This window comes from Chinchilla lanigera, unplaced genomic scaffold, assembly GCF_000276665.1.
Source record: "Chinchilla lanigera isolate Chin_1 unplaced genomic scaffold, ChiLan1.0 scaffold00060, whole genome shotgun sequence".
In the NCBI taxonomy this organism is placed as follows: Eukaryota; Metazoa; Chordata; class Mammalia; order Rodentia; family Chinchillidae; genus Chinchilla; species Chinchilla lanigera.
The window spans coordinates 12,922,644-12,994,732 of NW_004955461.1; the positions used below are offsets into that span (position 1 = coordinate 12,922,644).

The 72,089-nt window shown below is 39.5% G+C and overlaps 1 long non-coding RNA gene across 1 annotated transcript; it reads left to right on the forward strand.

The window, feature by feature from the left end:
- The first annotated feature begins 14,379 nt into the window (after positions 1-14,379).
- LOC106150023 lies at positions 14,380-50,965 on the forward strand. The gene is made up of 5 exons (XR_001236547.1): positions 14,380-14,541; positions 30,819-31,035; positions 31,759-31,926; positions 33,513-33,691; positions 49,018-50,965. It is a non-coding gene; the product is annotated as an uncharacterized LOC106150023 (long non-coding RNA).
- Positions 50,966-72,089: the final 21,124 nt, after the last annotated feature.

Sequence of the window (72,089 nt, forward strand, 5' to 3'; positions counted from 1 at the left end):
AATCCAAGTGTTGGTGAGCTGGACTCTCTGAGGGTTTTCAGGAAGGGTCCTTCTTTGCCTTGTCTTATCTTCTAGTTCTTATTATCAATCCTTGGCATTCCTTGGCGTGTAGATACTGTTACGGCAGAAATTCTCCTGGCACAAATTGGGCTGTATTCCACAAAAGAACAGCGTCTACTGAGAACAAAACCAGAGTTTAATTTGTGGCTAGCCACCCTCACTTCCCTTGCCAATCTGGAAGTGGGTCAATGGCCAACTTTGTTTCACCTTATATACATTTTGGTTTCCATTGGCAACAGATTGGGATGTTACATTCGCTGACCCCGGTGGGCATATGGTGTTTCCCTTAGCCTGTTGGACCCCAGGTCAGTTGCAGGTCACATGCCTAACCACGATAGATGCTTCCCCCATTACATTCCATTTGTCTCCTTTTTTACAACCTATGCATTCCTTTAGGGTTACAATGTTTACCTAGGGCCAGGAGATGGAACTGCATAGGCAGGGTCTCAGAGGGTTACCTAGGCCTAGGCTCCCCCTTATCTTGGGGAGACATTCCTGTCAGTGTTGATCTGGGGAATTAGCTCTTACACTGTCCTGGGAGGCTTCCCAAGGCACCATGTAGGCTTTTACCAAAACTATTTTATCTAAAATAATATGCTAAGATTCATTGCCCCCTACAATACATTATTCTAGTTTCTATTTCCGTTCTTACATGAGGCTTTCTTTGTGTCTCTATCTGCATCCAGATATCCTTTTTTTATAAGAACCAGTCTTGGAGGTAGAGCCCAGCCACTGTACGGTGAACTTATTTTAACTTGGTCATGTTTGTAAAGACCTGGCTGCTAAATAAGGTCACATTCACAAGCACTGAGAATCAGGACATTAATGCATTTTTGTTGAAGGGTAGACTCAGCCCGCAGTGCAGATACAGTGTTATGGGGATTCCAGTGGAGTGCCAACATGATTGGCTTTGGGATCTGACAGGGGCATTGGTGGAGTACATTCCGGGATGTGTGGGTGGGTCATGGAGGCATAGCCTTAGGGTCTATGTATGGGCCTTTGTATAGTCTCTTTGGTGATATTCAGGGGCTCTGCTTTCTGACCACTTCAAACTAAGCATCTTTGATTCACCAGGCCCTTTTGCTATGATATTTTTGCCCTGGGGCCAGCCCACCAGACTGACTCCCTTTAAAACATGAGCCAAATTAAACTTCTCCTCCTTTAGATTGATGGTGTCAGGTGTTGTGTCTAGTGACTGGAAAGCTAGCTGACTAACACAAATACAATGTCTCTGTTTACAAAAACATGTAGTGAAAAATGCAAAAGGAACAGAGAAACAACAAAACTGATGGGATTACTAGAAAGCAAACTAGTACCCAAGTGGAATACCTGAACTTATAAACAGTGATCATGACATTCAATGTAAATGGATAAGCATGCCTTGTAAAATGTTATGGTGATAACCTTATAAAAGAACAAGATCTATGTGTATGCTGATTAAAATAAGGTAATTCAAATCTACAAACATATATAGTTTGAAAATAAAAACATCGAAAAAGATCCACATGCAATCTTAGAAAAGCAAGAAAACTAATGGAGCTGTATTAATATGAGACATTAAAATAAGGACAATTAGCAGAGATAGAGAAGAATGCTTTTTCACAAAAATAAAGCTCAATTTATCATAAAGACATAATGACTGTGGATGTGTGTGCACATCAAAAATGAGCTTCCATGGATGTAAACAGCAGACTAAAAGATGTAGACAAAACCATCCTCACAGTTGAGGCATCTGGGTCACAGCTGAGTTGATGAGGAATGGGGCTTTCCTGCAGGAAGCTTGTTCCTGGAGCCCAAAGGTAGGTGTTGTGGTTTAGATCTGAAAGGTATCCGCCAATGTCTCATGTGTTTGAAAGGTGATTTTTATCATGATGATGCTATGGTCCTCAGTGGACTAATCCATTGATGAGTCTAACAGCTAACTGTGCTGCTAAGAGGTGGGGAGAGGGAGCTGGTTGGAAGAGGTGTGTTGCAGGGTGACTTTCCTCACAGGGTGTATCTCCTTCCCTGGCCCCTCCTTTCCCTCTGCTTTCTGGCTGCCCTAAGGTGAGCAGCTAATCTCCACCATGATGTTTCTGCCTTGTAGCCAGCTAACCACTGACTAAACCCCCTGAATCACAAGCCAGATCAAACCTCTTCTCCTTTAAGGTGTGAATGTCAGGCATTGCGTCCAATCATGGAAAGGTTGACTAAGACTGTGGACAGCAGTGTCTTTGACCATCACTGCCCCTTAGGCCACTGCTCAGGTAAAATTAGCATCATCGAAGGACCTGCAGCAAACCAACAGTAAACATGGCTTAGGCCCTGACAGATGGTTAGGGTTTCAACTAACCAAGGACCAAGGACCAAGGATTACAGTTTTCCATGTGTTCACTGGTGGCTACAGAATCCAATTAGCAGGGGCTTAAGGAAAAGGAAGTCTAATCACCTCACCCTAGAGGAAGTGGTGAGTGGGGCAGTGCTGGGCTCATCCCAGAAACTTAACCACTTCTGGGCTGGGGATATAGCTCAGTGGCATAAGCGCTTGCCTGATAACCCTGAGGTCGTAAGTTTGATTCCTGGTACCAAAAAAAAAAGAAACTTAACCACTCCTTCCATTTTCCTGGCCTCTTCCTCAGAGCTGCAGGACAACCACCGCTGCTCCAAGCATTGTGTTCTCATGCCAAAGCTTCTCAAAAGGAAAGAAGGGGCTGAAATAGAGAAGGGGGCTCTACTTTTGTTGGTAAGGAAAAGGTGCCACAGGAGAAACCTTGCAGGGTCCCCTCCATCTAATTGGCCAGAATCCTGGGAACTGCACAGCCACAGCTTCACAGCCAAGGTTGGTGCAGGAAGGAAGTGGTAGCTGGTGAAGGAGTATGAGATCACCAGGACCAACCAAAGGCATTAGGTCCCCAGAGCTAGAGGAGGTCTGCCTCCCTCCCCAACTTGCTCGGGGTTTTGTAAGCAAGTATGAAAGAAGTGAAGGTCAGTTTATAAAGCCAGGAAAATCAATGTTTATGCCAGGCACACTTCAGGCAGACTGTTTCTGTGTGAATTTGAATGATCTGAAAAGCTTGATAAAGCACAGAATGCAGGTCTCACCACAGTGCTGATGGAGCTGTGAGGATGGGTCCCAGCTTCGGCAGCTCTGCAGTGTTCTAGGAGATGCTGGAATCACTGACCTGGAGCTCACCTTTGAGAACTGCTGATGTCGGTCAAGGTGAGAGTGTGGAAGTGGGTCTCAAGTTTGAAGAATGGGGGTCACTAGAGGGCGAATGCTGGGTCTTAGATACATGTCCCCAAAGGTACATATGTAAACATTATGGTGATAACTGGTTAGAAGCTTCTGAAAGTGGACCCTAGTGGGACATCCTGAGGTCACTAGGGGAATGCCCTTGAAGAAGATATGAGACCTGGCCCCTTCCTCTTCCTCTTTTTTTCTTCCTGATTATAAGTTGAGCCATCTCCTCTGCCATATGCTCACTGTCATTGCCCTTCAACACCCCATCCAGAGACCAAGCACCATGGGGCTCACTCTACCAGATCTCAAACTGGGACCTCCAGAACTGTGAGCTAAATAAACCTTTTCTCTATATGTTAGTTATCTCATGTATTTTGCTACAGCAATGCACAACTAAAGCAGTGAACCAGTGGAATCACTGCTTGATACTTCACCCCATGGAAAGGTGATTCTGATAGTCAGGTGAGATGTTCAGAATTTACACTCACTGTGGTCCAAGTTGCTTCATCTAATGAAAATATAACGTGAACCAAAGAGAGATTTTCAATTTCCTTTGAGCTGTATTATAAAGTGCAAAGAAATTGGTGAAATTAATCTTGATATGTTTTATTGAACCTATTTAAGCATGTCACCAATGTAAATTTCCTAATGCAATCCTTTATTTTTTTAATTGTCTGTAAGATCTGATTGCATCTTAGTTCCTGCTAGCCACATTTTAAGTGTCCCAAAGTCATGTGTAGCTAGAAGCTGCTCTATTAAGCAATGCAGAGTAGTCAGGCTTTCCCTGGCTCCCTAGCTGCTGTTCTTCTGTTAGATCCCCCAGAGGAAAGCCTGGCTCCCTGAGAGCCATGGCACAAGTGTGCAGTGAGAGCTGACTCCAAGTAGATGTCCCGTCACTGTTGTCCTACTGTCTCTCACATTAGCCCCTTGGACACTGTGGCCCTGTTAAAAATGTTTATCATCAAATATGTAGAAATCAACCACAATCACTCAGATGGAGACCAATGAAGTCTAATTTTGAAGAATGTACTACAACACAAGGTTCAGGCACTATCACTTGCATTTGAAACATGAGGGAGAGGTTAGGGAGGGCAGGGCAGCCCCAGATCACTGGGTGGCTGAGCTGTAGGTACAAGGCAGGCAGAAGAATAAGGAACTTCACAGTGCACATAGGGATAGCTCAGAGGTTGACAGCACAGGGAAGTTGTTGACTCAACTAGAGGACCTTCTTTTTGTCAGTGGTCTAGAACATACCTGGCTTTATCTGATTGGTCCTGAGTCAAAAGTTGACCATGTCTTGATCATTCTGAGCCAATATCTTCCAAAGCCCACATCTAGGTGAGTCTGAGGTTATAGGTCAGAGGTCAGTTTCCTTCTTGGTCTGGCCATTGTCTGTCTAGTCTATCTTTCTCTTGAGAAATAGAACCTTGAGAGTCTGCCACAGCTAACTATGGCTAAAATGTTAAAATCCAATTGTGAAAAATACTATTGATTTTTGGGTATTGACTTTGTATCCAGCTATGCGACTGAATTTGGTTATCATATCTAGAAGACTTTTGGTCGAGATTTTAGGGTCTTCTATATAGGGTGTGTTCCAATAAACTTAATTAATTATTTTTAAAAATTCAATTGTTAGAAAGCTTCTCCCTGGAAGCATTGTGACTCCTGGCTTTCCTACTCTTTGTGGTTTTCCCAAGCCACCACCTGCAGTGCAGTAGTATGAGGAGGGACCTGTGATGGACCCTGGTGTGCTGTATCTGGAGACCTTGGACAAGTCAATACATCTGCTTAGCCTGTGTCTTCATCTGTAAGATGGGATAAAGTATAGCAGTTCTACCTTCCCTAGAAACAGATGGTAATTTATCTGTAAGACTTGGAATTTCCTGTCACTGTAACAGACATGAAGATTAATAAGACGTGATCCTATATTCAAAGAATTCCCAAATCTAAGGTGTAAACTGGACCTGAGAGAACAGATAACACTAGTTGTAGTGGTGATGATGATGATCATGACTGCAGGTGGGAATGATCATTGTGTTGGCAATGATGGTGGTGGTAGTGATGGTGATGGTGATAATATTGATTGACAACAATGATCCTCTTAGTAATGGTAGTATTGATGATGATGTGTAGAGGAGGGGTGATAATGTTGGTGGTGGTGCTGATGGTATAAATTGAGGAAATGATGATCTTGATGATGGTGGTGGTGGTAGTGGTGGTGGTGATGACAGAGATATGAGGATGGTGATGATGATGAAGTGTTGGGGATCAGGACATCTTGGTAATCATCATGGAGGTGCCAGGCAGAGTGTGTTAAGAGCGTAGCCCCCATGCCAGGCTCTGTGCTTAGATATTCACATGTATTGCTGTATTTACTCATCACAACCCTTAGAGCAGTGGAATTAAGGCTGGGAGGAACTGAGGTAGATTACGTAAAGTACTCCATGTCTCCCTGTTAGCAAGTAGTAGAAGTCACTAGATGTCAGTGTTCTCACTTTTGTTCCAGAGAGGGTTCTATTAACTACTTGGCTTATCTGCCTCCAGGCTGGGATGCTTTCCAGAATAGGCTGCACAATTCCAGAAGGTCGTGGAATGTGGGAAGAAAAAGAGGCTGTGGTCCTGTGGGGTAGCATAAGTCTGAAAAGGCTTCAGAGAGATGTAATTCAACTTCCCCTTTGAAGAACTAAGAATAGGAAATAGAAGCCAATAGGAAACTTGTTATGGAAAAGGGTTGTGATTCTAACTTTGGCAAGCTGGAATATATTCTGAGGTAGGAAATAAAGGTAGGAAACTGTTTGAGACCTGGTAGTTATGAGCACTAACTACTATATTAAGGGACTTAGGTTCCATTGTGTCTATGATTAGTTGGGTCAGAGTTAAAAGTAGAGCTAGAGCATGATTAAAATTAAACACACTTTGACTTATGACCATAGATATCTGCTGACCACAGCTCTGGTGCTCAGTTGGAGGTAGCCATGTTCAGGATGGTAGCTTTCTCTTGTTTTCTCCTCCAGCATAAGGTAAACCTTAAGTGTCTTGTTTTTTTCTAGGTTCCTCAAAATCTGAGTTCATCTTTGCTCTTGCAAGGAGTCATGTAACTCTAAAAAAGCAAGAAGTAACTTAAGGTCTGTGTCCAACTCCCTGCAGAAAAGAGTAATATTTCTCTACTAGAAGGAACAGTAGCTGTGGAAATCCTTGTCCTACATCCAATTAGCTCTCATAACTGAGAGGAACACATCTTTTCAGATTTTCTTTCAAAGAATTCATTTGGGCTACTTTGCCAAATTAAACTTTTTCCAAGATGTGGAGACTAAGAATTTCTTTACATGTGCATTATCTTGTAGTAAATATCCCAGCACAAATCCTAGTTTTCCCTAAAAAATCATCAATTTGATCTACTCTTAGACTGTAAAACTGACTTACAATTTTTAAAGGTCAGTTTTCTATCTTCAAAGTTTTAGAAGTCTATCGGAGCTTATTATATACTGTTACATTAATAACCTCAAAATGGTTTGGGAAAAACTTGTTTTATATTACATGCATGGGTGCTGGACTAGGGATGTCTGAGTCTAAACTGAGGGTGAAGGATAAGCTGTGGTTGGGTGGAGATGTTCTTGAAGTAACACTGTGGTTGGGGGGAGATGTTCTTGAAGGGTATAGCTGAGCCCTTTGTGGACATCCATGTGCACACTCCCTCCCAGCTGCTTTCCTTCTTGCACACTCTGTTGGAGGAGATCAAGGTCTTTGAAAGACAGACCAGGTCTCAAGCTGCATGTGGTTTCATTCTGTGTCTGGTAGCATGGTCAGGGCTTCAGAGAAGCAGGCAGAAAAGAAAGGGAGAAAAATAGACAAAAGGTGACGGGTAGGTATGATAGTTTAGAGCTAAAACTATCCCCCAAAGGCAAGTCAGGGGGCACCACAATCCCTCACTTGAAATTATACTACAGAGCTACTGTGATGTAAACAGCATGGTACTGGAGAAAAACAGACCTGAGGATCAATGGAACAGATCAGAAGATTCAGGGGCAACTCCAAGTACACTCAGCCACCTTATCTTTGACAAAGGGGACAAACACGTTCACTGGAAGAAAGATAACCTCTTTAATAAATGGTGCTGGGAAAATTGGCTTTCCATATGCTGAAGACTAAAATTTGACCTATGTCTAGCACCATGCACTAAACTAAAACCAAAATTCATCAAAGATCTAAATATTAAACAAAAACACTAAATCTACTGGAAGATAGAATAGACAGAGCTTTGGAAGACATATGACTAGGCAAAAACTTTATAAACAGAACCTCAGTTGCACAGGAATTATCACAAAGAATCACCAAGTGGGATTTCATCTTATTAAAAAGCTTTTGCACAAGGAAATCACAAAAAAAGAAAAGATAATCCATAGAGAGGGAAAAAAAATTGCCAGCTGTTTCTCAAAGGACAAATATCTAGAACATATAAAGTACTAAAAAAAATCAGACACTCCAAATTCAAAGACTGGTTCCAAAAATGGTCATCTGAGATGAACAGACACTTTTCAGAAGACAAAGAACAAATGGCAAATAAATATAGGAAGAAATGCTCAACAACACTGATCATTAAAGAATGCAAATTAAAATAGTGCTGAAATTCCACCTAACTCCAGAAAGAATAGCTATTATCAAGAAAACAGCTAATAACAAATGCTGGCAGGGTTGTGCAGAAAAAGGAACCCTTCTCTACTGTTGGTGGGAGTGTAGACTGGGGCAACCACTGTGGAAATTAGGGTGGAGATTCCTCAAACATCTAGGAATAGAGGTACCATTTGACCCAGGTATCACTTCTGGGTATCTTCCCTAACAATTAAAAGCATCATATCACAGAGATATATGCACACCTATATTTATAGCAGCACAGTTTGTCATAGCTAAATCTTGCAAGGAACACAAATGCCCATTGACTGATGAACAGATTAAAAAGATGTGGTTTTCTTTTATATAAAGGAGTACAGCCATAAAAGACATAATTGAGACATTTATAGATAAATGGATGGACCTTGAGACCATAATAGTAAGTGAAATAAATCAGAGACACATATGTAAATATCCTATTATCTCTCTGGAGTAGGAAACTAAAATTGTAAATAAGAACTAAAATGTACAATAGATATTGTGAAGGAAGAAACTGTTCAAAAGGAAAAGGGAACTGGGAGAGCAGGAGGAAGGGAAGGAACAACATCAGAGATGAAGGATAACATGATAACAGAGTTTTGTGAACAGGATGGGAAAGGGGGCTTGAAAGGAGGGGATGAGAATAGGAAAAAAAGAGGAATCAAGACACATCCTGTACAAATACAAATTCCAAATAATAAATGTGATCATTATGTATGCCTAAATTGTACCAATAAAATTAAAGAAAAATTTGTAAAAATGTCCTTCAAAAGCCTCATTTGTGGAGGGTGATTCGATCACGGGGTCTCCACACTCATCAGTGGATTTACCTAGTGACAAGTTCACAGCTAAACGTGCCATGATGAGGTGGGGTCTGGTTGGAAGAGCTGTGTCCCTGGGCTTGTAACCTGGAAGGGTGCATCCGTAACCCCAGCTCTTCCCATTTCTCTCTGTTCCTGGCTGCTGGAGAGAGCAGCTTTGCTCTGCCATTCCCTTCCACAATGTCATCCGTTCTTCCTTGGAGCCTGATGACTCTGGACTGAATTCACTGGAAACTATAAGCCAAAGAAAGCTTTCCTTTAAGTTGCATGTGTCCATTATTTAGTTCCAGGGGTGGCTAAGCACAGAAGAGCAAAGGACAAAAAGAGAAACAATGGAAGTCAGTAGAGGAAGGATAGAAGTGTGAAGCCAAGTGGGCATCAGCCAGGACCCCTAGTAAGAAGCACTTTCCAGCCAGGTGTGTACAAACACAACTGTGAAAAGAGCTTTAGAGGGGCTACACATGTATGCCTTTCACAGAGGCAGTAACTATGAAATCCTCTTAGAAAATGATAATAGAGGTAACTGGAGTAATAGTGATAATAATAACAACCTTAACTGATGTTCTGAGGTAAGATGTATTTAAGTAAGAACATCAGTTAAGCTCACTGTAACAAACTGTACACCAAATACCCTGCTGTCTCTGTGAGGTGGCTCAAATGGTGGATAGGCTGGCTACTCAGAAGGGCCCACTGCTTGGAGATGCACATGACCTAGGGCCAGAAAGAAAAGGCTGACACTGCATGGGAAAGGACAAGGAGCCATGAGCAGATGGATCAGGGTCCTATGCCACTCTCCAGTTTGGAGCTCCAGGACTCAGAGAGAGAGAGAGAGACAGAGACAGAGAGAGACAGAGCTGAATGTCAACTCAGAAGAACCCCGACATCTCTTAGGAGATGGCTGTGTCATGCCCTGCACCTCAAAAGACCTAGAACCCAAGTGAGGCAGCAAGCCACACCATGACCCACTGCAAAAGGTAAGGAAAAGGTAAGGAAAAGCCCAAGGAGGGCAGCAGACAGAAGCATGCTGGGCCAGCTCCTCTGCCTGGGTGAGACGAGAACCCCAGGTATGAAGTGTGGGATGCAATCTCAGAACTGAAAATGAGGCTGGGCACTGCGGACCTGACTGAGGCTAATTCCCTGCCAATTTCATCTGCATGTCCAAGGGTTGATGCCTACATCTGGGTGCATGCTAAGTCACTTTCTCAGCCTTGTAATCTTGGCCACTAGCGACTGAGTTGATCGGTGTGGTGGGAATGGAGCAAGGAGTATAAGCGGTAGGGACCTGGAAGGGGAGTGGCCATGAGCTTGCAGACCAGAAGGAGCGCAGACACAGAGCAAGGCTTCCAGTCCTCGAAGATGTTATCTTTTCTCTCTCATGGGAATCGAAATGGTATGACTAAAAATTGATTAAAGTTTAAGAAAATAATTGTAATAAAAGACACATTGCCATTAATACATCTCAAAGTACGACCTCTCCTTTTGAACACACTTGTCCCATCATTCTTGCCACTTTCTGAAGCAGTTCTGTAAACCCTCTTTCATTCGGGTTTGACATTGTCCTGTCATGGCTGCCTCAGTGTCCTGAATCAATTCAAAAACATTACAACTATTTCAACTTTGAGGAAGAGCCAGAAGTCACACATTGCCAGATCCAGTGAATGAGGCGGGTGAGGACACACCTTAATTTATTTTTTAAATAAATCTGGCTTTCCTTTGGATAGCACTTGGCAGTGGCATTCACCACATTTGTTTCAATCGCATCTCATAAAGACACTCATGGAAGAGGATGTCCAGAAATGCTTTAGAAAGTGGCAAGAATGATGAAATATTCCTCCTTGAAGAAGGGAGAATATTTTGAGGAGGGTTACTTGCAATGTGTATTTTGCTGTACTTTCTTTCTATTTAAACATTGACCATATTATTTGATCACCCCTTGTAATCAAGGAAACATCAACCCTTCCCCACAAAAGCCTAGAAAGATTCTGACTACATGGTGTGTGGCTTTGCTGTAAAGGACTCTAAGTAACAAATGAAAATGATTTGAACAACAGTAGAAGCATTTCAGGAGATACAAGCATGTTAACAAAGAACGAAGAAAATGTCCAGAGTCCAAGAAAACAATTTTATGTAATCTGAAAAAGTTTAAGATATTATTGAGAACTCTTACAATTTTTTATTTTATTTTGCTCTGGTTTTGGACCTGCTTAATGCTTGTTCTCTTTTCACCCTACACATAAAATAAGAAAGGAGACAGAAAAGGCAGCGTATCCTATTAAACATCACAAGATTCCTCCAGACTAAGTATAAATACTCTTTGTTGTGTATGTGTGGGAATCGAACTCGGGACCTCAGGCTTGAAAAAAGTGTTGTGCCCCTGAACTAAACCCCCAGCCCCTAATTACTTTTCTCAAATGGGGATACTCAGAGAGATGACTTGGCTGCATAGCAGTGACAGGTAGGGGGCAGAGCTGTGACTTGAATATGGTTATCTGAGTCTCAAACATAGAATCTCTTTCTGTGATAAAAGGTTTCTCTCAATTTGCTGTTACCAGCAGTTACAGGCACTCACGTCACAGACTTTAGGGTTTCACATCTGGGAATTCTGATTCAAGTTTGTAAGACGTTAAACTGAACTGTGTCAGAAGAAACCCGTACAAAACAACATCCATGGAAACTATGGGTTGAAAGCCAAGGGCCAGCACAGAGCGATTTGTTGATTTTCTTCCTAATAGCTCGTGGTATCCGGCAGAGGGCAGCAAAGAGCTTTCTGCGGATCGAATTTACCTACGCAGTGTGGTTGGATGAGCTCACCTGAGGAAGAATTTCTGGGCCTGAAAATGGGCCCTAGCCGCAAGACCTGAGATGACGAAGGATACCAGTACCTTGCTAGGGAGGTGGCTTTGCCTAGGGAAGAAATAGCAGTTGTTTGTTTTAGGAACTCATTTTGGTGGCTGCAAGGCAAATTCTGGGGGATGAAAATGGGCAAGGCAGACTGAACAGGAAGGGTTTTCTCTCACTGTATGAGATAAGCACCGCAAGCTCTCGGCCACAGTTAATGTGTAAGGTGGGAGGTGTAACAGGGTCCGCTTCAAAGCTTACCTCTAAAGGAATCAATCCATGGAAAGTGCCTAGCATGACGTCTAACAAATATGTACCTACTGAGAAGATTCTCTTAGCTATGCCTTCCTTACAATGGCGTTTCTGTGTGTGGTACAAGTAACAGGTGATGGTCTGGCTGTCACGTGAGGTGGCTGACGGCACCATCACAAGCCCCAGGCTTGAGGTGCAGGGAGCAGATTTGCAGCAAAAAGAGAGGGGCTGCCCCCAACACACACACACACTGTGCAGTGAGGGGCACATTGAGGATCTGAGGGCCATCCATGAATAAGAACTGCAGTTAGAGGTCTGTAGGACACAGCCCGGAGGAGTGGCAGAGCAAATGACTAACGGGGAGGGGGGCTGGCGTAAAATTAGAGAAGAAGGGAGGCAAAAGAGGTGACAACGGGCACCTGAACAAAAGGGTGTTGAGGCAGGGTGAGAGCAGCCAGGCAGCTGCGGGAGGTCGGGTGAGGCAGCCCAGGATCCAGGAGAGGTGGAGTCTGGAGGAGAAGATGCTCTCTAGCAAAGGACAGTGCAACAGGGATGTCAGGCAGGATGGGCCTGGAGAGGGTGACATTTCCAGGCTCTGTTCTAGTGAGGTCAGTGACCCAGGAGCTAGTGGGGGAGAATCAAGGGAGATATGCGAGCAGGGCTGTGGGTAGGCAAGGTGAGCCCATACTTTGAAAGGCCTTCGATGCCAACCTAAGGTGTGTTTCTGAGTAGACATCAGGAACTAGCAAGTAAAGGCATAATGATCGCAGCGAATGTACTCTGAATGTTAAACTGTCAGGTGTCCTAAGCACAGTACCTGCCTCATCCCCTCCTGTCCTTGCAGCAGCTCTGTACAGAACTGTTCCAGTTGGAGTGTGGTGTCCCAAAAGGAAAATGTGCTGGAATCTTGGTAGCCACTGCGGTGGTATTAAGAGGTGGTGGAACCTTTGAAAGTTGGGACCTAGTGGGGGGTAATTAGGTCATTAGGGATGCATCCCTTGGAAGCCATCAGTGTTTTGCAGAGTGAATGAGTTTAGGGGAGAGTGGGCTGTTAGGATGTGCAGCCACCCTCACAGCTGGCCCTCCGTGCATGTGGAAAGTTCCTTTCCCCTTCCTCCATCACGTGAACCAGTGAAGGGCACCTTGCCAGAGGTTGAGCCATGGGGCTGCTGGATTTTGGGATTTCAAGCACCAGAACTGAGAACTAAATAAAGCTGTTTATCAAAGTACCAGGCTCTGGAATTCTGATAGAGATCACAAGATGGTGAAATGGAGGCCACAGAGAGCTTAAACAACTTGCTGAAGGTGCCAAGCTGGCAAAGGGTGAAACTGGGGGTCTGACTCTAATTCCCATGCTCAGAGGAGCAAAGGCAGGGCTCACATTCAGGGTGAGGGGCCTCACTGAGGTGTGTGGGGCAGACTGGAAGAGAGGAGGTCAAGGGCTGAGGGGACAGGGACACCTGAGTGAAGTGATGGAGAGAAACTCAGATGTTATTGCATACTCTGGTGCTTTCTAGAGATTTTTTTTAATCTGTATGTGTTTTCCTACTTTTATTTTCAGTATTTCAAACATATGGAACAGTACAGAAAATAATATACTATATTTGGTAACAAGTTTGATGCCATTAATATTTGGCTATTTGTTTCAAACATCTTTTTTTTAAAAATATACACATGCAAGGAAGCCTGTCAGAGACATTTACCTATCCCTACATTCATTCTCCTCCTTCATGACCTTGAAATGACCACTAGACCAAATTATATACCATTCATGGGGATGTTTTCATATCATTTTATAAAAGGGGGCTTTCTAAATCTTCATGAATGTGACCTAGTGAATTATTGCTCTGCAATTCAGATTTTTTTATTCAAACAAGTTAATGAATTTCTTTTTTGGAGACATTGCTATGGATAAATTTTTACTCATGTTAAAATTGTGAAATTCTTTTCTTTTTCCATGTTCACAAAGATGTTCACTGCTTTTATCTCCTTTATTATGTAAATGTGCTGAATCTCATTACCAGATTCTCTGATATTGAGCCATCTTTGCATTTTTGCAGAAATTCGTTATCATTTCAAATAGATAATTCTCAGGGCCAGCGACCTTAAAGCAACTGAATGGAGCCTTGGGTTTCTTTGCCAATAGAAAGGTTTTATAGGAGCTGTCATGAATCTTTAGAATAAAACACATTCCTAATTATCTAATTCTCCTATTTGTGATTCTCAGTGGCTCTCTTGCTCTTTGAATTTCAAGCGACTCTGATGTATACAGTGTCCTTCACAGCTTATGATCTCATCTTCAAATTCATTGCTTATCTCTGGCTTCTTTGCTAACCAAACATGACAACCTGACAATTGTCAACATCTTTAAATGATCCTTTGAGCCAACCCTTATTTTCATACGTAGGATCATTGCTTTTGTTTGAGCCTTCCTGTCCCTTATCTCAGCGTCACTCAAGAGTGACTGTCATGAGTCACAAAAGGGGCATGTCACTTAGTTACTCCTCTTGCTTCTTGAGACATCAGCACAACATACCATGAGCACGTTTCTGTCTGCTGGACTCCGTGCCCTGAGAGGACTGTCTGGATGGCATTTTCCACACACACCTGTGGCTGCACTTTGAAGTTTCTTTTGAAGGAAACTCACTTCCTTTTTGTGAGGGGGATCTGGAGTTCAGAACCGACCAAGATCTGGGAATTGAGGTAAAGGGCATGTGTCCCCACAATGGGTGACTCAAATCTGCCATCTTTCTGTAGATCTGGTATGTCTGTGTATGTTTCCCTACATGTATCTGTGTACATAGCTGGGAAGCTGCGTTTAGCAGCATGCACCTGTAATCCCAGCATTCTGGGAGACTGAGGCAAAAGGATCACAAGTTTAAACCAGCCTGGGGCAATGTTGTGAGCTCATAAGAACTTACCTCAAAACAAGGGAAAAAAAATAGTAAAAAGGGCTGGGGATGTAGCTCTGTGTGAAGGCCCTAGGATCAATCTACAGTTTTCCAAAAGAAATAAAACTCCTCTGTGCATGTACCTCAATGCGTGCTATAGGAGGCTGCCAGCTTAAGTCCTAGTAATCCCACACCGAAGTAGCCATCATTATTTGCTCCTCCCTGTCACAGCAAGAAGCGTTGTTCCTGCCTTGTGGATTTGTATGACAATTGCACTCGCCTTATTGCTGATCATTAAAACCTGCACAAATTCTCTGCCACTCCTGGAATTCTGTCCTTCCAACTTCATGGCATGAAGCAGCAAGAAGGTCCTCAGCAGATGCTCACCCTTCCCACTTAAAGTCTCCAGCATTCGGAAGTTTAAGAATTTCTAATGGATGCTGGCATCTGCCTGGGCTTTGTGCAGTTGATGGTAGGAGGCAGAAGACAAAGAAGCTGTGCTCCCCACCAACATGGGAACCTGCCAGGCCCCCATGACCAGCGTGAGAGAGGAAGACAGCAGCCAGATTTCCAAATCCAAGCCAGCTCTGCTCTTGGGTTTTCCACAGCACAGTGCAGCAGAGGTGACAACCAAAAGACAGACTTGACCAAAGGCAATATCAGCACACAAGAGGGAAGTTCCACTCCAGAAGTGAAGTGTTACTACACTGCAAAGAGCAGATGAGAAACAGCCAGGGGATACCACTTGGGGAAGGTAAGGGCAAAGCAAGGATTTCTCAGGATGTCCAGGAAGTCTTGAGCTTGGGCCAGGAAGGTTATGGGGCCTGTATTCTGTCATGGGAGATCAGGTTTTGTGGGTGTGAACTTTAGAGGGGGTGATCTTGAAGAAGAAGTTATTTACTCCAGTAGTATGCTTGAGCTCTTGTACCACTGCCTACATCCAGTAGAAATTAGTGGTCTGGATTGCTATAGGTTAATATATGGGTAGCCCATGTGTCTTCACTAAAATCAGAGACATCTTTGTTCTGGTTAAGGGCAATTTTTGAGTAGTTGTTAGGGTTTGTCAATGTCCAGTTGATATTTGATGCCATTGTTATCCCTGTTAGCTACTATAGTCAAGGTGACATAACAGTTGCTGTCAATTGTTTTTTTCTCTATGCCAATACCCTGATTGCCTGGAGGTTATAAACAAAACTGTGGCTCACTCCCAAAAAGCAGGGCACTGGGCCAAAGGAGCTGCAAATGCCAGCACAAATTTTTTTTAAAAAGAAATTTGAAAAGATAAGGTAACAAAATGCCTCCAAAAGATTCACACTTCCTCAGAACTGGTTTAGGAGGCATTGAGAGGGAAGAAGTCATAAGCCACAGAGCGGAGAAGCCTGAAAGGATATCAGCAAAGGTAAAATAATTTGATAAGGTGCCTGGCAAATTTAAAGAAATAGAACTTACCAGAAAATGCTAATGAAGCAAATGATCAGTGATTCTAGAGAAGACACTAATAAGAATCTAGTGGAACTAAAGAAAGATATGCAAAGCTGAATGCCCACTATAGAAAAGAATGAGAATCCATAAAAAGTTCAAATCAGAAACCCAGGAGCTCAAAAATAAGATTGAACATATGGGTAACAGAAGTGACCAGTGTGAAGACAGAGTGTGAGATAAAGAACAAGGCTGTGTGGTCAATGATCAGTTAATGAGCGATACCTAAAAACAGCACAGCATGAAAAATTGATTGAACAGCTGCTAGATGACACATTAATGACTAATATGAGTACTAAGAAATAATTAAAAATCAGAAGATGTTTAATCTTTAAAAGGCATTTTTAAAAACCTCTTTACAAAACTAATAGAAAACTTTCCAGATATGGAAAAAGAATTTAACGTACAGACAAGTGAGGCATATAAAACCTTGAATAGCCATGATAAAAACAAAACAAAACATACTCCATGCCACATAGTAATTAAAATACCAGAAATGCAACACAGGAACAGAATCTTAAAGACTGCTAGAGAAAAGCAATCAATCACCTAAAAAGGAAAACCTATCGGGATTACAACACACATCTCAAAACATGGCTTCAAGGCAAAGAGATCATGAAATGAACTGTTTTAAGCTCTAAAAGAAAACAACTTCCAACCCAGACTGTTATATCCTCCAAAATTATCTTTCAAAACTGGTAGTGAAATAAGAAATTTTCATGATGAAGAGAACCTAAAGAAGTTCATGACCAGTGAACCAGCACTCCAAAAAATTCTCAAGTATGTCCTAGAAGGAGACAATAAAGCTAACAATGCCAAAAGGTCCAATAAAATGAATATATCAAGTAAGGCTAGCAATTAAGAAGGAGGGAAAGAACACAAAACAGCAACAGAAAAATAATATGATAGGAATAAGTCAAACCCTATCAATTTAAATGAATTTAATTCACCAATCAAAAGATACTAATTAGCAGAATGTATCAAGCAACAAAATCCAACTCTATGCTATACATATAAAATACATTTAATGCAAAAACTCGCAGACTAAAAACAAAGAAATGCAAAGCAATATTCTATGCCACAGGAATCGAAAAACCAGCAGGAGTATCTATCCTACTTTTTGATGAAGTAGACTTTATATCAAGTCAGAGTTTACTAGAGAAACAGATATAACACGTTATACAAATGTATAAGAAATTATGAGGTTGGCTTACAGTGTTCAGTAACAGAGCTAGATGAGGAGGCATACAAGGGGTGTCTGCACACTGGAGGCTAACGGGTTCTATACTTCTTGAGAAGTATACTTGAGAAGTATAGAAGTTTAACTGAGTAACTCAGCAGTTCTACATCCTAGAGTACAAAAGACATGCCTTCAGGCGCTAGGATGTTGTTCACTGCATCAATTTGAGAAGCTTAGAAGTTTAACTAAGTGACTCACCCGGGTCTACACATCGTAAACATCCTGAGCCTGTGTAAGAGGAGAGCATGGAGATAGTGTGAGGGCTAAACCCACCTGAGGGCGGGTAGCCTACATACTTTAAAAGAGAAACTAGGAAGGACTGATTTCGAGTTCTTTGGAGGAGCTCCAGTCTTCACCTTAGGCTTGGAGTCATTTCCTGGCTTCTAGCACAGACTGTTCAGCTTCTACCTGGGACTCTTCAGCCTTCCATTGCAGACCCACTGGCCTCCTGATACAGATTTGCATGGAATGCTGCAGTGAGCTCCTGACCTTAGACTGAATCCTTCCCCTGAGAAGTTGTTAGATAGATAGATAGATAGATAGATGCGTAGAATTTTAATTGACAAATAGTTGCATATATCTATCACAGGCAACAGGATGCTTTAAAATACAAATATATTGTGGTATAGCCAAATGGACTAATTAACATGCTCATTACCTCACACGCTTATTTTTTTGTTGTGAGAACACTTAAAATTTCTCTTGGCGATTTTCAGCAATATAACTTCTCATTATTAAAAATAGTCAAATGAGTATGTATTTAATTTATCATTTTTCATTCATTTATTTATTTACTCATACTGGGGATTGAACCCAAGGCCTTCACACTCAGCTACACCTTTAGCCCTTTTTTAAAATTTTGAAGTAGGATCTTGCTAAGTTACTGAGTTGCCCAGACTGGGCTCAAACTTGCAATCTTTCTGCCTCAAGCTCCCAGAGTATTGGATGTACAGGCATGTACCAACAATCCCAGCAACTTTTTTTATTTTTTTAAATGAAGAAGAAGCTGCTTCCTTCACATAGTACAAAGCAGTTTTCACTCTATGCAATACTCAGAGGGATTGGGAAGCTTGAAGTTCTTGGCCTTACCCGTGTCTTCCCAGACACCTCATTCCTTCAGGTCCCAATCTGTCCCCATCAGCTCCCGAAACTTGGCAGAGAGGTCTAATGAATGATCTTTCTGTCACTCTAATTTACCAACTCTTACAATCAGACCCTGGGCTTAACCTGCATTCTTATGTGGCTTTTAGCTAAAGAGGAAAGGGATTCCTTTAGAATTGCTAGAGACTGATTTTTCCACCTATAACCTGGCTTGAAATTTCTAGGCGTTAAGTCTGTTGATTTTCTCTAAGAATACGGGCTGCATGTAGTTTGGAAACCAGCAGCCTATGTTCCTGTCTCAGTTGTTAAGTGATGCAGCCAGTTCTGGAGGCACTCTCTTGCTTTCTCTTGCAGGCCACATAGCTGCCACGTAGCTGCAAGGAGCTGTGGGCACTTCCCCATTGCTGCTCAGCATTTCATCAATGTCTTGCTTCTTCCTTGGTGATGAGATTAGATGCTCATGTGTTCAATGTGTAATCAGCAACCTTTCAGAATCCAATTCCAGAATGAATTGGCTGGCTAGGACCACCTCTGACAGCAATGACCACATTACTCAGAATATTGGGGAGAAAAAGTACACTGGTGGGAGAGCGTGGAGAGTATTATACAGGGACTATTTTCAAAGTTTGAACAAGGTCCTCCCATGGTAAAATTAAATGTAAGCTCTAAAGTATTTTTGTTGATTTCCTGCACTGATGTCCCCCGAGGTCTTAAGCCAGGCCTTTGCACACAGCAGGACCTGAGTAGATATTTGAGGACTGAATAAGAAAGTTATGGCAAAGGCAGCTTATGAAAGAACCTAAAATTCAGAGACCTCCTGAAAGTGGAATTACCACAAAATAGTTTAGGTTCACACATGCAATAGCTAAAGAACATTTAAAAACTAGACTGTATTTGAGTGTCAGTTCAAATCCCAAAGTACCCACATAAACAATGAATAGCTGGGTGAATTTTCACAAAATAAAAATTGACTTTGTAACCATCGCCCAGGTAAAAGGAGCATAAAATTAGTAACAGCGTTCCAAGGCTCCTTCAAATTTCCTTCCAGCCACAACCCCTGTCCCTATAATAATCCCACCCTACTGACACATAGACTCAGGTTTCTGCCTCCAGAGGTGAGTGAGTCCAGTATTTGGAATGTGCAAACATAACATGCACAGCTGAGTAACACAGCACACAGGTCCAGGTCTCTTCATGCCACACTGACTTCTTGAGAGTCAGCTGTGCCACTAGATATGGACATAGTTCACTCTTTTTAGTCATTTTTTATGCTATGTGAATATACCACATTTGTTTATCCATTCCACCAAATAAGAACATTGCTTTGTTTCCAGTTTGTTGCCAATGATGTTACTATGAAAATTCATATACATGGCTTCAGAAAACAAACGCTCTTTAGCTCTCAGTGATTGCCTAGGAAGAGAATTTCTGGGCAATAAAATGTTCATTTGTTCAACTTTGATAGCTACTGCCAACCAGTTTTACAAAAGAGCTGTAACAATTTGCACTTCTCCTGGCTTAGCATGAGCCTTGCGGGTGACAAATCCTCATAGCATTCAGGATTGTCAGTCAGCTTCCTTTTAGCTTTTGAGGTCTAGAGACCTTCACTGGGCACTTTGTGGTCCATATCTGCATTTGAATAAAGAGGTTGATCACATTTTCATACACACACTGGCCTTTTGGATATAATCTTTTGCAAAGCACTTGTTCAACCTCTTCCTCATTGTTCTGTTGATTATCTTTCTTTTTCTTATTGATTTAAAAGACTAATTTATCCTGGATATGAGTCCTTTGTCAGATAATCATCTCCTTTCACCTGTGGCTCGCACAATTACGCTATTAATGGTGTGTTTTGATGAATAGCAATTCTTAATTATACCATAGACATATTTATCCTTTTAAAAATACTTCATGGTTAGTGAATGTCTTTTCTGTTTAAAATACTTTGCCTACACCGTGGAATTGAGCCCTTGTCCAGTTCTATATTTTACATGATAACCATGTTCTTTTTACATTTAGATCTAAAATCTCTTCAGAGTGAGTTTCATGCATACAATGAAGAGGGAACTGATATCTATATTTTAAAGACACAGATATGCCATTGACCCAGAACCAATCATTTATTGCATTTACATGCACTGGCATGTATGTATCTATTAGTAGAAATGTTATTCTATTTGCCTATTTTTGCACCAATTATTGCATTGTCCTAATAATGAAACTTTGTGTAAAGCTTAATTTCTGGTTACAGAAATCTTTCATGTTTGTTTTATTTCTTCAAGATTGTCTTGGCTATTCTTGGTAACATTCATTTACATAAAGTGACTCAGATAAAAGAAGCAGTACCTAATTCAATTTCAGGTTCACCTTATCTTGATTTTCTTTTCCTGATTTTTGTCCCTATTTAAACCCCTTTGGTAGATTATCACACATACACACATGTGAATGTGTGAGCACACATGTGCGCACACACACACACAAACACACACATAACCATGAATGGTGCTAGGTACTTGCTCATCTGCATATGTTTTCATACTTCTCTATTGACTCTTGGCTTGGCCCATGATTAATGATTAATGGTGGATGGATCATGCAACATTAGTCCTCATCATAGCATCATGGCCGCTGAGGCTTGTTTTCCAGAATATTCCCTTTTGGGGTGTTTCCTCTCAGAACACATACACTGTGCTGTGGGAGGCTCGTTCTTGCCTCTGGAGCAGCCGAATGAGTACTGAAGACCTGGCTGAGATCCCTGGCTGAAGCTCACCAGCTGTCAGCCTGAACCTGCCAGCTATAGGATGAGGGTCCTGGCAATGGTTCCTCCAGCCCCCTTGGGACACCCCAGCTCCCACCAGCTGTATGGGGGGAGAGGAACTACCCTCACTGAGCCCTACCTAGACTACAGAATCATAAAAAAATGCATGTGTTTGTGTTTTGAGCCCCTGATCTTTGGAGTGGATGTTTCCACAATGGTATACAGTTAAAATAGAAATGGACCTCAGAAAGGGCTTGCTGACACCACAAAAATCAGAACCTTGGAAACTTGGTATTTGCTTTAGGACTGAGTCGTGGGAGTCCAGGGAAACAAATTAAAGAAATTGCAACTGGAGGCTGGACTAAAGGGTATTTGAGTTTTGTACCAGGAGAAAAAGTAATGAAACTGTCACATGGATAATGTGGAAAAAAAAAGATGTTATCTAATAATCTTGAAGATCTACCTGGAGATTTCCAGGCAGAATGTTGAAAATGCCAACTGATTCTTTTTTAGTTTCCTGTGATAAAGTACAAGAGGATCAAGGTGACATACATAAGGAGACGCTCAGTTTTCCAAGAGAATTCAGAGAATATGAAGAAGCCAGAAACTGCTGGATTTAAAAATACAAAAGTTTCTCATTCTTAGTCTTTCATAGCAAAAGATTTGCAACTTAAGAAATGGCTTCAAAGTAAACATCAAATCCAATGAAATATCTCTAAAACAAGGTAAAGGTCAAGGTCAGTTCAAGGGTGGGACCATAAAAGCCTTTCCTAGGGCTTGAAAGAAAATTTATTGTGCAGCCTCTTAGACTCAATCACACAAAGACTCCTAATAAGTTAAAGGGGATGTCTCATAGAATTTGATTAGACAAATGGGCTTCTAAGGGAAATGAATGGCATTTGTCCAGAGAACCTACACTAAAAGCAGACTACAGTTAGAGACTGGAGGATGTTTTGGGTGGGGAGAATCTTCAATCTAATGGCATGAACAGCAATTAGAGTCATAGGAAACCCATAGTGATTTTAAGAAATTTGTATTGATGGAAAACACAAAAGAGGATAAAAAGGACAGAGAAATTTAAAAAAGAAGACCCTGAGCCTCCAGTTCTTCATGTGCAGGAAACACCTGCTCAGTTGTAAAAATGAACTATTTGGCAGGGAAAATGCATTCAGACTCAGAAGACAGAACTGATATACAGACCCATGGAGAACCACGCCCAAGAGCAGGACCTAGTGACCAGCTGGATTCTAGAACTGCTAATGGATGAAGGGCTGCCACGTGCCTTTCATATATCAGGCTCATTTACACTCCCATCCAGCTTATTTCTGTTTACTTTTTTAAAATTTAAAAAATAATTAAGAGAGTGTCTCACTAAGTCACTGAGTTGCCTGAGTTCAGTTTGAATTTGAGATTCTCCTCCCTCAGCCTCCTAAAAAACTGGGATTAGAGGTTTATACCATCATACCCAGCTTGCCTCTCCATGTTTAAACTAGTAATAGAACTTTCTTTGAGTCCCTTCTGTCTTATTGTTCAGCTTTTAAAGGCTCAAGTGATCCTTTTGGGCCAACCCAGATAATGCAGTACAGCCCCCTCATTGGCATGTCTTTTAACACAACACAATCACTGGAAGCTTATTATATCCTATGTTCAGGTTCTGGAGGTAAGAATAGCATATTTGGAAAAAGTCTCTGGAGGTGAGAATAGCATATTTGGAAAAAGTCATTGTTCTGCCTAACATAGATAAGTTCCGTCTTCTGCTGAATTATGTCTAATTTTCAGAATCTCAATAAAGTATTTTATTTGGGTTAGAGGGGGCCTCCAATTTTAGGGGAGGTTAGTGAATGTGTATATGAATGCGTGTATTGGGGTGGTTTGTTACTTCTATCAATGTGCAATACATAATGACATTACACATAAGTTCACACATATCATATATAATAGGTACACTTTCTAGCTCTACAATAATTCTTGGTAGGAGTGCTTGCCTAATACTGTTCTGGTTCTGTCACAATAATTGGTAAAAATATAAATGGAGAACATTTTTCCATAGTGAGTGACACTGCAGAAGGAGATGATTGAAGCATTTTGAGTAATTGGACATGGTACCCCATTAATCCAATCCATTAAGTACATGCAGGATGGGCCAGATCACACGCAAGTGCATTACTGTGGTGGTACTTTTGCTGACAGCATGAAGATTATAATTGTCCTCAGATGCTTATATGGTTAATGGATAAAAATCTTTGAATTCATAAATTGCAAGTTGTGTAAATATATGTTTTATATCCCATTTCATATTTCCTTTAATGAGAGGAAACCTAAGAGAATATCTGCAGAAGATATTGTAAATCTTTGTTTACAAAGATTTACAAATTGACATAGATACATTTTAGAAGTATTATTTTTCAGGAGCAAAGCAGGCCATATACGTTCCAGCTCAGTGATCTTTTCTACAGCCTCACTGGCTTTCCCAGTATATCACAGTGAAGATTCTTTGACATCTAAAGATTTTGGAATGCATCATGTGTAATTTGAGACTAATATCTGTTAAAATGGTGATGCTTGCAAATGATAGACTTTATAAATAGGGCAATTCAAGGTTACCTCTATAAAGTTCTTCTTGATTACATTTGAAGTTCTTAAACTTTGTGCTGTGAATTTTCTGTCTTGTCTACACACACACACACACACACACACACACACACACACACACTCCACATCTCCTACTGCATCTCCATCTTTTCCATCGGGGCTGACCTGAATAGAATGAATCAGGGGGATCTGATACGCTCTGCTTTCAGGAGGAGCTGACTATTTGGGAGTTCTGGCAAGAGACTGAGGGAGGACAAGTGCAAAACTGAGGGGTTTCTTCTTTCACTCCCCTTGTAAGAAGTCTGCAAGTGACTGTACCACAAGCTAGCAACTGCCTCTTGCTGCGTCCCAGTAAAGGCACCTCCCACTTCATTGCAGGACTACCTGGTCCACCACTGCCACTAGTTTAGGCTGTGACTTACCCTCAGGGACCCCTACCTCCTGTCTGCAGGTTGAAGTGGTTCTAAATCGTGCTGATAGAAATTCTCTGTAAACATATGTATGCCATCTTTTTCCTGCCAGACATTAGCTAATAAAAGTTGGGATGATTTATCTCCCAGCATGTTTCACTTAAAAATCTGAGTAATTCATGGGATGGAACTCTGAACTTGACTTCATTTGTTATGTGCACTATGAGAGCGGAAAATATCACCATCACTGGTCTAAAAATGAAGTTGAGCCTCAGAGCTGGGATCTCCATGCTCACTAGCAGTAGTAAGAACTTATAATAATGTCATTTGTCCATCACAAAAAACAGTCAGTCCTAGAATTTGTGCATGTCCACCTTGGTGGGATATTTCAGTTCATCTGATGTTGCCTTTTCTTTCTCTGTGGGAAAACTCAAGCCTGAAAAGCAGAATCACATTTTCAGTATCACAGCATGAACAGGTCCAGATGCTACCAGTGGGAGGCTGCAGGCTGCACGTTAACTGGAGAAAATTGTGAACTGAGGAACTTTGCTTCCCACTGGCTCCCACAGCACCTAAACACAACATGTCAAATATATGCCAAGCCCTGTTCTAGAAGTAAATGAGACAGATAGTGCTTAGGCCTTTGAACTGTTTCCATGCTTACAAAGAAGACAAAGTGAAGAGCTAATAAAATAATTCTAACAAAGCTTTTGTAAGAGAGGAGGGAAGGAAGGGTTGAAGGGCAGGTAGGGAAATGGGAAAAAAAGAAACAAATTATATCATGTACAGGTAGAAATTCTCTATGATGAATGTGATCACTGTGTATATCTAAAATGTACCAACAACATCTGACTGAAAAATAAAATAAAATAATTCTATTTTGTCACTACTACTGCAAAGGAAACAATTATAAGGAAGTCTATTTGTGGTAGCAGTCAGGGAATATCTTTCTGTACAGGTAACAATTAGACATATACTTAAGTGATTCACTGACCTAACCAATCACCCAGATACAGCTACTGAGCGCCTACTGTGTACCAAGTACTATGATGAAACTCAGTGGTGAGAAAAATCTGATGCTGTAATTTAGTGAACACAAGGGAAAATCAATTTTAAAAACAAGAAGCCATAAGTAACTGACACAGGTTCTGATAGTGACTGGCAGAGGTTATCAGAAATTGGTGAAGCGTCTTCAGAGCTATTAGTGAGGACAAGATGTCTTCCTGGAAAGGAGACAAAATGCTCAGAGCTGGATCAGCTGAAGAAAAGAGAGTGGAAAGAGCATTCCAGGACCTCAAGCAAAGCTGCAAGTATATGGAGCCAGGCCCAGAGCCACACACCCATAATCCCAGTGCTCTTGGAGGTTGAGACAGGATGATCACCAGTTGAAGTTCCACCTTGGCAACTTAGAGACTTAGTAAGGCTCTGTCCCAAACTTAAAAATCATAAAATTTGGGAATATAGCTCAGTCAGGGACCTTGGCTAAATTCCAGTGCTGAGAGCAAAATATACATGTGTGTAGTTGGATGTGTTTGTACCCGGGACAGTGTGCATTTGTATGTGTGTATTTGTGTTTGCTTATAGGACATCTGTATGTTTATGTATGTGTATTTGCACATATGTTAGCGTATATGGGTGTGCGTTTCAGTTTGTGTGTATTTGTATATATGTGGAATTCATGTGTTCCTTTTGGTGTGTGTATTTCTGTCTCTATGGGAGGCACGCACACACAGACACTGATTTCTCTGTGGAGACCATGGGAGAAGAGAAGATGAGAAGGGACGGTGGTGTGCAGAGCTGAGCAGGGCTGGCGAGGAACTCAGAAGAGCTAGGCAAAGGGCTGGAGAGAGAGTGCTGTGCATGTTCCTTCAAGGAATTAAAAGACAGCTAGGCATGGTAGCTCACACCTGTAATCCTATAGCTTGGGAGGCTGAGATAGTGGGATCCTAAATTCTACTTTAGCATGGCCAACTTAGTGACATAGGGAGAACTTGTGTCTCAAAATTAAAAAGAAATGATTTGAGGATGTAACTCAGTGTGAAGGTCCTGAGTTCAGTCTCCAATACCTCAAAGAAAAGGTAGGGGGCAGATTTGAAGATGACCAGTGTGTGGAGCTTCACAGCTGAGGTGCAGGACGCTGCAAGATGACATCAGCATTCTATGGGAGCGGGGCCCTGCTGACTCCTAGGCTATGATAAGAAGTAGCCCATCCATTTGCCCCCTGGAGCAGGTGTTCTGGGAAGCATCTATGGTGTCTCATGGTCATTATATATTTGTTGTGTGGCTGTGGACAGCTCCTTTGTTTTTCTCAGAGCCTCAGAATCCTTATGTGTCAAATGAAGGCAAACAAGACCATTAATTCAGGACAATTCAAGGAGATTAAATGAGATACAACACTGGCAAAGGGCTTGGGACTGTGTGTACCCTGTAATCCTGGTCTGGTCTCAAACAGGTCTCCTCAGCAGCAAGATATCGGTGTTCAGTGGGGTCAGGGGTGAGGGCACTATGTGCCTCAGAATCACCCAGAACCATGTTTAGGGCACACGTTCCAGTCTCCACCCCAGCCGAACATAGGGCTGCTGACCTGAAGCTGGCAGGACAGGGCCTGGGGACCTGTGCTTTCATGCAAGCACACTGAGTGCTTGATGTAGAAGCCACTGGCCAACATGCCTTCTAAGTGGCCCTTGGGATCAATGCCTGAGCTCAGCTTCTGCTGAATGTCCCCTTCAGGAGGTCACCTCTGCTGCCAGTTCAACCCCCCAGACACCACAGCTTATATTGGACACTTCTCTCCCTCCTGCTCTGTTCCCTAATCTGATTATCACAGCAACCAGACAGGACAGGCTCCCTCTTTAACCCATTTAAACATTTCAGAGGGCACCATCCAGGACCTGGGCCTTTTATCCTTTGCAGGCCCCAACCCTGGAAGCCTGGAAGATTTCCTATGCTAATTAGCACTAAAATACTCTCTGCCAGAATAATCTGATTACATGGCCCTGGGGCAGCTGCAGACTGTCACATTCATGTCCACCTGGAGAAAACGTCACACCGGGTCAGCGTCCTAGAACAGCAGTCACGCCTGCTACCACAGCCCTGTTCCCAGGCATTTTTGTGTGTCTGAACCTCTGTCTGTATTTTTAAAAATGGGATGGAGGTAAAGGTGCCTTCCCCCAGGAAAGGAAATGCATGCATGCAAACTGCTTCACCCAAATCTGCAGAGCTCAGGGCTATGTTCAGGGCTCTTGGTGGATCCCTGCCCCACCACACCTCCTCTGGGCACTGGAGCCAGTCCAAGCCCTGCGATTTGTCCCTCACTGTGTACTGCATTTCTTTCTACATTTTTCCAGAGTGTCTTTTTCTCTCTGGATATGATGGGATTATACTAGGTACCTTGCTTGCCATTTGAATGAATAGGTATATGTAGGAAAAGGGCACAGAGTTAAAAATACAAGAACTGAACTCATATTTAAGCTTTACTTATCAACTAGCTCAGCTTGGAAATAACACTGTCTGAGAGCTAGTGCACTCACCCACAACTGGGAGACTAAACAATACAGCAGAGCACTTCTTGCCTCAAGTAACAAGAGTTTATGGGACAGCTTTGAGCACTGGTTACAGCATATAGTCATAGCTATCATTATGTTAACAGGACAAGAGCGACTGACATCTGTTAAGAAATACTACATTTCCAACACTGCAGGTCTGGTTTGAAATGGACTTACTAATACGGTTGCAAAATAACACTGGAAAACAAATAAAAACCAAGATATTTTAAAAAATTCATTCAGGAGGAAAATATGGCTAAAAAAAGCATGAAAACTATTTTTAGTTTTCATTTAGTTTGATCTTATGAATATTCATGCCTCTCTGCAAAAATAGTAATGAATTTTATTACAGCATCCTTCCCTTGACCCTTTTGGGACATTTCACAATATTAGAAGCATGTACTTTGATATATTAAACTTCTACAATTTGAAAATATTTTGGATTGTGGAGCGTTTCTCAACCCAAAGTTTTTGGATAAAGAATTTTAACCTGCCTACATCATCCTCACTTACAAGATGATAAAACTGAGAGTGAGAATGTTTTAAGCACTTTCCCAAGATCCATTGCTCTGAATCCAAACTGCTTGATACCAGAGAGGGAAGTATTATAGTCCTGATGCATCTGGAGATGCAGGTGGAATTCCAGCTGTAAGGGATGGTGAGAGGACAATAGTAATCAGATCCCAGGAAGTTGGAGCTGGGCCAGAGGAGGAGACACTTAGAAGGAGCTGGGCTTGGGGACAGAGATTGCCGCTGCCCAACTGTGGTACCAGAGGAGGGAAAGAATAGCCACAAGCACCTGATCATAGTCTTCCAGTCCTCTGACCTCTGCCAGTGATACCTCAGGGCCATCCCCAACAAGATTAGAGGCCAAGAACCCAGAAGGATTCATTCACAAGGGCATGAAGAACAGAAGAGAAGAATGGTCCATGGGTCCTTGAACAGAGTGGAAAGGGACAACCAGCTCAAGTGAGGTCATGGGTCCCTAAGGAGTTATGAGGTAGTATTGTCCAGTGGTGAAATGCATGAGACCTGGGATATATTTATCTTGACTGCTGAAACAAGATGGCAAAGGCCTGGGTGGCTTAAATAACAGGAATTGCTTTTTCCCAGTTGTAGAGGCTGGAAGCCCAAGATCAAGATGGCAGCATGAATGGGTTGTGGTGAAGACTCTCCTACTGACTTGCAGCTAGCTCCCCTCTCACTGTTATTGTACAGAAAGGGAGAGAGAGGGAAGGAAAGAGAGAAAGGGTCCTTACATGGACAGGAATTCCCACCAACCTCTTCACCTTGTCCAAACCTAATTACCTTCCAAATACCTTGGAGGTGGTCAATATGTGAATTTGAGGACATAATTAAGTCCATAGCACCTTGAAATATGCTTATGGCATGAATCAACTCACTCATTAACTTAACATTTTGGGGGCATTTGCCATGGTCTTCACAGATGCCACTTTCTTTTTTCTGTACTGGGGAATGAACACAGAGCCTTCACGGCACAGGAGGTGTTGCAGGGCCACCCAGGAGACAGGACAGAAGAGAGACTCAAAGAAAAAATAAAGAGAAATCAGCCCCTGCAAAAGTGTGAATGGAAAGGGATTGGGGACCTGTTTGTCCATGTGTGTGTTCCTTGCTCTGGGTGGAGATGGGGTGTGCACCTTCTCTACCAAGAATCTTCTGGAAAGTCAACCATGCTGACTGAAGCTTGGGAGCAGAGGTGGAGGTGAGGGGTATTTTGGAAATCTACAAACTTGGGTTCTGGTCCAGTTGCCATCAGCAGGTGTTGGTAGGAGAATAAAAGTTGCCTGTGTGGCCTCTTTCCTCAGGTAGAGACAGCAGAGGTCTGGAAAGTTCATGGCCTAATATCAGCTCACCTGTGAGCAATAGAGCTTAAGGCTGAATTCAGATTTGTCTAACACCAATGAATAAATGATTTTCACTCTTCTGTCATGTCTCTAAAGTAACTGGCATTGACATCATTGCTATTTTTTTTTTTTTTGGTTTGTTTGTTTGTTTTTCTTCTGGTCAGGAATTGAACTCATGACCTTGTGCTTGCCAGGCAGGTGCTTTGCTGCTGAGCTAAATCCCCAGCCCGCTATCTTTGCCATTAAGTGATAAAATAAGGGAAGCACAAACAAATGCTTACCTCAAAAATCATGCGGCAGTCTTTCCTTATTACTTGAACATCAAAGGGAACAAAAAATTCACTGCCACTCAATAATGAGTCCAAATTTTAAGTTTTCTTGGGCAAAGTTTATAAGATTAAAAGCAGTATCATTTGCAATACTTGACTCTCTTATTCAGACTCAAAGTTTTGAGGAAGCACATAGGAGAAATTTCTCTCAAATTAGCAGAACATCTTTCCAATTCTAACAGGGAGAGATCATAGCTTTAGTGACCCTTTTCTGAAGGCTAAAAAGTACAGTATTTTGAATGAATATTTTTAGGACAGCAATTCCAACTTTCTTCTCCAAATGTTCCTCAATCTAAGGAGCAACTAATTGTAAAAAAACAGATAAGCATGATTTGAATTGAAGATGACTTAAAAAATTTATATACAAAAGATATCAATCACCACCACCTTACTTTCTAGTTAAGGTAAACATATTGGGAGAGACCTGGGGAAGAACTTGAGGAGCCATCTGCTAAGGCAAGTGGTACAAACCATCACCTGGTAAGTGGTAAAGATGACACCTGAGTAGTACATGGAAATGGATTCTGGCTATGCAGAGGAGCAGTAGGTTTTCTTACTGCATAGTTAATAGGGAAGGCAGGTCTGGAGGTAAAGTCTGTTCCTAGTAAGAGCACCAAGAATCCGGTGGGAATGGCAGTGCCTGATGCAATGCAGTGCTGGGCTTTCTGGGGATACTATGGACAGTGGTTGGCATGTCAGGTTGGGAAGAGTGACAAGAAGCATCATGATTATCTTTTTCATTTCCTGCCTGTGTTTCCTTCACTGCCAAGGTCCGAGTCATGCTGAATTATTATCAAAACATCGTGAGGTCCCCTGCCGAGAAGCAGAAAGCAAGGCTATTGTCAAGGACCAAGCGGGAGAGAGGCAAGAAATTGTGGATGTTGTAAAGCTACTGAAAAGTTTCTAGCAGACTCATCACAGGGCCACAAGGAAGGCTAGGACCCACTGGAAAACACTCAGGGGCCTGCAGAGAGGGAGAGGACCTGGGTAAGAAAAATATTGTCACTGAAGGTTAGTAAGACTAGCTGTGATGATTAGATTACAAAATGCAATGAAAGTTCTTGAGGTTCTAATATTCTCAGAAGTGTATGTTTATCATTTTCAAGTGTCTACAAGTAAAAGGAACAGTAATGAAGATAGGTGTGCTGTGGAGGAAACCTCAAGAAGTTTGGATAACATAAGCTTTATTGTTTAATTTTTATTCCCAATGTGTCTGCACCTTTTCTCTTTGATATCATTAAAGTGTTATCTGCATATGAGCAACAACATCAATAAACAGCTCTAGTGACCAATGGAGAAGAACATTGTTTGAAAATACATAAAGATTTGAAAATAAATGGAGCGCTAGTCCATTTTTCCTGGGGAAGCTAATTCCATTCTGGGAAAATTATAATGTGTGCCAACTTAATTTATAACAAATATAGTTCAAGCCCAACAATTAGTATGATTTTATAATATTTGGCAAAGTGACCTAAAGTACACTGGAAAAAGTAAACATAATATAATATTCAAGACACTTTCGTGAAAAATCTGTGGAAGAGGGTCTGTTTTCTCATATAGCACATTTACTGTAAACTTCAAACAATTTGAACACTCATGCTGACAGACAAGATGGAAAATACAACAGAAAAAGATGGTTTATTGCTTAAACTTTAGTATGGAAGGGTAACAGTTAATTTTTTTTTTGTTTATTTGTTTGTTTTGAGACAGGGTCTCACTTACAAAGGCCTGTCTGGCCTAGAACTTATGGTGATTCTCCTACCTCAGCCTCCTAAATTCTGGGATTACAGCTGTGCACCACCATGCCCAGCAGAAATTCAAATTTAAAAATAATCATTTGTTAATAATATCTTGAAGTTCTGTTCAAGGAAAATTCAGGTATGCATTCATTCAACTTCTTATTTTTTGATACTTTTTTGTTTTGTTCTGTTTTGCTTTGTTTTGTTTTGTTTTGTGGGTATAAGGAATCAAACCAGGACCTCATGCTTGCCAGGCAGGCGCTATATGGCTGAGCTATATCTCCCATCCATTCATTCAACTTCTAAGTAAATTAATCACAGAGAGAGAAAACCTTCATCTATAAAGAGTATAGAAATAACATGAAATATAAATTTATATGAAAAGAAGTTTGAGTAAATTTCATAGGCATAAATGAATCATAAAAATGACAAAAAAATGGATGTGACTACAAAATGGAAATTTTTTTATAAATGTATATGTATGTGAAGGTGTGTCTTCATGATGATGTAAGAAATGAACAAATCAACAGGGACTACTGGAATAGTGTGAAGAAATCTCCATAAATGTCAATGAATCACGAGGTGGAACACAGAAAAATAACTAATAAGAGAACATGTTTGTATCAAGTCCAATAGGCATAATACTAGAGGACGATGCATCATGAAAATGAATGATATTATAGTACTGATTGAAAAATAGTTTTTCAGGTCTATTGAATGGTAGACCATGAAATAGACACAAGGTAGGCAAAATATGCATTTTGATGGCATGTTTTGATTGTCTATTGTGATTCAGTATAAGAAGCTGATCCTCAAATTCTCCATTCAGTCAAACCAGAGAAAAAAGTAATGACCTAGAAATGCAAAGAAATAAGTATCCCTATGTATAGATATAAAAATGAAGGCAGTCAGGCATGTAGCTCAGCAGCACAGCACCTACCTGGCAAGCACAAGGTCCTAAGTTCAATTCCTGGTACAAAAAACCACAAAACAAAACAAAAAAATGAAGGCAAAGTGACTTAAGTTGTTCTCATTCTTGGGAAATCTCATTTTAACATATGTTTATTTTATGTAGCAAAAATAGGCATTTCGTTAACTAAGGCTTGATTAACTTGTTAAAAATGCTCAACTTTATGAGAGAGAGACAGAGACAGAGACAGAGAGAGAGCTTGTATAAATTTGTTGTAACAATTATGGAAAAATAAGGATTTGGGCTCACCTTATTCTCATGAACCATCACTCAGTACAGCACCAGATACATAGGTTGGCGTCTGTGACTCCACTGGCACAAAATGTCTACTGATACTGATTTTATTTTTTCAGGTTAACGAGCAAAAAAACAGAAGCCTTGGTATGTGAGTGAAGTGTTTGTGCTAGGTCAAGTAAAACAAAACAGGTTTCATGGGAAGTTACAGCATCTATATGTGTATGCTTGTATGTTTAAATATTAGGAGTTAGAAAGGTAGTGAAAAGAGGAAGTCGCACAGCAAAAAGTCAAATATGCCAAAGTCAAAATAATTTTCCTCTTTAAAGGTCATTACTATGTTTCTGTAGTGTTTCAAGTTGGAAAGGGATTTTTTGTATTGGTAAAACAATTTAATTTCTCCCATTAATATTGCTTAAGTTTTATTGACTTCATCATTTTGTTTACATTTCTATTAATTTTTACTTAATTTTGTAGTGGACTCCAGGCATTTATGCTTAATTTTCTGTTCCCTTGACTAGCCCAGAGAAATGAGAGATAGATCACGTCTCAAGCTACATTGGATGAAATCCCATGTGCTGACTGATATTTTACATCAGCTCTTTGCAGTTTTTGCACCTTTGGTTTCCCCATATAAAAAAGAAGAGGGTAAAAATTAGAACTAGGATTCTCCAACTCTACAGAGACTGAGAACCACTGGGTATGTATGTGCTGGGAAGGTGGGGCTAGTAAAGATAGTAAATTTATAGCCTCCAGCTTCAGAAAAGCAAAGCAGAAATCCGAGTTGAACTAGAAATCTCCTTTTGATTCAGTGAGCAGTACTGATATAACCATACTCTGGTCGCAGTGAAAGCTACCTCCTTGCTATTTTTGATGATGCTTCTTATGCCGGGTGCACATCAAAATCACCTCAGGAGTTCTGGAAACTCTGGTTAGCGTCTGTGACTCTACTGTCAGCTGTCTTGAACCAGACCCACTGAGATGTACCTAAGACATGTTTCAGTTACAAAACCCCCTCACTACCTCTAACAGCAGCCAGGATTGAAAACCACCTCTGAATAGATGTTTTGGTTTTCTGTTTGTTTTTATTTTAAAAATAAAAGGAGGAAAACATTAACAGACAGACAACCTTTTACAAAGTAGCAAAAGAACAGTACAGACAACACAGAGTTACAAACAAAGTGGTAGGAAATTAACAATGCTTGTTGTATTACATATTGATATCTTCAAAGTGGTTTCTCATGAAAACAGATAGAGACATGCAATGCTGATCACTCAAGGACTCATCGCTTCTCGGCCTTTTGGCTAAGATCAAGTGTAGTATCTGTTCTTATCAGAATGTTCTAGATCCTTTAACTGCTTAGACAGCTAGTACTTGGTCAAAGGACCAGCCAGGCAAAAAGAGGTGGTGGCAGCAGATCTCCAGTGTCCCTCAAGAGTGAGGGGCAATGGGGAAGGTAGGAGACACAAAGGTGGCATCCTCTCTGGCTACAGTGGAAGGACATTCCAGTCTAATCAAGAAATAGCCAGAAACCTGTCATCTGACTCATCTATGATCAATTGATGCATAGTTGCTTCAGAACTGGAAGTCTGTGGTACTCTCTCCTTGTGTTTAAATATTCCTGGTGCTTTGGGGAAAATGTGGTAGGTCTATGGAAGTGTGTTACATACTGTATCCTTTGCTAGGTTTAGCACAGGTGTGTGTCTCACAAGCCCACAGAATGTAACTTTTTCCCTGGAGACGGAATACAAATCAGGCTTCTATGGCCTTTGAAATGACCATGATCTAACAACATTCAAAGTATCTTCTCTCAGGAAGATGATCTTGTTTTCAGGGTTTTTTTTTTTTTTTTTTTGGTTTTATATTTTATTTTACTTTTTTATCCCAGCAGCCTTAGAAGAAATTGTTAGAGTGTGATTTACTGCCAGGCATTTGGACCAAGTGAGCCAGAAAAAAGTGAGGAATGCTTTCACCTTTCTTCTGATTTCAGATAGAATTTGAGCAGTGGGGGTGGAATCAGAGAGACAGGGCTCAGATTCTGACTCTGCCCCTTGCTAGCCTGTCCCTCTTTTAGTAAATCATGCACCCTTTATGACAACGTTTCACTCCTGTCTTGTATGGGAAACAATAACATTACCCAGCGCCTGGGATTAGGTATGATGACAAGCTTGGTGGTCAAACTATTGAAGTTTCTTCTCTTTTCATTGTATATAGATCAATAAGACAGTCCCCCTCCCAGAGCTCTGAAACACCAGAAAGGAAGGTTATGGAACACTGCAGTAACTACCTAAAAGGATGAAGTTCAGCTATGTGAACTAAAAGAGTGTTACATTAGGGGACATCAGGGTGACCTGCAAGATTTCATGGAAAAAATGTACCTCAGCTGTCTTGAAGCAGAAGAAAGAATCACCCTGTGCAAAGAGAGAAGGAGTCCTAGGTTTCTGGAACCACCAGTGTGGATTCCTGACCTGGGGGTGAGATTAAGGAGTCTTTTGAGGACCCCACACTGTACAGAATGACTGTAGTGCAGAATGAGAAAGGAAGAGAAGAAAGAGTAATGCTTAACAGGTGAGCAGATATGAAAGACAGAAAATGCCCCCCCTCAAAAAAAAAAAATGATACCCATGTCCTCACATTGTAACTTTTAAGGCCTGCAAATACCTTTGCATGACAGAGGGCTTTTGTAAACGTGATTATACTGGGTTGGAGATAGGGAGATTATTGTGCAGTATCTGCGTGGGCTCGGTGTAGCCAGAAGGACCCTTATATGTGAGACAGGTGGGGGTGGAGTAGGATGGGGGACAGAGGGAGCTCTACTGCCCTGTTGGCTCTGGATGAAGGGTGATGAAGGGAAATGCAGGTGTCGCTGGGAGCTCTACAAAGCAGGAAAGCAGGTCTCCACAGTGCTGCCTGAGGACGCCCCCTGCTACCCACACCCTGCTCTCAGTACAGTGTGGCCCACAGCAGACTTCCAGACCTCCAAGACAAAACTGGGTTTTACCCTAAATCACTGACTGCTGGGTGTGACAGCAGCTGAGGGAGCTCACGAGCAGCTGGCACCAGAGCACAGGTGGAGCTGGGTTTGCTTCCTGAGGGGCACAGGATTTTCTTCCTGACTGCTGAGGAGATGATGAGGGATTGTAAGAAGGTGAGAGATTCTCATTTGCTTGGGTGCTTATTCTGGCAAATACAAGGAGCTGCAATTGAAGGAATGGAGGCAGGAAGACCAAGTCAGTGAGGCTCATATACAACCTGCAGGAATTAACCCCAGAGGGACTTTATTAAATAGTAATGCCTTACACATACATACTTACATTATGTGAGATCCAATAGCTTGTAAAGGAAAGATTTTATATTTTTATTTACTCAGGACTGTTAATCATGATAGTCCAAATTAGGAACTACCTACCTTTCCAGCCCTGAAAAGTTGGCTAAGTGACACAGGCCGCACCCAGTAGGGGCCTACTGAAGTTTCCACAAAAAATGATGATGGTATGTACGTATCTTCCTGCCAAGATCAATTTATACCCAATTAAGCATAGTTTGCACTTGGAAAAAGGTGATAAATGCTGTGCACATGGAATAACCATATTTACATGTCTATAAGATACATTGGGCATCTTTGGTGCTTGCCATGGAATGTCTGGCTATATGTGTGATTTACTTGGGGGCAGGAGGGTCATATCTTTTTCACATTTAATAAAAAACAAGTCTTCTTTAGGGGGAACAAAAGGCACACCTAAGGTTTTGCTTTTGTCTTCCCTCATATTCTATAGTACTTAAAAATGGACTATAATTTAATTTTTGACTCTGCTGAAGCCCCAAAGACAAGGATGAAGTCTCTAAAGATATACAACATGTTTGTCTCATAGAAATAAAGTATTAGTAATTACCTTCCATCCCTGAAGAGACAAAAAATGAGATGAGTCATTCAAGAACAGTGTTCCCTACAAGACAGAATATATTATCATGGAGATAAAGGCCATTTCCAGCAGGCTAGAGGCAAGGATAATGCTGATGACTAATCGTGACGCTATTTCTCAGTAACTGCCTCAATTATGCTCAGGATCCTAACCAGAATAAGCACTTCTGCAATTATTTATACACAGGGAAGCTATTTGCTTGGACCCTTTTAGGACATTTTTCCCTCTGGTCATAGACAAGGAGCCATAGGGGAAAAAAACCTAGGAAAGGAAGCAGAGAGAATGAGCAGAACAGATAATTGCACACTGTGATCAGGACGATGCTGTGCACAATGGGCCTTGATCCTGTGGGACCTGCTAGAACCTGTGCAGTTGGAACTACTCACCTGGGGGCAGCGGAACTGCTCACCCACTGGGCCATCATCTGACAGCTTTGCTGTGATTAAAATAGCCCGGAAATAATTAGTGGATTACTCGCTACACTTCTTTTCTTAATGGATTACAGAGGTTTGCAATAAATGTCTTTGATTTATCGGAGTCAACTTCAAATCATATTTTACCACTATGCACGTAATGTAAGATTCTGCTCCTTTTCCTTCCGCCTTTGTGTTATTATTGCCATATATTAGTTTATGTCACATTTTTAATACATTTCAGCATATGCTCCTTCTGTCTTATATGTAATTATTCTTCAGATAGAATGAAATGAGAAAAGGACCACTTACATGTTTCTGTACGCTTTTCACATTTGTTCTACTCTTCGTCAAATACTGGATATTATTCCTTTTATCTTTAAAATTTATCCTGTGATGTCTAATAGTAAAAAGATTCAGGAAATGAAACCTCTTGACATTCACTTGTCCCAAACAGTCTATATTTCGTGGTTATTTATGAAACTTTTTCAAAATCTTTCAAATTGGAATAACCTTCTCAGTTGATAGGATTTTGTGTGTATTTGTAAGTTTGTTTTTCCTTTTTAGCGTTATGAATATGCCTTCCATGTTTTGGCTTGCAAAATGTTGACTGAGAAGTTTGCTGTCATTCTTCATTTTTCTATAGCTAACATTTTTTTTTGTTCTGTTTATCTTACTCTGGGATGTATAGCAGCTTGACCATGATGTATTTACAAGTATTCTGCTGAGATTTTTTCTGACATTTTTGGAATCCTTTTTTTTTTTTTTTTTTGCATTAATTTTGGGAAATTCTTGGCTACTATCCTTGAAACATTTATTCTTTGTCTAGAGGGCATCCTGTTAAGTAAAATCAGAAAGAAAATTGTCACATATTTCTCTCTTATGAGGAATCTGAAGAAAAAATAGACAATATAAAAATAGAAAGGAGGGAATCTGAAATGAATAGATACTTCTCAGAAGAAGTATAAATGGCAAATAAATACATGAAAAATGTACAACATTACTGATCATTTGAGAGTTGCAAATTAAAACAACACTGAGATTCCATTTCACTCCAGAAAGAATGGCTGTTATTTAAAAAAATCAACCAATAACAAATGGTGGTGGGGCTGTGGAGAAAGAGGAACACTTCTCCACTATTGGTGGCAGTGTAGACTGGTGAAACCACTGTGGAAATCAGTGCGGAGATTCCTAAATAAACTAGGGTTAGCGGTCTCATTTGACCCATCTATTCCCGTTCTTGGTAAGTGCCAAAAAGAGTTAAAAGTATCATACCACAGCAATACATTCACACCCATGTATATAGCTATTTAGTAATAGCTAAATCTTGGAAGGAATCCAAATGCCCACCAACTGACAAATGGGCAGAAAAAAAGATGTGGTATTTTTATACAATAGAGTACTACTCAGTCATAAAGAAGGATAAATTTGAGATGTTTATAGCTAAATGGATGAACCTTGAGGCCATACTCTTAAGGGAAATAAATCACAAACATATGTGTAAATATTGCATTGTCTGTCTGGTGTGAGAAACCAAAATTGTAAATGAAAACCAAAATCTATAATAGATATTTTGAAATAGGAAGTAATTGTTCAAAAGGAAAGGGGAATTCAGAGAGGGACAGGAGGTAAATGAAGAAAATGAGAAGGGATTAAATGGAAAAAAGCTTTGAAAATAAGGAGGGAGGGAAGAGGGGCTGAAGAGAGGGGAAGGGAATGGGTAAAAAGAAGGAATCAGATATACCATGTATAGGTACAAATTCCACAGGATGAATGTGCTCATTATGCATATCTAAACTGTACCAATACACTTTGTTAAAAAAGAGAAAGTAGAAGGGAGGGGCCTGGCTTTGTCTATATCGTTACAACCGTCAGTATCTTTTTAAATGCTGAGCAGTGTGCGTGTGTGACGTGTGTGTACCACAACTTCTTTATTCACTTGTCCACTGATGGTCCTTTGCATCGCTTCCATGTCCAGGATACTGTGAATAAAACATGAATTCAGTCAAGTTAAACATACAAAATCAACATACAAAATCAGTTGTGTTTATTTACATCTGTAGGAATCTACCTTAAAATGAAATGAAGAAAACAATCCTATTTGTAATAGCATTAAAAATAAAATACTCAGGAATAAAATTAATAAAGGAAATGGAAGACATTTGCCATAAAACTATAAACACTTCATAAAATAAATTGAAGAAGACATCAATACATGGAAATATATTGTGTTCATAGATTGGGACAATTAATATTGCTAACATATCTCTAATGCCCAAAATGACATGCAGATTCAATTCAGTCTCTAGAAACATTGTAATGGCATTTTTCATAAAAATAGAGGAAAATAATTCTAGAATTTGCACAAAAACGCGAAGGTCCTGCGATGACCAAAGCAATCTTGAGAAACAAATGCAGAACTGGAGGCATCACACTTCCTAATTTCATACTTTCCTGGAAAAAGTATTCTTACAGCTCAGTTCAATGTCTCCTCCAGAGGTCTTCCCTTCTGTGTCTGGCATCACCTCCTGCTGAATCCCTCATCTCCAAACATGTTTCTTTCTTTATGGATTCTGGTTCCCTCTTTCTCCCAGAGCCAAGGTACAGTCATGGTCAAGAACACGCATAGTTACTAGCTTCAAGGCACACTACCAGTCCTTGTGGTTTCCTCCACACAGTGTATTGGCCTTTTTAAATCTTATTTCAAAGTACCTGATATCAGCATACCATCTGTTTCTTTCCAGCCGAGAACCTAGCACAGTGCTTTCTGAATCATAGATGCTGGTGTGTTAACTGGTACAATCATTTTATGGTAAGCTTCTTACTTCTTAATGAGGCACGTATACTATTCACTATGATTCCTCATGGTTTTCTCATCCTGGTCTTGTTGTTTATACAGCATTCATTGGCATACATGGATAATTTATTGTGATCAAGGCCCTATGTGTGTGCTGATAATGACAATCTGTATGGACCATAAAAGAGAAAAAGAACATTTGTTTACTTGTTGACTTATGCAACAAGTATTTATGAACATCTTTAAGGCACCACGTACATTGACATACTACAGATACTATGCCTGGCACTGGCCAGTTGATCACATGATTGTACTTTAGAAGAGAAAATAGAAGAGAAGAACAAACTTACGGCACCAGAGAACAGTCAAGGAGTGCAAATACAAGCCCATGATGATAACAATTGTACTCAAGTCTTGGCAGGTGCATTGGTTCATGCATGGAGTGAGAAAAGTCTGGTCTGAGGTCGCACACATGGCCAGGGTTGCCAACAAGATGAGAAGGAAAGCATTCTATATGTACAGGATGCTTTTGAGGCAATCTTCTGTAACACGGCTGGGGGCACAGACTCACTGGAAAGATTTCAAAATAAACATTGATTGAAATGTGGAGGAGGAAGTTATTGGATATAAGACAAATAACCTCTTAAAAAGGTTTAGTGTCCAAGAGAACTGGAATTAAAAACAGACATGGGACTGCATCAGACTAAACCTTGTGCACAGCACAGGAGTGAAATAAAGTAGAGTTTCAGTAGAGTGAAAAGAATCCTGCCAAATGGAAGAAAATATTTTCAGACTAGATACCTGTTGTTATGGCTTGGTTTGTCACTACATATTCTGAAGCTGAGGTTCAGTTCCCAATTTAACAGTACTGAGAAATAGTGGGACCTGTAAGAGGGATTTGGCCTACAAGGGAGTGAGTGGTTCTCACTGTCACAGGACTGCAATCATTATCATGAGAAGAAGTTGTTATAAAGCAAACTCACCACTTATGGTTTTGTCTCTTTCACATGCATTTTGCATGTCTTCCCAAGCACACTCCCACCGCGTGAGACCATCTGCTGCGTGATGACTCAGCACGAGGCCCATGCCAGATACAGATGCCCGATCTTGAATGTCCCAGGCTCCAGAACGTTGAGATAAATGAACTTATGTTTTACAAATAGCTGAGTCTCTGATATTCTCTTACAACATCAGAAAGCAGGTGAAGAAAAGGGTTAATATATAAAAATATATATAAGAAGCTCAATAGAAACAGAAAATTACCCAATAACTTGGTTTAAAAATGAGCAGAGACTTAAATAGGCTTTTATCAAAAGATCACACACAAAAGCAGACAGATACAAGGAAAAGTGATCATTATCACCAATCATCAAAGATATGCAAACCAAAACCACAATAAGATATTACTTTACACTTGTTAAAAAGGCTACCACATACCATTTATATGACAACTGTTGACAGACACAAAGGAAAATGTACTTTTGGTGGGAATATAAAAATTGTGTAAACCCTATGGAAAACAGTATGAAGATTTTGCAAAAAAATTTAAAAGCCTGCTTTTGTATTATCCTGAGTTCCATTCCTTGATGCACATCCAAAAGAATTGAAATCAAGATCTCAAGAAGACGTCTGGTTTTTTTTTTTTTTTTTTTTTTTTTGGTTTTTCTCCAGTACCAGGGACCGAACTCATGACCTTGCGCTTGCCAGGCAGGCGCTTTGCTGCTGAGCCAAACCCCCAGCCCCTTCAAGAACATGTCTGGCATGCTTATTGTAACATTATTCACAATAGTCAAGACATGAAAAAAATCCAGGTCACTTTTGACAGATTAATGGATATATAAAATGTTATATTTTACATAGAATATAGACAGAATATTACCCATTCTTTAAAAAGAAGGAAAACCTACCATTTGTGATGCGGAGGGCAGACCTGCCAGAGATGATGCTAAGGGAAAGATGGCCGTCACAGCAGGGCAGACACTGCCTGTCTCCAGCTGTATGGAAACATTTAAAATTGCTGAAGGAAATAGAAAATAGAGGATGGTTGTTGGGGCTAGAATGAGAAGTTATTCCAGAGTGCAAAGTTATAGTTATACAGGAGAATACAATCTATCGATATTCTGTACTACATAGTGCCTATACCTAAGAATATTACCTGTGAACTTAAAATTTTACTAAGAAGGCAGATCTCATGTTAACTTCTTACTACAAAAGAAGCAGAGACACCAGGAAAGCTTTGTAAGTTATAGACATGTTTTTTACTTTGATTGTATAGATGGCATCATAGATGTATACATATGCCTAACCTCATCAAACTATATGTGCTGTGCATGTACACTTTTTGTATATTATTTTTCTCAATAAAGACCTAAGGAGTAAAAATGACAACCAAACAGAATGAATTCCTAAAAATAACAAGTGACTATTAGCATATTAATGATATTCTATCTTTCAAGTAATAAAGCAAATTTCAGGTGAATATTTTGAATGAGTTTTTTTTAAATAAAATTTTCAACTATCTTAAGAACTATATTATTTGTGAGACAGGTCTTCTTGCATAGCCACAAAATGTTTACAATTTTTTTTGGTGGTACAACAGAAAAGAATGGAAATTAGCAGTGGCCTTTGTGATTTTCGTTTTTTTGTTTTTTGTTTTTTGTTTTTCTCCGGTACCGGGAACCGAACTCACGACCTTGCGCTTGCCGGGCAGGCGCTTTGCCACTGAGCTAAATTCCCAGCCCCTGGCCTTTGTGATTTTCTAAGGGAAACATCTTCTGCCTGGTTAATCTGATCTTCCGTAACAAGGTAATGGTGCTGAGAGATGGGAAGACAGTGACAGGCATAATGTATCATAACTTGAGCAAAGTTACAAGTTCTGTACAGCACAACACATCTATTTTATATTAAAAATATATTAAATGACAATTTCTAGGTACATAACCAGTTATGTTTCCTGGATAATATTTTGTGGACAAAACCTGTCTAGGCCAAGAATAAAAGAAGATTTCCTAAAAATAATGGACTAAGATGTTAGAACGTCAGAAAATGAAGCCATCTTCAACTCCTCCAACCCATCACTCACCTCACCCCTTAAATCTCATATGCCAATTCTATTATCGGATATCTCTGCTGGACTTCACAGCACATAGATGCACTGAGTTTATTGGCACAAAGTCAGAAAAATAGGCTTCTGATGTGAATTCCTCTATGTGTAAGCATCAGTGAAAAGAGGAACAACTGTAAAGAGTTTTTAACTATGGTTTTAACATCCCTAATCTAGAATCCCAAACCAAAACATTTTAAGCACTGACAGGATGACTCAAGTGGAAAATTCCATTCTTGACCTTATGGGATAGACCACAGTCAAAATGCAGATGCAATAGCAGTATTGTATAAAGTTACCTTCAGCCTATGTGTGTGAGGTGCATATGAAACATAAATTAACTTCACATTCATACCTATGTCCCATTCCCATAATATCTTCTTATGTCTATGCAAATATTCCAAAATTAAAAAGAATCTGAAGTCTGGAACACTTCTGGGCCCAAGGATTTCAGATAAAGTATACTCAATACATTTTTACAAAGTAACAGGGTAGGAGAATGCATAGACAATTCATCTTACCTTCTGCTCTACCATCCAACTGCACCTTTTGTAGGTTAGAAGACAAGGGTCCATTTCTAGGAATATTCAAACAGATTCTCTCAGCCACTCACTCAGTCCTAAACCAAGGCTCAGATTCCAGCTATCATCAAAATTTCCTCATATGTTGCACACAATGACCTACTGCCTCATCTTCATTCCTTTGCACATCCCCCCTAATCTTTACTGTTGTGCAAGTATTCTCTCTGGTATCTACACACAGCTTTGGTTGACATTCTGCTTTCAAGCTACTTTGCACAGTTTTGATTATATCATTCCTTGGAGAATCAGAGTTTCTCCAGTACGTTTATGTCAACCAAAGCTAAACAAGAACACTTTATATGATCTTTCATAATCTAGTTCAAATCTATTCATCTTCTTGGCTCCTCATAAATCATTCATGGCTTTAAAGTCATATGTATATAGAAGAATAGCTGGGATAACTGTACTGCTGAAGTCTGATGGTATATTGAAAGGAATAGTGAATGCTTAAAATTTTTTATATTTTGACCAATTTTGCATGCTTATATCTGGTAATATGAGCAACTGATTTGAGGACAACAATACATAATGGAACAACCATTGGTGAATTCCTACCATCTTCTCTAGTGAAACTCTGTATTATCTCTCATGTTTTATTTAATAATTATTTTGTTATTCTCTTTAAGGTTTGAACAATCTTCCATTCTTGCATCTGGTAATCTGAGCAAAGTAGTTGAAGATAAAAGTATGTAATATAACAACCACTGTTAATTCCTATCATTTTGTTTTAAAACCGTGTATCACTTTTGATATTCTTGCTTTGTTTTGTTTATGTCTGTGATGTTGGTATGTTGCTATTGTTCTTTTTTTTACTACTATATTTAAAATAAAAAATTCATTATTTCCTTAAAAATTCAAATACACTATAGTTCTTCTTTAGAGCCTTTATATTTATTATTTCTTTACCTTCAATGAATGCACATATTTTCCAAAGAATGCCATTTTTTTTGTCTTCTTAAAACAGAGTTTCTCTGTGCAGTTCAGGCTGGACTTGAACTCACTTTGTAGCCCAGGCTGGTCTTGAACTTGCAAAGATTCTCCTCCCTCAGCCTCCAGAGTGCTGGGACTATAGGCATGAGCCACCACACCCAGTAAGAATACCATTTTAAAAGACAAACCAAGAGCTCCATTTTTACAGAGACTCTTCTCCAGCTCTTCTGGTTGGAAAAAAAATCTTTTGATTGGAAATTTAAAAACTCACTGTTTCTCATAGCAATCTTAAGCCACTGAACAAATTGGTTTATGCTCAGACTTTCAGAGTGTTTGAACAAATGGAAACAATATCTTTCATGTTTCATAAGTATCACTCATGCAACTCATGAAAATAGTCAATATGGGGCAATAGCAAAAAAGAGAGTAGACAGAGTGCTATCAGGAGCAGAAGAAAAGAGTTGCCCCAGGTCGATAGCAGTAGTGTATGGAGTTATTAGTTTCTGGATGTATTTTAAAGGTAACACTGACATGATTTACTGAGAAATAGCACTTGTTGAGTAATTAAAAACAAAATAAATTAGAATTATTCCAATGTTATCATTCTGAATAACTAGAAGATTGGGGTGGGTATTAATTGAGGTAGGTAAAACCTGGAAAGTGGTCATGATGGCAGAGATGAAGAGCTCATAGTTAGACTTGTAATATGTGAGTAAATCAGTAGATGTAAAATTACGGGTTTTAGTAGGTCACTGTATATGGAAGTCTGGTATTAAGGAGAAATATCTGCTTTGTAAATAAAAGGGCCAAGAAGTGAACTTTAGGAGTTGCCACTATCAAATGGTATGATATTTGAAGACTAGAGGCCTTGCAACTAAGTAAGATCTCATAGAGTGTAGGTGCAGACAAAAGAGGTCATCAGGAGGTTGATCTTGGTGCAGTCTGTTGTTAAGGGATGAAGATAATACAGAAAAGGAGAAGGAGACAAAGTGAAGAGAAAGGGGATGGTGTGTGTGGCAGAAGGATATAACTATGTAGCAACCTGAAAGCTAAGTACAGATGATGTTAAAGGTAGGAGGATTGGGGCTGGGGATTTAGCTCAGCGGCAAAGCGCCTGCCTTGCAAGCGCGAGGTCGTGAGTTCGGTTCCCGGTACCAGAGAAAAACCAAAAGGTAGGAGGATTAACTGTTCAAACATCCCTAAAAGACAAAATAAGATGTACTTTAGAACACAGTCTTTAGATCCAACAACACAGCAGTCCTTGGTGAATTGACAGGAAAAGTTTGAGGAAAAGTGATGGTGTGAACCTTACCAGATTGGGTTTAAAGTATGAGCATAGAAGAATTGGTGAAGACAAGTGGTAGTGAAAAGAATAAGATGAATATATCCTTTGCAGTGTGAAGAGATAGGCATGTTTGATGGTAGTGTTACTTTGGGGCAATATTCTAGTAGAACCAGAAAAACTAGTGATGTAAAAGTCAATGAGTAGATAATGTCAGTTATGTCCTTAACTAGGAAGGGTGGGTATCTTTAATAGTTAAAATGGAAGGGTGAATGGATTCAAATATGGCAAGAAGAGGGCCACAATGGAATACGGCTACTGATACTGGCAGGAAGGTGAAGCAACAGTAATATCTTGTGGAATTACTTTTGTGATTGCTTCTGCTTTTTAATTAAAAGAGCGTATAGGAGTAAGGATCAGAGAAGTGGATGCTTATAGTTTGAGAAAAGAAGAGATAGTGTAATTAATGTTTATGTGAGTAATAGAATGATTAGGAAAAGAAAGGGAGTTTTGAGGTGTTCTATGGTCCATCTGAAGTTCACAGTCACCAGGGGTATGTGCATATAATGGTCCCCCATGTAGTCACCTTTAGCTGCATATATATTAAATTAGAGTTGGAGAAAACTGGATCTAAAATTTGGTGCTTTGCCTAGTGAGTGATACGATTAAAAAAAGAAGGAATTTGGAGGGTTTTAGAGGTTTATGCAAGAAATGATTATAATAATTCTTATGAAAATTAAACTGGGTGCACTGATCAGAGAATGTCATGCAAATAAGAAACAATGCAAAGTCAAAGACTACCCAGGGATTACTGATTCTCGTTCTGATTGTTGAATGACTTGGGAATTGGACAACATTTGGACAGACAGGAGGTAGACCTGGATATTCCAACTCTCACTCTAGTTCCTCTAAATAAATGTAAGGGAAATGACACTTATTTCTTATAGTTCATTGCCTGATAGGAAGGGACAAACCCACCATGTGTGGGAAGTAGAGGAATTAACTAGTATTTCATGCACACTTCTTTGTGCCAAGAACTTCCCATGTGGTATTTCATTTAGATCTTGCAAAAGTGCCAGTGAGCTAAGTATTGCCATTCCCATGTTACAAAAAAGGAAATTGTATCTCAGGAACTTGCCTAGTGTTGGCAGACATAGAAACATTCAAATCTTAGTCTCCTGACTTCACAAATTCTTATTATTATCACTAAGTCTGAGTTGATTAACTTAAGATATATATGTAAGTAGAAAGCTTATCAAATGCACCGGGCATTAGTTTTCAATTCTTTAAGTTTTTCCAGTGACATAACTTATAATAGGTAGATATTTAATAGGTTCACTTTATTTCTTCATATTGGAAAAGCATGCAGTAAATATGAAATACCAACACAGATGGCTATGGTAAAATGCGAGGAAGAAACTCATAGAATATATGCATGCTGTGCTATCATTATATTTTATAACACCAATACTATGTGTATTTATAAATACGAACAAACTACATCTGGAATAAAGTAGAATGATTGCTAACAGAAATTGTATCTACCTAGAGTACTGGCATTGAGGGTATGGGGTAAATATTTAATTTCATTTCTTGTTATATATAGTATTTTTTTGAAACTCTGAAAATATATTTGAATGAGCATAAAGTGCATGGATGTGTATACTAGAGTGTTTTGAGTTCTTCAATAAGTCAGTAACATCAGAATCCATGCTTATGCAGTTTTATCAGTTATTAGGTTTGATGGTTGGTACTATCATTCAATTAACTGAAATGAATAAGTGTCCCAAGCTAAACGCAATGCTGCTGAATACACAGTACAAGATAGCAATGAGATGACACCTACACTTCTTTATTCTTCTAAATAGTTATATTCTTTGCCCTCAGTATTGAAAACCCACTGACAGTCAAGATCCGGCATTTGCATCCTGATACTTCCTTCCATTCTAAGGCACAGAATAATTTGGGGGAAATTTCACTTTTCTTCATTTAGTCTTGCTGTTGAGAGAATGAGGAGCCTGAATTAGATCAGCAGTTTCAATTTGGCCTCAGAGCACTTTAGCCATCCGTTATTGGGGTGAGTCACCTCATTCTTATAAGCTTCAAGTTATCGTGTCTGAAAATGATGGAAAGAGCAGTGATTTCTTTGCAGAGAAAACCCAAAATAGCACTTAGGAAAGCACAAAGAGAAATATTGTCCCTGAGTAAAATCTCAAAGAACAGAGTCTTAGGACTCCAGCAGAAGTCGGGATAACTAATATCTTTATACCTTCCACAGCCTGTTTGGTTTCCCTTTGAGAACGTGACACTTTATCCAGGCCTCCACAGCATATACTCTGTAAGTACAGAAGGAAGACATGAAGTCATTTCAGAGGAGAGAAATGTGTGAACTGTTAAACAGAAGGAAAAATGTGTTCAAATTTCAGTTTATTTCTGTGCCAAAATATTCCTTTTAGATGAGTATGAACTCAGAGTCCAAACCAGACATAAAGAGTTTAAAGGTCAAAGCTGCTTCATCATTTCTCTTTTTTATAAGCAAATTCTTATTAAACATAATCCCTGAGTAATGCAAAGCCATAGTTCATTGATGGGTTCTTAATATGATGGAAAAAGCTGACTTTCAGATTATTGAATTTGTAAGACATAATATAATGAGTAGAAAAGCAGAGATGAAAAATGTGTCCCTCTTTACCAGAAATGAGGCCAGATTTTTTTCTTTTGCTCAGACTTACAAGCATTTTTATTTTTCCATTATAATTTTTACTACTTTATTAGAGACAATTATTCACGACCGTGAATTTGAATGACTATTATGGAATTGTTGCAAGTATACCAATCTCTTATTCTTCTCCAGTTTCTGTGGTGAGCTCACTTCCTGCAATCATCAGTAAATACTTTAAATGCAACCTTGAGGATAGCCTTGGGATTTCTTGGAAACATTCCCTGATAAGTTCTAATGTAAAAGCACAGTAAAACACTCCTGCTCTTTGTTCTAGGCAGCAATGACAAGAATAAAAGGCAAGAAGCGATGGGAATTCTAAACATGGGGTCAAGCCCAGTAAAGCTATGAAGGAGTAAATATGCACAACTGGTAGAGGGACGTATGTGGACTTGATGCATTACCCTTTATATATTGACCATGTTCATAAATAAACAAAAAATTAAGTGACACTCAAGAAAATTCTTCAGTGTTACTTCTTTTTATAATTCAGCCAAAGTCCTAAAATTCTCTCCTAACTAAATAACAAGAAGACTTCAAAGTTTTGAAAATCTCATTGATGGATTAATCAGCTTTCCATCACTGGAACCAAATACCTGACATACACAGTTTGGAGGAGGACAAGTTTACTTGATGCACCATTTTAGTCTACGATCAGTTGGTTACAAGGCAAAAACATCATGGCTGAGGAGTATGGCAGAGGAAAGCCATCAACTTCATGGCACCTAGAGGAAAGAATTTCATTGAGTTGAAAGCAAAAGGTTGGCAGGGATCTGTTACTTTTGATGGTTCTAAGGTGGTATTTAGTTCCTTGCCTTCTTCTGCTTTTAAAAACCATGTGAATTCCTTGGTTCATGGCTCCTTACACCATTTCCCAAGTCATCAGTGCATTGTGTATGTGATATATGTGTGTGGTTCAGAGATAGACTATGAAAAATACCATACAGAGAATTACAGTGAATCTGGGACAGTAGGTATTCACTCTGTGGAACAATATCCAAGTTTCATGGAAGAGCCTAGGGCTGGAGAAGAAAGAATCACATACCTTAAATAATGAGAGGCCAAAGAAGGGCAATAACCAATACTGACAATGGCGTTTAGAAAAGATTTGTGGATTAGAAGAACTCCAAACTTACACTTAGATGGTTAATGTGTAGTTAAATTAGTACTTAGCATGTATACATTTGAGAATTAGCAAAAATAAATTGATAAATAGTTAGATATAAACTTATTAAAGGCAAATTGCAGGTATTATTTGCTATTGCCATTTTTTATGATATTGCTTTAAAATATTTGTTGACCAGACTTATACTTCTAAGCTCTGTGCTCAACAGACTTGGTGTGGTGGTTGTTCGTGTTATGTCAATTTGACTTGAGTAAAAAATTGCCTAGCACAGTGATGGTGAACCTGTTAAATCTTTCAATGGTAGCAAACAACCAGTTATGGTATAGGTTCACCGCCACTGACTAGCAGAATATTACTAAATTATGAGTGTGCCTGTGGATGGCTGACATGTAGACTATCAAACTGAAAAGAGAAGAGCCACACATTTGGGTGACACCAACCAAGAGATTTATAGCATAAGCAGAATGAAACGGGAAAGAAGAAGAAAGGATTTCACTTTTGTAGGAGCTTTGGTCTTCACCATTGCTTTTGGATGTTGATCTACAGTTTCTCCAACCTTCTAGTACACACTCTTTAGCCTTCCAACCCAGACTCACACAGTCACTCCACAATGAGTTTCCAAGCCTTCAACCTTTGATTGCTGCTGGATCCTCTAGCTCTCTAGCACACAAATGGCCATTTTGTACTCTTTCACCTCTGATGGCACAGATTACCATTGGGATTTTTCTTTTTCTGATCATGTAAGCCTACCTAATGAACCCTTGTATGACAATACATCTATTAAGTATGGATGCTGTTCCTCTGAAGAACCCTAACTAATATACTTGGATACCCTCTTTTGTGAACAATGTAGTTTCTCGGAAAGTCCTTTAGGAATCAACACGCATTTTCCTCTTTATCTCTCCCTCTGCTGCACTGCTCCAACCAGAGGCTGCTCTAGCCACCCAGGTCCTAGGGCAAGTGACACAGGCAGGGTTTCAGTTCCCTTGCAAAGGATGAGTAAGAACTATGTCATTATGGATATACCAAGTTACCAAGTTGTTGTTTACAAGTTCCTCAATTCTAAATGTTAAAACTATTTATACTTTGATAAGTCATTCCAATTTCAAGTCAAGTTTCTTCATCTATAAAATGAGTTGCAAACTCTGTGTCAAAAATTATGTGTATATAATTTCTGTGCATTTTATATATTGGTGTATAGAATGGAAATGAATAAAATAAACTGTATTAAAACAAATACAGAGCCTGATATTCTATAAAAGTTAATGTTTCCAGCACTTGGGAGGCCGAGGCAGGAGGACTGTTGCTAGTTTGAGACCAGCCTGGGCCACAAAGTGAGATCAAGGCCAGCCTGAACTGCATAGCAAGACCCTGTCTCAAAAAGACAAAAAAAAAAAAGTTAATGTTATGCAGCAGAGATTTAATATGTATCAAGAAGTGCTAAATCTTGTGCAGTAGACAGTGACCATTTGGAACTCTCAGAACAGGAAGATCTTGCTGATATTACTTTAGGCAGCATTACAGAAGATTTCTATGAGCTGAGCTCTACAGGTTAAGTAAGGACACAACAGACCAGCTATCTTTCCTTTATTCTCTTCCCTCCACCCTCTCCTTTCCTTCTTTCCTCCCTTGATTTACTTACAAGGGGTAGTTGAAAGATACAATGAATGTTCAAATTTTAAAAAGCTCATTACATATAATATATAATATAACAACCACTGATAATTCCCATCATTTTGTTCTGAAACCCTGTATCATCTTTATTGTTTTTGCTTTGTTTTGTTTTTGTCTATGTTTTTGGTATTTCACTACTGTTCTTTTTTGTTATTCTCTTTAAAACAAAATTTTTAAAAAGCTCATTATAATAAAAGACATTTTGCTGAGAATTATGTGTGCTTGAAGTGAGGGGGATCCTTTGAGGATGATTAATTGCAATGCATCTTTTACTGTAATAAACTTTTTTATGTAAACACTTACAGTATTTTATGATTACCTTAAATGTTTATTACAATTCCTGTCAAATAAAGCCATTACAATGGTGTGTCTTGATCCATCTTATTCACTAGATCTGATACTATATGACTTCTAACTCTCCCCCAAGGTCAAAATGATTAGCAAGGGGCTTTTGAATGGATTCAAGCCTCAAGGAAGCCATGACAGTCTGAGTAAAGACACTCACAGAGGAGGACTTTCAGAATTGCTTCAGAAAGTGGGAAGGACACTGGGATAAGCGTGTTTGAAGCAAGGGGAGTATTTTGAGGGGGGATTAATGGCAATGCGTTTCTTACTATAATAAAATTTTAAAAATCAAAATTCATTGTATGCTTTTACTGCATCTTGTATTTTAAAAATCATTGGGCAAACCTAATAACTGGCAATAGCCCGGCTTTTGTTAGGGGATTAATGGCAGTGTCCAGTGCAGAGTGGAAATCCCATCTACAAATCCAATATGGGAGTGGGGTAAAGGGGTAACAGGTTATCACACAGGAGATCAAGAATATGAGTGGGTCTGTAGGAATGAACATTAGTTTTTCGCTAATAAGAAAGGAAGTAGAGATATAGAAAGAGATCCTATTTTATCAATAGCTTATCTTATGCATATAGATTGGTATAGACATAAAAATAATCATATTTGTATGTGTTTCCACTGACAGAGGCTGGGTGATCTAATAATACAGTACCAATTTGTCCACCTATAATGTAGAATTTATTTCTTGGTCCCATGAAGATAGAGCACTCTACAAAGATTTAAAATGAAACAAAACAAAAGGCATTTCAGAAGGACAGATAGCACCCAGGAGAGTTCTAGGTGAGCATACCTACTAGAAATACATCAAGGTGCCACTCACCTTCAGACTGAAGAAGAATTTCTGTTACATTAGGAGGCTTAAAGAAGCATTGTATACCAACATATTCTACAGCTAAAAATGTAATAACAAAAAAGAAATATCATGCAAGAAAGAAACCATTATTTTACCTAATCACATTTCAATAGGAATTAAATAGTTTGGCTTTGCAAAGAGGTAGAGCTTCAGTAAAGTGAAGCAGAAAATCATGTTATAAGAAAAATTAAGACAAAATCCACAGAATTATGGAAATGGAAGCTACATAAAAGAGAAAAGTCATACTGGTGAATAAAAAACATTGAGATGTAAGGCTGCATATGCTCAAATAAAATAGTGTAGACCAAAATATGCAAAATACTTTCAGATTTCACAGGAAAGAAGTGAAATTCAAATTAGTAACTCAAGTTACTAATTTAAAAGGAGATTAGTAATTGGTTCAGAGATTTAAAATATGTAATATTTTAAATTCATGAATGTGTCCTCAAATTTGTTAATGAAAGTAAAGATGGTTAAAAAATTATAAACTATTAAAATATAAAATAACTATAAAAGAGTTTGTGTGTATTGAGCAGGATAACTGGGCAATTCCTGTATAGTCTATGAGACAGAGGCTCTGAGCCATTGCTAATCATAGGCCCTAAAAATATCATCATGTCATTGTAGTTTGTGAATTAAGACAGGCTTTGGTTCACATCTGTCTCACAATAAGATGAACACTGTGCTACATTAATAGTTTCTAGGGCTCCAAAGTGTAGAGTAGATTGGAATAATTCTTCTAAACTCAGAGAAAACTTGTTCTACATTGTACCTCTGTGCAAAAATGTGTACAGTAGCTCATGTATTTGTATGGGTTTGGGAGCAACAGTATACCATCTAGCTTATACCATATGTCATAAACCATGGTTGGGAGCATATGCAAATCCAATTTCCAAGTGGCCTCCAAGCCTGTAAGCTCCCACTGAGCCCTGCACAAAGGAAGATTCTATTTCAGGTCCAGCACATACTTGAGATGATCACATGGATCTTCTGAACCAGCTAATACTAACAGAAGGATCTGTGGCAGGCCACAATGATCTGAGAAGCCTCTAGCATGCACACTGATATCAGTGCATGTTTTCAGATACCTAAAGTCGGTAATAACTACTTGAACCAGAATTTTGTACTTCATTTTTTCCATATTTATTTTTTCTAATTTAGCACTCTGCTATATAGTGCCATCATGAGAAAACATGCTTTCTGTTAACTATTTAAGGATAACATAAGAATTTTATAAGTCTGGGGCTGGGGATTTAGCTCAGCAGCAAAGCGCCTGCCTGGCAAGCGCAAGGTCGTGAGTTCGGTTCCGGTACCGGAGAAAAACCAAAGAATTTTATAAGTCAGTGAAACAAAGAACTACTTATAATTTTATACTATTATAATATTTTCTAATTCCTTTATAAACATGATATCATGTTGCCTCAGTTACCACATTCAATGTGTTAGCATTTTTATTATTTCACATATTGGCAAACTAAGGTTCCAAGATGCTGATTTGACCTAAGTTCCCAAGGTAGTGAGTAGTGGAGTGGTTAAAAGTCTGGGGAAAGCAGTAAAGTGCCTCAAAATGATGTGACCCTGTAAATACTCCCATAGATATATATAAGTCCTCATAAGTATCCTTGCACAACAGATTACATCCTGTTAATTTTGAACTCCACCTATTTCATAGATCATTACATGGTCTACAGAGGTGAGGGATGCAGAGAATGTTAATATAGTTTGATTCTCATCTGAAATGTAAAATGTTGCCATCACTAGTGATTTTTATATGAAATAGTAGAGAGAAGAAAAGAGGGGTGAATTAAGAAAACATGTATCACCACATAAGTCACCACATATGTAGCTGTTTAGCAGAAATTATTAAACAACTCATAGTTATATTCTACCATTACTTTTGCTATTCTTTTCATCTCTTCTGACAGATAATCAGTTGGAAATTTCTTCTTGATGGTATAATCAATGCCTTTATTCACATAGGATCCGTATTCTTTTTGTGGATCTGTCTTTGTTGAATTGCTATCATTACCTATTGAGTGACACGGTGGGGAATGAGGTATCAAAGAAAAGACAAGTACATTCCTTGGATTTCATACATTGTCTTTTGTGAGATGTGTGCTTCTTTACAGTTGTGCTTTATTAACATAATTTCTTTTTGATAATCTGGATCAAATACCCCTGCAGGTATAGGAACACTCTTCTCTTCATGGTGCCATAACATCATAAGGAGACCAGAATGCTGAGGAGGGAGGTTAATATTCTGATTTCACACAAATTTTGCTGTAACTTCTAATCACAAGCATCATCTCTTGAGCACAACCATCTAAATCAGTGGAGCATAATTTTGCATGTGTAACAGTCAAAATTATTAGAAATAACAGAGGTAGATTATGTCCTTTTTCCCTTTGCTGGTTTATCTTTGACATACAATTTGGCTATGGGGAAGAGTACACTATATGATGATGTGGCTACAACAGCTTACTGTGCCTCATCTTCAAGCTCACTCTTTATTGCATATTGTGGGATAGTGGAGTTAGACTCTGTAAGCATTTCTCATTTGCAGCTGACAAAGTTTTGTCAGTAGAGGATGCCGAAGGGACAGTGCAGAAGGCAAGAGCTTCTGTACTTACACCTACTTCCAGTGTGTACATCTTGTCAAACATTTGCAGTATGAAGCTCTGAGCCCAGGAGTGGACCTGCAGCACTATAAAGTGGTTTCCCAGCACAGCAAGCCTGAAAGCTGCTTCAGAATGAGTTGCTGTGTAAAGCATTTCCCGGCACGTGGCTACCCCTAGAAGCCTAGAAAACAGATTTCCAGTGAATGCTGCCAGTGAGTTTTCTGTGGCCAGGTTTCCATGGCACTCCAAAAAGCCACATCTCAGTGAGTACCAAGATCTGACATCTCCTGATGAATAACTTTCTCTGGCATCTCAAAAGATAGCTTCCCAGTAGTTCAACTAGGGTGACACTGGCCTGCTGAGTACCCAATCTTCCAAAAGAAGACAACATAAATGAGCCCTAAAATGACACAATTCTTAAGGGAACCATCTCTCTACTCTGTGACAGATTGATTACATTGGCCCTATTCCATAATTGAAGGGCTCCGAGATAGCCTTTCACCAAAATAGATACATAATCTGGATGTAGATTTTCTCTCTTTCACTGTAATGATTCTGCTGGCACCACTACCGAGGATCACAATGTTCCAAGAAATATTGTTTATGATAAGAACTCACTTCACAGCAAAGAAATATGCCACTGGGCTGGTGACTATAAAAGAATATGCAGTGGTATTATGTCTCTGATAGAATGGAGAAGTAATTAATTTAACTGGTCATGGACACAATGACCAGACACTTTAGATAGTGTGTGAGAAATTCTGTACTGATAAGAAGGATATCTATATTTTTCAGTGGAAAGGCAGAGTGGTTTCCTTGATATACAGAAATTAAAAGGTAGAAGGGTGCCTATGAAAACTGAGCAGTCAAGGGGAGGACTGTGCTGGTTATCAACTTACTCTCAGCTCCTGTCTCATGTTTCATTGCCTGTTCTGTGATAATGGAGGTTCACCTTCTAAATGTCTAATCTGACAGGTGGCAGATTTCTAAGCTTTGTAAGCAGGTAACCCTGGAAGACCACTGCAGGTGGATTTGGATTCAGTTCCAGGTTGTAGAATGCCCCTCATTCTAGGCTTTTATACCTCAGTGTAGCCAATAGCTTGTGTCACTTTTAATTGGAAATTGTCCCCAACATGCCAGTGGGTGTCTTCCCAGCCCGTCACTGCACAAGCATCTTCCCTGTGAGCTCCAACCTTTATAGGTGCCTTAGTTACTTTTCTCTAGTTGCTGAGACAAAATACCCAGCACCCAAAGTTAAAGGAGGAAGGTGTATTTAGTTCACAATTTGTAGAGTTTTCAGTCTATAATTGACTGTTCCAAATATGGGAAGGGTGTCTTGGCAAGGGGCAGTGTGAAAGAGAACCAGTTCATGGCAAACAGAAGACAGCAAAAGCAAACAAGGAAAGGAGAAGAAAAGCTTCTTTCTGTCCCTTATATTGTATCAAGGTTACTGTGACTAGGGAGGTACCAAACCAGTCAGTGAACTGATTTAGTAATCACCCACTCTTAATCCTAGTACCCTTAATCCTAGCATTGCACCATGAATCAGTCACACACTCTAGATCCAGCTGCCTCTGAAAAATCCCACCTATGACAGCCTGATACTTTGGGGGGACATCTGGACACAAGCCATAACAGTAGTGCTGTACTGACACTGCAGAGGGAAGCTTCCCAGCAAGTTCTATTTATGTACCATCTCCCTATGGGCAGCTTTCCAAATGCAATCAAAGCAGTCTCTCAGTGGTTTCTGTAACATGCACCCTCCTGATAGATCGTTTCTTCCACTTTCTCAGAAGTCAGATTCCCAGGGAATCTCTTCATTGTGGCAGCTCCACAAACTTGGCCAATCTCCAGTGGACACTGAGTGCATCCGTTCCAATGAGTACTGCATCTAATCTCAGATCAGGAAAAGAGTCCTTGCCAATCTGTACCTCTCATGATGGTTTGTCTAAACCTTAGTGATCATGTTCTCTGTATATCTTAATAACTTAGGGATTTTTTTCTGTTTCTCTTTGAAACCTAGTGAATAATCCCTTGTTATGGTTAATAATTCTTTACATTAAACTTTGTATTTTCTTTTTGTCTTTTTGAGGCAGGATCTCGCTATGCAGTTCAGGCTGGATTTGAGCTCACTTTGTAGCCCAGGCTGGTCCTGAACTCACGACGATCCTCCTGCCTCAGCCTCACAAGTGCTGGGATTACAGGCGTGAGCCACCACACCCAGCCTAAACTTTACCTGTTCAAAATCCTGTGTTGTTTCTCTCTCCTGTTGTGACTCTGACTGGTACAAATAGCTGCTGGTTTAAGGTACATATATTATTTTGTGGTACAGTACATCAACTTCACAGGATGTTACCTCAAAACTGTACCCTGAGGTGCAGAAATCCATTCCATCTCTCTATAAAGTCAGTGGTTTTGTTTTATGAGGGACATGGTGAAAATAAATTAATCTGTAATTTTAATCTCATTATGAATTCTCCTTCACAGTAAAATGATTTCCTTGGTTACTGTCACTGCAAAGGCGATTCCATAGTGATGGATATGTATTTTATAAGTCATTGAATGAAAGTTCATTAGACATATTTTCTGCAGAGAGAATAAATCTTTATTCAGAATATATATATATATCCATTAAATTAAATTTCTGACCACTCCACTGTGGAAAAGGAAAATGTACACCTACCACTTGCTGGCAAGATTATTTTTTGTGTGAGTCATGTAATATTGACGGGGTGACCACACAATGTAGTATCTAAGATGGCCTTATTTTGAGATTAGAGAGTAGCTAATAGAATGTCAGGCAAGATGCATAATCCAAAAGCCTTGGGAGAAATTTATATGCATGTTTACCCTATGTATAAGGGGGTTGGCGTTGGTTACTGCTAAAGGCATTATCTGTGCTGATAGTAACTGTGCCTGGTTCAGTTTGGTGAAGGATGTGTGCCCTATGGACCCTACACAGAATTTTCAATTCTGGTGCCAAAGAACCTCTGTGTGTAGGCCCACAAAGCAAGTGTCAGAGTAACCAAGAAAAGAGGCTGACTAAAGCCCACAAGATGCTCATCTTATCTGGCTGACAACTGAGAATTTTCTCTATAACATACATTCTCTGGGGGTCAATCAGCTTTTCACAAGTGTCTTCATTCCTGAACACTTTTGACAAAAATCCACCCTCATACTGTCCCTCTGTGCATCATCAAACTTCAGGTAGGTTTCTTTAGAAGTCCTACAGAAGCCAAGCAATCCAGTTGTGATCATGACAGGTGATACATTTTTCCCTGAAAAAGGAACCTCATCAAAATTCTTCCCACTGAGATCACTTTGCAATTGTCCTATGGGGCCACCGCAGCTTTAGGCTATCTTACAGCAGCCATTCACTTCTAGTGATAGCAGCATGTTGTACACGCCTATTTTTGAAGGAGGGTCTGTATTTTTTTCATTACATTAACTCTCATCAGAGGATTGCATACAGTCTGCAGGTGTGAGTACAGGCAGAAAAGGTGACACAGAGGAGAAGGTAAATTTGCAGTGGAGAGCACCTTATGCGGGATGCCTATGCCTTCTGCTTTGGATTAGCCTGGTCTCACATATCATTTCTATTTCACCAAGTGGCTGATTCTGTAATTTGCTAGTTCAGGTAAAACTCAGTTGACACTGGCAGGTTGAGGTTGCAAAGTTACTAGTCCCACAATCAAACATTCAGGATCTACCAGGTCCTCGCACACAAACACAAATAGGTGCTTTGCAAAAGGAGAGCAATTGTCTCAAAAGAAGCTGTGGCTTACCTCCAAAATCCTGAAGGTCTCTGCTAAGATTCACAATGGGGGCTTTCCAGAGGCTCCATATGATGCTTCCATCTGTCCTCAATGTTTTCGGCACTTCTACATTTACTGGAACATAAGGCTGAAGCAGCAGAGGAGTTTGCAGCATGCATGGACCTGCTGAGGGCCCTTTCTGGAACAACGTGCTCACAGGAGTGTGTAGAATGATTTTATCCATCAAAAGGACCAGTGTGATCTTCTGTGGAATATCAAAATTAAAGTCTGAGGGCAAAGTACTTGGAAACAAACCTAAGATATAAAAATCACATGCAGAAGTTTTATTAGGGAATGCCTTCAGTGAGTACAACCGTTAGGAATTGGGAGTTGATATAAGGCAAAGGAGTGAAGTAGCTGGAAGTGTACTTGTGATTACTGTCTCAGGACATCCCATGGAGAGCCCTGGATTTGACATCGCACTTCATCTGAGGCATTTCTATCTTTCCATCTATCAGCCACTGGTCTTAGCCACCTCCTGGAAGGGACACCCGGTTCGGGTGGGCAGATTTCTGGTGCCAAGCAGCACACCCAGCAAAAGGTATGTCTAGAAGTCTTCAGGAATGAATATTCCTAGCAGCTATGAGATGGCACAGAAGCCATGAAGAAGGAATCTGGATGAGTCAACACTTTATTTACTACAAGAAGAAACTCAGAGAATTGTTAGATCATATCATAAAACTCTACTAATGTTAGAATACTAACAACTGCATAGACATCAATATATTAATATCAAGAAAATACAACTAATCATAAAGTTAAATATCATGTATATAGTTTGCCAATTTTACATCTATTTCTAAGCATATAATCCTGTTCAAATAATATACCAGTGCCACATTACTATTAAATACATACATGAGATATAAAATGTAGCTACATGAGAAAAGTGAAGTACTTTTAATTGAAGGTGAGAGAAATTACAAGAGTGAGTCTGATGTGGAGAATAAAGGGTAATTTCTAGTTTCATCCTGTCTTGATTTATGTAATCATGGGATTCTGTTACATTTATTAAGGACTCATTAAGGAGCAAGTCCACTGCTTTTCATGAATTTTCTTGTTTAATTCTCTTATCAGATGTATTGCCCCCATTTTATACCTGAAGAACTTGATTCACTGAAACATTAATTAACATGTTTAAGGTCATACAGCTTGTAAATAGAAATGTAGATTTTTATCCAGAGACCATGATTGAAATTTGTAATTTTTCATATAAATATATACAAAATCAACTCAAAACATTAATCATTTAAACATATACAAATCTAGAAATCTCCTACAAGAAAACATAGAAGAAAATCTCTTTGACATTAGTTTTAACAATGAGTTTTTGGCTAGAACACTAAAATCACATAAGTTAATAATATTGTATTGTATAACAGCAATTTTCTTCTTTTTTTTTTAGAACTGGGAATTGAACTCAGGACCTTGTGCTTGTCAGGCAGGTGCTTGTCAGGCAGGTGCTTGTGCCATTGAGCTATATCCCCAGCCAACATCAATTTTCTATGAGAGATTTTAATTTCTCTTTCTCTTTCTTTCTCTCTTTCTCTGCTGTCTGTCTGTCTCTCTTTTTCTCTGTGTGTCTTTTTCAATTATGTGAGCTTGTAGATATCTCAAATAACTTATTTATTTTAATCATTTCACTATATATAATATGATATTCATATATATACACATCATTTTTGACATTTAATTTATGCAACAGAAAGGAAAACATAATGCCAGTCCTCAAGGAAAAATTTAAAAAAAAATTAGTGTAGCAAGTGGAATTATTGATGGAGTAATTATTTGAATTATATGCAGAATATTCAGAGTTAGTAAAAGGATCACAAGCACACAAAACCAATGCCAGTGCCTTCTTAACAAGATCCCAGCCAATCACAGCCCTCCTGTTTGGCTTATTCATTGGATAAATTTTGCCTGGGAAGTCAGGAAATTATCTTCAAAAATAAATTAAAAGATAGTTCTCAAATTTCTGAAGAACTGACCAAATGACAGAGTTTTTCAGTGGTCTATTTGCTTATGTTCTTCCAAAGGATTTTCAAGCTTCCATGAAATATATCAATTATGTAAAATAAGGGTTATTCTTTCCACCCTGGCCTCCAATAGTGAGATTTTAACCCATGTGTCAGTAAAAGGTACAGAAGTATAAGCACCTTGGAAGGACTCTAAGCTTGGATTTAGAAAAGTACTAAATAATGAAATAAATAACATCTTGTAGGATTGTCAGACAATAAAATTATGTAAAAGACATAAGCAACAGGACCCCTTCTGGCAGGTTAAGGTATACAACATCATTCCTTTTCTAGCCTTCCTTTTTATACTCAGATCCCAGAAAATCCCTTATTGTTTTTATTCAAATATTCTAGGTCACTTCCACCTAAAGGCTCAGTCCACTTCTACATAGCTGATGAAGAACACAGGGAGCGGCCTAAACCATGAGAAAGCTCCACAGCTTTTGTTGGTGGACAAGGACGTGGCCTATGCCGTATTTTCTCACCTATTGCCCCTTAGACAATGACACTGGTTGCAATCCCTCCCCTAAAAAGTATACTGAAGCCCTAGCATCCAGTCCCTGTGAATGTGACCTTACTGGAGAATAGTGTCAGCATGTATGTAAGCAAGTTAAGACAAAGACACACTGAATTAAGGTAAGCCCTAACCTAGCATGATGGCCACTGCTGGAGGAAGGGGAGAAGAGACAGGGACATGGAGAAGACATTGTGTGTTGAGGGAGGGGGAGACCGAGTGATGTCTCTGCAAGTATGAGCCAGGGAACACACTTCATGAGCCATGAAGTGTGTCAGCAACACTGGGAGTTAAGGTAAAGCACGGGTGCTCTGCTACAGGCTTCAGATTGATCAGATCCTGCCAACACTTTGGCTTCAGGTTGCCAGTCTGCAAGAGCATAAATTTCTTCTGTTCTAGGCCACTCAGTTTGGGGTATATTGTTACAAGGCCCGGGTTAATTTAAAGAGATGTACTATTGCTCAGATACAGCTCAAATAGCTGGGTTTGGTTTTGCTTGGTTTGGTTTTTCTCCAGGTGATAATTCTCTTCAACGTAAGACAAGCCACAGAGCTGAATCTTTGAGCTACTGAAGTATCTGGTTCACACTCACACTCTCAGCATCTTTCCCTTTTCATGTGCCAGAAGCTGGATCAGTGTGAGGAAAGGCGGAGGGAGAGATTTCTGACCATAACAAGTGAGCCTGCTGCTGATGGGTCAGAAAGCTCTTCAACAACCTCATCACAGAGTGTTGCAGGATCAGATTTTATATGCACGTAATAACTTGGAGTGCTTGATAAACAGGATTCTTCCAACCTTGGCCAGATCTCCAGCTTTCTAGGCTTGTGGACAGACCTACAAGGAACCACTGGCTTTCACAGGTGATGCTTCTGCATGGTGCCCATGGGACGTGGAATCACAAGTGGCTTTGCAGATGAGCTCTGCTTGCCTGTCCAGACTTACACTTCCCACCCTTTCTGTTAGCAGCCCTCCTCCAGGCCTCTGCAGTGCTTCTGATTGATGGAATGCTTATCTAGCTCCTCTGGTGAGTCAGAAAAGAAAGCACATTGCAGCACATTCATGGGAATTTCCCACTCTGGAGAGGAGACACAAACTTCCACAATGCAGGGGCTAGCAGCAAAACTCACTTTGGTTATTACTACATACAGAATGTCCATGTAAAAATTAATCCCCATTACATTTCTCCAGAAGTGAATTGGGACTAATTCTGGTAACAAGCTGACTTAGCCCACAGCTGCTAGTGTACACTTAATTTTCTTCATGTTCACTGTCTGTTCTGACTGGCCATTGGTAATAGTTCTGCACTTTGGTTCTCAATGGGAAGAGATAAAAAGCAGTGGGAATTTTTCTGTAATATACTGCACCTTCTAAACTGTTAGAAACAGCAAACTAAGTTATCCTTGAACATAAACAATTGTACTATGATGCAAAGGAAAAACTACACCATCAGAAAATTCAAATAGGTATAATGGTAGGGCATACCTCAATAACAAGGAGGAGAACAGGGAATGTGTTGATGTATATCAACATATTTGAACTTCTTTTAATTTTGTCAGCTTTTCCTCTTTATTACTACATGTTTGCATTGCATAATGATTACATTCTTTGTGGAGTGTTGGTACCTGTACATAACACATCTTAATTATTTTCTCATCCCCTTTCCCTCTACTTCCCCATCTCTTGATTCCCTTTCCATTTGAACTTCTTCTGGAAGGATGATTACATTGAGCACAAGAGATTTATATTCTAGTAGAAGGACAGAGTGAAAGCAGGCATGTGGGTACTCAGAGAATGATGAATCATTCACAGTGGTGCAATCACAGCATGGAAAAGAGAAAAGGGAGGGCAGATAGAAACAGGAGGCAGGAAACTAAATTACAAAGGACCTTCAAAGCCTTCCAGGTAGTCCAGTTTGTATTTGAAGATGATGCTATGCCCAGGAGGGAGACACGATACAATCAGTCCAGCATTTAGAAGTCAACCAGGAAGTCTTTTTTCATGAAGGAGAAAATAAATTAGAAATAGTGAAAGCAATAGGGAAGCTTTGGAAGTGGTCCACATAAGTAATAAAGAACCACCGAACTAATATTACAGTAGTGAGGAAAAAGAAGAGGAAAGAAAGATATTTGGGAAAGGAATCAGCAGAATCAATTTCCAACAGTTTTGTAATATGAACTCTATATTATCTGTCCTGCCAGACCAGGCAATAGAACTGAAGGGTAGGGGTAACAGATGAAAGGTACATTAGTAAATTTTAACAATGTACTTGAATGACAATTTTAGGGCTGGAAAATCAAGGAGGAGTCAGTCTTCATAGAGATTTTACACTAAACATCTTTGACCTGTGGTTGCTTATTGGTGATGACTCCAGTGATGATACTGGAATATGTGACTGCAGGGATTTGCTTTTATAGCAGGCCTTGGGAAAATATTCTATAGTACAAGTCCCTGAAATTGCCAAGTATTGTTTTGGACACTGAGATACATCAGGAAATGAAAAGATAATCTCTGAGCTCTTTGAGTAGGTATCTGTCAATTCCGGTCTCCTCCCTTCATCAGAACCCCAGCCTAATACACAGTTACCAGTGCTAGGACAGAGACCTTTAAAGACTTTTAAAGTCAGGAAAAATGGCCTTGGATGTGGACCTATAACATTACAACCACGGCTTTGTGTAACTTTTGAGTTCTCGTCCTGTATGAGCCTAGAGCACAGGCTTCCATGTACCCTCTCTTCACACAGGCATGAATGGATGATGGATCAGTGCCATAGTACTCTGTGAATATCTGAGTTTGCCAACCGGGAAACTTTGTTTCTGTTCTCTCAGTGAACTGTCATTGATATTCCAGCCAGATCAACCATTTAGGATATTAATAAGCATATAATTATACTGTCAGCAATACCACAGTCATCAAAGTCATAAAAGCACAGTCATCAAAGTGGAATTTTGCATCTATTGATATCAGAAAGGGAAGCTGACTACTGCCTCAGACAAGGACTTTGGGGAGATTAATGAACTCCACCTCTGCTCCACAGCTTTTTAGATTTTAAAAAGAGCACTTAAAAGTTTTCCAAGAGGTTATTTCACTCTGCAGAATGGCTCATATTTACAAAGCTAATGATACCAAATTGAGTATCAATTTATTTGTTTTCATGGGGAGATAAAGAATGCCAAAAGAATCAGTTATGTCTCTTGTGCTGGGGAGATCAGTTAAGGAGACCACATCATAAAAGAGGAAACAAGGATGACTGGTCTAGTGTGAATTAAGCATCTATGATGCATTGGGTGAGAGATGTCCTATCTTTGTAACTGCATTTCATTCAAATACAGACTATAATATAAAGGCTTATGAAGTATCTTCTTCTTTCCCAGACCGAGTATGTGGCCAAACCAGAACTTTAACTCTCTTCTCCACCTCCTGTCTATATCCATCGTCTTTGGTACCCCCAAAGGATCTGCTTCTGAAAATTTAAAATATTCCAGGAATTATTTAAATAAAATTATTAAACATCTTAGCAAAATTAATATTATTAAAGGACATCTTTCATTCATTTAGGGTGAGGGACATTGTGGCTCATGGAGTCTGAAACCTAACTCTTGTGTCTGACTCTAATTATGCTCCTGCACTTTTGATGTTGGTATTGGAAGAATTAGTTCAACTCTGTAAGCATTAGCGCCTTGAAATTGGAGAGATGATTGCAAAGTGTCCAGCACGTGGAAGGTTCTCAGAAATAATAATCAGGTTTTCTTTTATGCCCAGATGAATTGTCCATTGCTTTTACATGTATATTTATGAGAGTCCACTTTGACCACATCAAATAAAATAACTTATTTGAGGTAAGCACTTCAAAATCCTGGCTTTTTGTCTACTTGTGTTGTTTTCAAAGATTTTTCAAACAATGTCATTTTCCATCTGTGTCCTTATTTTAGAAAATTGAATTATGACACAATGACATATTGTGAATTTTTATTTTTAGAACTTTTCTCCTGCCAAGATCACCTTCTGTAGATGTGGGTGCTTCCCATGTCTCCAGACCAACAGCAGGAGACAAGACTTTCCAAGGAAGTCAGCTCTGCTTATTATGGTTACAACAAAAGAGTTATTTAACAGGTCAACAAATTTTGTGGAAAATTTCATACACAAACCTACAAAGAGAGTAGAAGTGTAAGGACTCTCTGACCTGCTTTTGAGACACTGATGTTTCTATGCAGGCTACAGGCTACAGCTTGGCACAGGTGTCCAAGCAATCCTACCTGTGTGATCTGGTTTCACTCTTGAAACAGCCTATGTATGAGTCATTGCCCACCTAATCCCAGAAGAAAAAATGTCTACAAACATCAAAATCTCCCCATGGTCTTATGTATAAAATTCATTTCCCAGTGACTCTATGAACAGGACTTGGTCTACCTCCTCCTTTATATTACTTGTGATTTTCTGCCTCAGACTTGATGCTCGAAACACATGGAATCACTAGGAGAGCCTGCTCCTTCTAGCATCCCACCTGCCTGACCCCTCTACGCCCTCAACACCCTCAGCAGTGCCCTCCACTCCCTGAGTAGCTACTTCCTAACACACTTTGTATACCTTGTAATGTTCTTATGCCTTTTCATCAATTTAATTTTTTAAGTTACAATTTTTGTTGTCATTGTTAATAAGTTTTTGTTTTATGTTATTTTATTTTTTATTTTTGGAACAGGGAATCAAACTCAGGACCTTGTGCTTACCAGGCAGCCATTATGCCTCTAAGCTATATCCCCAGCCCTAGACATTTGCTTTAAAGAAAAGTTTTAGATTTCCAGGAAAATGTGAAACAAATTCTACCGATTCACCTGTGTTCCTGCTTCCCTGCGTATTTTCCCCTCTTAACAGCATCTTGCATAGGTAGAGATATTTGTACAATTAAAGAAGTAATATTTACCCATTGTTATTAATAGTTTACATAAAAGGACACTCTGCATTATATAGTTTTATGAATTTTTACTATTGCATCATGTCATTAATCTACTATAACACTGTCTTATACAGCAGTTAACACTGCCATAAAAATCTCCCATATTAACTTTTGCTTTTTTATCTCCTCTCCCAGGACCATTGGAACCACTACCCTTTTTACTTTGTCTGTGCTTCAGCCTTTCCCTAAATCTTATACAGTTGGACCCATAGAGCAGATAGCCTTTCAAACTGGCTTCTTTTACTTGACAATGGATTGAAAGCTCCTCAATATTTTCCTGTGGGTTAGTAGCTCAATCCTTTGGTTGCTAAGTAATGTACACTGACTAGATGCAACACTGTTTGCTTATGTCTTCACCTATTGAAGGACATCTAGGTTGTTTCTAGTTTTGGTAATTTGTAAACTATTCAACAACTCTCTGTAAGTTATGTTTTGGACGTATGTGTGTGTGTGTGTGTGTGTGTGTGTGTGTGTGTGTGTGTGTGTGTTCAACTACTTTGTGAAAGTAACTGGGGGTACAACTATAGATTAGAGATCACAGAGTGTTTCCAAAATGGTTGTACCATTTGGCATTTCTACTAAAAATGAATGAATTTTTGCCACTCTGATTCTTTCTTTTTTATTAGTATGTTTACAGTATTTAATGATTACAATTCTTGTGGGGTGTTTGTGCAAGTAAATAGCACATCTTAATTCTTTTTTCCACCCCTCCCTCCATCTCTTGATCTTCTTCCCATTTAAGAAAGATTTATCACCCTACATTGTACTATCTTTTATTTTGCTCTTTATTTATGTTTTGGGCTTCTCATATAGGAGAAACTATTTGATATTTTAGCTTGTGTGTCTGATTAATTTCATTTAGCATTAGGACCTCAAGTTTATCTTTTTAATGGCAGAATAATACTCCATTGTGTGTAAAAACCACATTTTGTTTATCCATTCACTTGTTGGTGGATATAGGCATCCAAGATTTAGCTATTATGAAATGTGCTGCTATAAACACTGTATGCATGTATTGCATTAATATGATGTCTTTAACTCTTTCATGAAGATGCATACAAAGGGAATAACTGGGTCAAATGGAGTTTCTTGTTTTTATTTGTTGAGTTTCCATACTGATTTCTACAGTGATGCACTCGTTTAATTTTGTGGATTTTAACCACTCATTTTAGTAATACATTAAGTGTATACTTCATTCATTATGTTGTTTTTAGTGATGCCGGCTTAGTGATATGTCATTATTATTTCACTTTGAATAATTATGCATAACTTTTCCTAGTTACATATACTATTTAATATTTTTTCATATGATTATTTGCTATCCATATGCCATCTTTAAAAATTTTTTTAAAAATTGAGAGTTTAGTTTTGAATTTTATGATTTCATTGTACATTTTGGATAAAAGTTTTTAACAAATATACATTTTACAAACATTTTATCACAGCACATGGCTTGCCTTTTAACTTTCTTACAGATGCTTCCATTTTGAACTTTGACAGTTTTCATAGATGAAGTTAAAATATGTTTGCAAAGTAAGTAATGCAGAACTCCTGTACCATGGATAATCTCACTTCTCTCCCTCATTTCTAAATCACCAACAGTGGTAATCACCATGAAGCCTGTCCTAGGCTTGCTTCAAGAGTCAGATCGCTGCTTTCTCTTCTTTGAGCTACCACAAACCTTTTCATCCCTTCCCTAAGATAGTAGTTGGTTCCCTGTCCTATGTTCTTCCAATACTCTGAGCATCTCTCTCTTTCTCTCTCTCCTTCCTCTATATCTCTGAAATTAGGATTACTTTATGGTCTTCCCTTCAGAACTTGTTTCCCTCTCCTGCAATTCAAGATCCTTCATGATAGTTTATTTTTCACTATCTCACTGTAATACAGATATGCACATTAAAAAGGTTTCACTAATATTATTGAATGCATGTTATGTAAAATGTGCAATATAGCCAATAAATCATTGATATACAAAAATTATGAGAAATTCTTAAATGAATAGTTGAGACTATGGAGAATTACTCCTTTTTATATTTGCATATTTGAAATATTTATAATTTTCACCAGGTACTGTGTCATAAGGAAACCTCAAAAAGTTTGATATCATTAAAACAGAGTCCATATATACTGACTACAATAAAATTAAACCATATTTGTATGAGTACTAAAAGTAAAATGGACACAACAACCTATAGAGAGAAAACAAACCAAAACCAAGTGCAACTACATGACCTATAAGGTTTTGCTTAATATCCACACATGGACTAACTCTATGATGGAAAACCTGAAAGTTAATAAACATGTTTTAAAATTTTACTAAACATGGTCTTGATGCAATTCATTCAAACTGTGAACAACGTCTCTTAATCCTGTTGCATTTAAAATAAGAAGATACAATATATCGCAGAAGCTTCCAAACTTTACTTCTTGGAGTCCTGAGGTCTTCTGAGCGATCTGAGGATTCATATGAGGGGCAGCAGAATGGGCAGGGGATCCAGGAAGGATGAACTGGGCTCCATGTCAATAGATCCACAGCCTGAAGTAACTTACTCAAAGAAACATGTTATTGCATGTAATTTTAAGACCAAAAGTAATATGAGATTTCATAGTTCCTCGGTCCAGTACCTCAAAGCTACCCTCAAAGATAAATCTATTATTTTTTTCTCTCTTTTCATTTTGCCATGCCTACGTGCCATTTTTCTCTGGCTGCAACAAGTCTATGCTTCACATACAAGCACAAGATTCAGGGGAAGATAGGACAGTGCTTCATATGGGTTGGCTCACCTAGAAGAAGAGAAAGTCTTCCCAGAAGTCTCTCTCAGCCTTCAATGTGAGTGTTGGGAACCCCCTGTCCATGGAGCATGACTGGCTTCCACGGGGGCACTTTGCTGTTATACAGAGTCAGTAATTGCTGGGGAAGTCACCAGCAAATCAAATGTAAGTACGTGAGTTAATGAGGTGTGTGTAGATATATCCACATAAGGTTTCATTTCAAATAAAAAAAATTCTATTAAAACAAGTTCAGAAACTACTGGCTTTAACTATCTGAAATAATTACCCTCAATTATCAGTCTGTAATGCATGACAATTCCCTGGGGTTGTGTGAGACGATATATTTAAATCTCTGTCTAAGGGCTGAAACCCAGCAGGAACTAGAGAAATAACGGTAGATTCTAAATCTGTTTCTGAGTTCCGGTTGGTTCAACTGGAACTTTACCTACTCCCCATGCCACTGCTTCTGGGATTCTTGGCAGCCGAAAGTATTTCCCTTTCCACAAGCAACAGCAAGCCAACAGGACAAAGGGTACAACTGAGTGGTGCAAAGGAAGAAGAACCTGTACAGTTGACACAGATGGTAAGGAGAAAGACAAGGTGGTTGTCCCAGCAGGAGTAGGGTAGGCATGGGGTTAAGGTGGAACATATCCCAGATCACAGGCCATCTGGTCACACTTAGGTTGTAAATCATGTCCGCATCTCAAGCAAGTTATCTACCTGTAAGTGATTCCAACTTTTCTCTTTAAAAAACAGACAATTTTATAATGAATGTTATCTACAGATATAGCATTCATGAAGTTATTGTTCATCTAGGCTAGTGATGACAAACCTTTTAGAGCTTACAGTGATAACAAACAGTCCACTGTGGCATGTGTGCCATAGGTCCATCACCAGTGATCTAGATAATACTTATGTCGTCCTAATCACTCTTTTTCCAAATAATAAGCAAGAAAATGGCATCATCGCTCTCATTTTCATTTTTTGGAAAGAAGAGTATGTGATTATGAGGTTTGAAATACTTATAAAACCTTATAAAACCAAAATTAGGTAAACTTGCAATTATATAGCCCAGATGAGGTAGAACCTCTCAGGTCAAGGGACCTGGGCCCATGGCAAGCGGCGGCACAGTGAAGAAACTGAGACACCGGAGACCAGGCTGACGGCGCAGATCTACTTTATTGCGGAAGTACCAGGCATTTTATAGAGCAGGCCAGGGGCGTGGCAAAAGAGGGCGTGATTATTGAGGGGAGGCACCGAGGGAGGGGCAGAGCGGACAGCCTGGGCGGGGAGACTCACTCTGTTTGCCGAGGACATGACAAGTCTAAGTTTGCTCAGACTCGCTCCTCCGCCACAACCGTCAACCAGACCTCTGGGCCCCTGATTCCCACACCCAGATACACATTTTACACATGTAGAATGTGAGGATCAAAGAGTTGTACAATTTACCAAAAGTGCAATGCTTTTAACTTGGGGAACCAAGAATAGAATCTGTGCTTCCTAACCCTGTGGACAGCATTGTGCTTCTTATCTTATACGGTTCTGGATTCACTGTATGAACCAGAGTTGCCCAAGATATCTTAGTTTGTAGCCTGAACTCAAAATCACTCCTTAACTCAGGACTGTCAGAGGGTGATTCAGAGATTCCAGCCCAGATGGGATAAATAAGGAACCATGAGAAGTAGTACAGCTAAAGGGATTCAAGCAAGGCTAACTCTTACATACATGTGTCAGTCAATATAGGAGTAGAAAGAAAGGCTATATGATCACAATATAGTTTTAATCAAATTCTCCAAGCAAAAACACTCTGTATATTCAGCTACTTTGATGTGAGGGGGTGTGGAGTGGAAGAAAAACTGGTAAAAATGATATATTCCTAAGTAACCTTTTTTAGTTAAAACATGCCACATCATGTACAGCCTACATTGTCCCAAAAGTGTATTATTTTTGGCGAGTGTAGAGTGATTCTTACAGCTTCTAAACTAGTCACTTCTAAGTGCTGGTCACACTAGAAAGGTGAGCTTAGTCAGATATTTGTGATATTAAGATCCATGACTCTCTTACCACCTTTTTGTGTTCTGTATCATCCTCCATAGATAAGGAGTCATAAGTCTGTAAACGTTCCTTTATAATTACTCATCTTTATAAGAACATACTTTTGAGTCAAGAAGAACACATAGCATTTAGAAAGACAAGAAGAATGCATGATGCCAATTAACAAAAGAAATCACTGAATTCTGCAAGAAATCTGGGAAAACTGCATCTCACTTCCTCCTCTTTTTCCCCGACACAGATCCTGACTACACATCGTAAAGCCCAACAGAATGATGTTATGCAATTAGGATCATTTGGCTCTGTGAATTACACACTCACAGAGATTAGATTATAAATTTCTAATAGATAAGCATCTAAAAAGGACAAGAAACATTTCATTAGGTCATATTCCTGACTCCAAACTTACTGGAATATTCTTTATAAAATCCCATGAACTTAATAAGCACAGCTAGGCATAACTTGAAACTGAAAAATGAAAATTTACACACACATACATATATTCACGTACTAATTCTTAAATAAATATTTATACATATTGATAATTATGGAATATAGTATTTATTGTGGGTGATCTTTTTTCACTCTTGATTTCAGACTTTCT